Genomic DNA, 72,089 nt, shown 5'->3' with positions numbered 1-72,089 from the left:
GGTCTCTTCCCATTATGACTTCGGAAATCACTTATGCTGAAGTGAGGTTCCAAAATGAATCCAAGTTCTCAGGCATCGACTCAGCCTCTTCTGCAGGTAAAGATCATTTTCTGGGTGTCAGAGTGAATGATGAGAGGAAGGATGAGGAGAGGGTTTATGAATAAGGCCTAGGTGTTGGGAGTTGCTGGTTCTCTGATTGAGTATGTCTGGGAAACACAAGAGTCCCAGAAGACTGAGTAGCCTGCAGATACACATTACGGGGTGTACATTTGTAGTGTGGAGAACAAAAGATTTTGTGTCACGCTCTTCAGCCTCCACTCTGCTTACTGAAATAGAGGTGAGAGAAATCAATGCCAGTTCTAAGCTAAGGCGAGCGCTCTGATGCCCCTGTGTTTTCTAAGGCTGAGTGGGGCTGGGGTTAAGAGGTTGAATACAACTTCTGAAACCATCAACCCAGATGCAGGGGGTCCTGATGAATTTGTGAGATTTGTTTTTTGATCAGTTAGAGGGAAAGAATTTGGGTGGACAGTGGTGAGGGAATATTTGTTGGTAATGGATGGAAATGTAACAAAAGGCCATTGCAAATGAAAGACTAGAAAGTCTACAAAGAAAGTCTCTTAAATCTCCAGGAAACTTTTTCTGAAATCAGAGAACTTATTGCATGTTGCATCTCTGAGACAGACTCTGTTACATTTACGAGTAGATGCAAGGTAATTTGGGTGTCATGTGTGATATCCCAAGTATAGAGCAAAAGAGAGAAAAGAATGTATATAGAGTACAAGAAACTATGGGGGAAGGGGTCAGGACTATAGTTATGCTTTCTAAAATATCTCTGTGAAGGTGTGGAGAGCACTTAGGGAAATTTTTTCCCCTTAAAAACTTTGTATAATTTCTTTATTACACAAGTATTAATGTTCATTGTAGAATAAATTAGCCAGAGGTACACAGATATTTGAATTATAATTACTCTTATCATCTAGAGACAATCATAATTTGCAATTTAGTGAATATCCTTCCACATACAAATACATATCAGGTGCATATGTATTTTACTGAAAATGTAATCATATTATATAATACTGAAGATTTTCCCCCCATCATTTTACAAAATATCATAACTTTAAGAAAGCAATTTCTAACCATGAGATGGTAACCATGGATGATTATAAAAATTTATTTATTATAGCATTATTTAAAGTTGGAAACAATCTATTATTTAAATATATGATGAAATACTATGCAACCATAATACGGAGCGTTAAAGAAGAAAATATAAGGGTATGAAAAATGTTCATGATACAGTGTAAGGAAAATAATAGGTCAGATATCAGTATTTATGGTATGTCAATCATGTGGGAAAATTTGCATATATGTATATATACATTCATAAAATTGCTAGAAAGATATATATCAAAATATTATGGTGCATTATAACTTGCATGGCATAACAGTTATCCTCAATGGTAGGAATTTGTATTTTTATATATTTTCTAAAGTTTCTAAAGTGAATATTATTATAGCCTTTCTATTCCTGTTCTCATGTGATTTCAAATGTCATACCGTTAGTAACTGTGTGTCATCCAAGAAAAGGGAAGGAGGAGGAGGAAGAAGAGGAAGTAAAGACAGAACTTATTACTGATAAAACTAATTTGGCTTCTTCTTCAGCTTCCAAGGAAAGGACTGCCCCTCACAAAAGTAATACCGGGTTCTCCAAGCTGCTTTGTGCCTCATTGATGATATTTTTCCTGCTATTGGCAATCTCATTGTTTATTGCTTTTTTCAGTAAGTATGCCAACAGAACCAATAAGCAATATCTGCTGTACATGAAGAGAGGGTATCTTTTAAAAATTGACTTTTAAAAATGAGTTTATCCAGAAATCCGAAGTGAAATTTTCTCTGGGGAGACACAATTTTCTCTGGGAATCCACTGTGAATTTTACTCTTTATTTGGATTTAGTTACTGTCCTGTAAAAATAACGGAATCCATACTCATTTAGAGAAACTGAAGCATAAATGTGAGTGTATGTATTTGTATTGTAGAGTGAAATCTATGGGGCATCATCTCTATACTAGACACTATGTAAGTGAGGACAAATCTATATTTCCTTGGTAGCATTTATCAGGCCAGTATTATTTGAATGCACAGACACTTATCTTTTGGGATATGAGCAGGTAGACAACAAGGAGATGGGAAGACATATTTCAGGAGGAGTTCTCCACTGACTTTTACTCTGATTATTCCTGTCCTGCTCAAGACTGTGTGGGATCTAAAAGCCAATTTAGCAAATTAGGTGGATTGCTGCATATCTTTGGCTTTCAGCATTTGTTGGGTTCTTCCCCCCTGCTCTGTTAGCCAGGCTGGGGTGCAGTGGTGCAGTGTTGGCTCACTGCAACCTCCACCTCCCAGATTCAAGCGATTCTCCTACCCCAGCCTCCCAAGTAGCTGGGATTATAGGTGTGCGTCACCATGTTCAGCTAATTTTTTTTTGTATTTTTAGTAGAGACAGGGTTTTCTCACGTTTCCCGGCCTAGTCCTGAACTCCTGGGCTCAAGCAATTTGCCCGCCTCAGCCTCCTAACATGCTGGGATTACAGGCATGAGTCACCACACCTGGCCCCAAATTTTTAAAAGGCATCAAAACTAGTGTACATTTAGGTAGATTCTCTATTAATTTCTTTGGTCATTTCGTAAGTATTGTCCGTCTACTGTATGTCAGGCACTGTGCCAGACAGAGAGTCAAGATAGAGCCATAGCGCCTGGTCTCAAGAAATTTAGAGAATGGTAAAATGAACCAGCGGTTATAACATTGTATGGTAAGTGTTGTGCAGTTAAGAAGTATAATAAGTGCAAGAGGCTGAGGTAGGCTTCCTGGAGGAGGTGACATCTAGAGCTGTGTATACCAAGAATGATGTAGAGATGAGAGAGTGTGGAATTTGGGGAAATGTAAACATGCATGACTGGAACATATGGTGCTAAGTAAAGAACTAAGAAATGAAGTTGTAGGTGGCAGAAATAAATAGGACTCAGACCATGAAGAGCGCTGTATATAATGATAAAGAGTTTGGATTTTTTTCCCTCCTAAAGGTTATTTTATCAATTATCTTTTGCTGGTTAGTAAGCCAATCTAAAACGTAGTGGATTAAAACAGCAACTATTTATTTAGCTCATACATCTGTGGCTTGGCAATTGAGACTGGCATCAGTTGGGAGATTCCCTGAGTCCTGGCTGAACTCACTTATGTATATGCGGTAGGGTACTGGCCACAGGAAACTTAGCTTCTGAGGAAGAGGATGCTAGCTGGAATGGCAGGAGAGATTTGGCCACATTTCTCTTATCATTCATCAGGCTAGCCTGGGTTTGTTCACATGGCAACTGGCAGGCTTTTAAGACTGAAAGCTGAAGTAAGCAACGCCTTTTGAAGTCTCACCTTGGAACTAGCACAGAACTCACCTTGGCCAAAAGAAGTCTTACAGGCAGCCCAGATCCAGGCAGTGGAGAAATAGACCACGTCTCTTAAATGAAGAAACTGCAAAATCACATTGCAAAACAGTGTAGATCCAGGGAATGTTGAAAGTTGTGGCCATTTTTGCAATTTTTAAAATCGAAGAATTTTAAGCAGGGAATTGATATAATCGGATTGGACTTATGAAGAAGTGCCCAAAGTGGAATAAATTACACCAAAAGTAGTAATGATGTATAAAGATTCAAAGAAAATCAATTGAAAGAAATGAAAACACATAAATATGCAATAGCTAAAACATCAACAAATAATAACATAATAAATAACAAAATAAAATGTTTTTAAAAGCAAAAAAAAAAAAAAAAGAAATAGCATGTTGACAGAGGTGTGGAAAATGGATATATGAGGACAAATTTGGAGGGAAAGAGAGGTTAGAAGGATAATTCGCTAATTCAATTGAGAAATATTGTCAGACTGGTCTATGGCTAGTGTTAGCGCAAAAAGAGAAGATGAAGTAGTTTTGAATGATAAAGGAGGTAGAGGTTTGATGAATATTCAGTTCTGGGAAATAAGGGACCTAGAGAAGTAAAGTGTGGCTCCAATATTCTGACTTTGTAAACTCAGAAATCATTAAGTTTTTCAAAGAGGTAGACAATATAGGATCAGTAGCAGGTTTGGGTTGGAAGATGGTGACTTAAGTTTTGGGCATGTTGAGTTTTACATGACTGTGAGAACCTCAAATGGACATGTCTGCTGGCCCATTTGTCTGGATTTAGGGGGAGAGGTCTGAGCTTTGGAAGTCCTTCACATAGAGGTAGCAGGTGATGCCATGAGAATATATAATATCACTCAGGGAGATAACTTAGTATAAGAAAGAGGGATAAGGATGGAACTCTGGGATATGTTACATTTTAAATGAGATGGATGGAGGAAAAGGGGCCTACAGAAGAGTGTAAGAAGCAGCAGCAAGAAAGGTAAGACAAAAACAACAGAGAGTAATGTCCCAAGAGCTAAGGGGAAAGGTAACTGGGGTCAAGCCTTTAAGGAAGTCAAATAGGAAAAGGACTAAGTAACCCTAGGATATTACTGAGGATCCATTTTAGGGATGGTTTTAGTGAAATAGTGAAGTAAAACCCAGAATATGATGGGTCAAGGAGCAAATGAAAGGTAGGGAGGAAAGAGAAAAAGTTCAGTTTTTTGTTTTTTTTTTTTTTGAGATGGAGTCTTGTTCCGTCGCCCAGGCTGGAGTGCCGCGGCGCGATCTCGGCTCACCGCAACTTCCGCCTCCCAGGTTCAAGCAATTCTCCTGCCTCAGCCTCCCAAGTTGCTGGGATTATAGGCACCTGCCACTGCGCCCAGCTAATTTTTGTATTTTTAGTAGAGACGAGGTTTCACCATCTTGGCCAGGCTAGTCTCGAACTCCTGACCCTCTTTGACCTCCCAAAGTGCTGGGATAACAGGCGTGAGCCACCGTGCCCGCCCAAAAGTTCAGTTTCTAGAGGGAGAGGTGGGTTAGTTTTAAATTGGGAGAAACATGGGAGCGTTGGTGTGCTGAGGAGTAAGAGCCAGTTGGGATGGAGAGAGTAATGGAGAGAAGAGGAAGAAAATCATGCGCTCTTGATCCATGTGGGGTTCTTTTTAAAATTCTCCATTGTCCAAGGTAACCCAGAACTCCTCAGAATTAATTTGCCCCTCTCCCCTCCGCTCCAGAGTCCCAGGGTGTGCACATCCCTAAATATAAGTGTTTATTGCCCTCCGTCCCTCCACCCCCAAGAGTTTGCCTTTGCGTGCATCTTATATTAAGTATTGAAGGAGAATGTGGGGGGGCTTTAGATCCATTTTGATGGAACTGTTGTGTCCTCTTCCAACTACTGATCTTTTAGCTATTCCTAGAGATATCTATAGTTTCAAAATAGGAAATCTTTTCCCTCTACTCAAGTAACACGGCACTTGTAAGTTTTGTTTCAATAAAGAATGCAAGAAAGTAACGATAAAGAGCAAAGTCATAATGCTACCAGGAAAATAAATGGTCTTTATTCTCTTTTCCAGTTTTCTTTCAAAAATATTCTCAGCTTCTTGAAAAAATGACGACGAAAGACCTGGTTCATACAACATTGGAGTGTGTGAAAAAAAATATGACCACGGAAGGTAAAAGTTAATGTGCCTAGAACTCAGTTGCTGACTATACTATGTAGGGATCCCAAATCAGTATTTCCAGTAACATTCTCAGGTAGATCATACTGAGAAGTTGAGTCTCACAATAATTTAAGCTACAAATATACAAACATATAGGACATGCTGGGCGTGGTGGCTCACGCCTGTAATCCCAGCACTTTGGGAGGCCGAGGCGGGTGGATCACGAGGTCAACAGATCGAGACCATCCTAGCCAACATGGTGAAACCCCGTCTCTACTAAAAGCACAAAAATTAGCTGGGCATGGTGGCGTGCACCTGTTATCCCAGCTACTCGGGAGGCTGAGGGAGGAGAATCACTTGAACCCCGGAGGCAGAGGTTGCGGTAAGCCGAGGTCGCACCACTGCACTTCGCCTGGTGAGGGAGCAAGATTCCGTCTCAAAACCAAAAACAAACAAACAAACAAACACACCCAAAACCAAAAAACAAAAAGCAAATATATAGGACATACATTCTTTTGTTGTTGTTTTTTTGAGACAGGGTCTCCCTTTGTTGCCAAGGCTGGAGTGCAGTAGCGCAAACACAGCTCACTACAGCCTCAACCTCCTGGGCTCAAGTGATCCTCGCATTTCAGCTTCCTGAGTAGCTGAGACTACAAGCACATGCCACTACACTCACCTAGTTTTTGTATTTTTTGTAGAGATGGGGTTTCACCCTGTTGCCCAGGCTGATCTTGAACTCCTAAGCTAATCTGTCTGTCTCAGTCTCCTGAAGGGCTGGGATTATAGGCGTGAGCCACGGTGCCTGGTCCTAAAATTCTTCTTATGTACTCATGTATCTTTAGTTTGTCTATGGAAAAAAATAGAAGCTTAATTGTGAAAAAGGTTACATTGCTTTTAGACGTCTTCAACCTTTGCTTCTTTCTGAACTTTCTATACACATTTGCTCTTTTTCTCACATATCAGTTAAAACCATGTGATGAAAATGTGGTGATGATTTTTTAATGGATGTGAATTATTTAAATTCTTTAAATTAATAGATTATTATTATTATTATTGAGACAGGATCTCACTCTGTTTTCCAGGCTGGAATGCAGTAGTGTGACTACAGCTCACAGTAGCCTTGATCTCCTGGGTTCCAAGTAATCCTCCACCTCAGCCTCCTAGTAGCTGCGATCAAAGGTGCCCACTACCATGCTTGGCTATTTTATTTTTATTTTTTGAATCTTTGTAGAGAGAGGATCTTGCCATGTTGCCCAGGCTGGTCTTGAATTCCTGGCTTCAAGCAATCCTCCCACCTCAGCCTCCCAGTGCTGGGATTACAGGAGTGAGCTACCGTGCCTGGCTAACAGGTTATTTTTAAGAACAGTTTTATATTCACAGAAAAATTGAGCAGATAATGCAAAGAGATCTCATTTTACCCTTGCTCTGCACACATGCTGTCCCCTGTTGTTAACATCTTACACGAACATGGTATATTTCTTACAACTAATTAACTAATATTGGTATATTATTATTAATTAAAATTCACAATTTTCAGGTTTCTTTAGTGTTCACCTCATGTTTCTTTTCTGCAATAGGATCCCCATCCAGAACACCACATTACATTGAGTTCTCATGTCTCATGTCTCATGTTCTCAGCACCTCTTTGCTGTGGTAGTTTCTCAGATTTTCCTCATATTTGATGACCCTGACAGTTTTGAGCAATACTGGTCAGCTATATTATGGAATGTCCATCTATCGGAATTTGTCTGATGTTTTTCTAATAATTAGACTGGGATTACTGGTTTTCGGGAGGAAGATCACAGATGTAAAATGCTATTTTCATTACATCATATCAAGGGCATATATTATCAAAAGGGCTCTTGGCTATTGATGTTGACCTTGATCACTTGGCTAAGGTAGCGTTTGTCAAGTTTCTCCACTGTAAAGTTACTCTTTCCCTCCCTGCCCCTTTCCATACTACACTCTTTGGAAGGTAAGGATTGGGAAGTTATGCTCTCCTTTCATGAGGTGGAGTATGGTATCAGTCATGGTCAGCAGGCTGGAGACTCAGGAGTAAGAGTTGCAGTTTGAGTCCAAAGACCATCTGCTGCAGAACCTTGAAGAGCCAGTGCTGCAGATGAAGTGCAAAGGTGGTCCACCGAGTTTCCTCTTGCTCAGAGGAGGTCCTCTTTTTGTTCCATTTAGATTAGATGAAGTCTACTTACATTATTGAGGGCAATCTGCTTTACTCTAGGTCCAGCAAATTTAAATGTAAATCTCATCCAAAAACATTTTCACAGAAACACCCAGAATGTTTGACTAAATATCTGGGTACTGTGGCCCAGATAAGTTGACACATAAAATTAGCCATCACACGTATCTATATAATTTATTTGAAATTTTGTCCAGGTGACATTTGTCTCTTTTATTCCATTTATTTATCCAATCATTTATTTATATCTGCATGTTACTCATGGAGATATAGATATCTCTCTTCAACTTTTAAGTTCAGGGGTACATGTGCAGTATGTGCAGGTTTGTTTCATGGGTAAATGTGTGCCATGGTGGTTTGCTACACGGATCAACCCATCACCCAGGTATTAAGCCCAGTATCCATTAGCTATTCTTCCTGATGCTCTCCCTTTCCCAGCTTGCTCCCTCCACCACAGGCCCCAGTGTGTGTTGTTCCCCACTGTGTGTCCAACTCCATGGATATTTATTTTAAATTTTGGTTTATAATCCAATACTACTTTATTTTGTGGTTCCAGCTTTGGACATTGGGAACTCTTTCATTTGACTCCTGTGACCCTTTAACGTATCACCAGAATGTGTTTGTTCTTTTGTTTTGATGTAGCACTTCCTCACTTTCTGGGACTGAAAATGCTGGAGACTCACATTGTACATTTCATGTCCCTATCCTAGAATCAGATACTTCTTTGAGGAGCCCTAGTTCCTTTGATGGAAGAAGAGTATCTTAGGAATTTTGATAATCTGTAATGTCATTTTCATTCAGTTCAATGTATTTTTAAAAATTTCCCTTTAGACATCTCCTTTGGTTCATGGATTCTTTAGAAGTGTGTTGTTTAGTTTCAAGTGTATGGACATTTCCCTGTGTTGTTTCTTTTATTAATTTCTGGTTTGTTTTCACTGTGGTTGGATATATGATTTCAGCAATTTTAAATTTGCTGAGGTTATTTAATGTCCCAAGATGTGGTTTGTTTCAGCATATGTTCCGGGGGCACTGGAAAAGAATGGGTATTCGGTTGTCGGGTGGAGTGTTCTATAAATGTGGATTAGATTCTTGTAGTTGACGATGTTTTTAAGTTCTATGTTCTTGCTGATTTTCTATGTGGTTCTGTCAATTGTTGAGAGAGAGGTATTGATGTATCCACCTGTAATTGTATATTTTTCAGTTCCTCCCTTCAATTGTATCAGTTTTGCTTTATAGATTTTGCAGCTTTGTTTGGCGTGTACACATTTGGGGTCACTTTACAAGGTTCTGTTTATATTTATTTATTTATTTATTTATTTATTTATTTATTTATTTATTTATTTTGAGACGGAGTCTCACTCTGTCGCCCAGGCTGGAGTGCAGTGGTACAATCTCGGCTCACTGCAACCTCTGCCTCCTGGGTTCAAGCGACTCTTTTGCCGCAGCCTCCTGAGGAGCTGGGATTACAGGTATGCGCCACTACACCTGGCTAATTTTTGTATTTTGAGTGGATATGGGGTTTCACCATGTTGGCCAGGCTGGTCTCAAACTCCTTATCTCAGGTGATCCATCCACCTTGGCCTCCCAAAGTTCTGGGATTACAGGTGTGAGCCACCACACCCAGCCTTTTTTGGGGTATTTTTAGTACAGGGTTTTTTTTTAGAGACAGGGTTTTGCCATGTTGGTCAGGCTGGTCTCGAACTCCCGACCACAGGTGATCCGCCCACCTCCGCCTCGGAAAGTGCTAGGATTATAGGCGTGAGCCACTGTGTCCAGCCTTTTCTGTCTAGTTTGTTTCTGTTGTTCAGTTGACAGATTGTTTTGTCTTCCAATTCACTAATCCCTCTATCCCCTTTATTCTGCTCTTGAGTCGATCCACTGAGCTTTTTATTTTGGTTATTATATTTTTCAATTATAAAATTTCCATTTGGTTTTTCTTTATATCTTTCTTTGCTGAAACTTTCTAATTTTTCATTTGTTTCAAGCATGTTTGTATCTTCTTGTTGAAGCAGTTTTTTTGTTTTAATCATGGCTGCTTTAAAATCATTGTCAGATAATTCCAACATTTTTGTTGTCTTTTTTTTTTTTTTTTTGAGACAGGGTCTCACTGTGTTGCCCAGGCTGGTCTTGAACTTCTGGGCTCAAGCGATTCTCCTGCCTCAACCTCCAAAGTGCTGGGATTATAGGCATGAGCCACCATGCCCGGCCCCATTTTTGTTGTCTTGATTGTAGGCATCTATTGATTATTATTTTTTATTAAATTTGAAAACTTAACTGGTTCTTAGCATAATGAGTTATTTTCTATTGAACTCTGGATGTTTTTGTGTTATATTCTGAGAGTCTGGATCTTATTTAAACATGTTTCATTAAGAGCTGTCCTTTTCAGATAGCACTTCAGCAAGAGAAAAGAGGCTCTGCCTCATTACTGCCTGATTGAGGTAGACTTGGCTTCCTTGACGCCTGAGGGGCAGGGGCTCCTGGTTACATCTGAGTGGGGATGGGAGTTCCAGCTTCCATGTGTTCTCCTTTGGCTCTTAATTTTAATAATATACACACTTTTAAAAGTGATTATTTATATTGCAAGTATGTGCACCTCTTCCCAATACAGAGACAGCCTGGAGCTGTTGCCCAAAGAATTGGAAGCCGTTTAGTTCCAACTGCTACTTTATTTCTACTGAATCAGCATCTTGGCAAAAGAGTGAGAAGGACTGCACTAGAATGGAGGCTCACCTGCTGGTGATAAACACTCGAGAAGAGCAGGTACTTTCTAATAGATAATGGGGCTGTGAGCCCTGCCTGATCTTTGTATATCTCTCTTGGCTGTGAAGGAGGTTTTTGCTACTTTGGGATATTTGTGCTGTGGCAGAAGGCTTCAAATAAAATAAATAGAAAGGGCTCCTAAGCCTTTATATTCCATACCTTCTTCCTGCTTCAGTAAAACTAACCTCCCCGAAAGAAAATGTAGCATTAAAAATATATGAGGGTTGAATGGAAGGATGAAAATGTTTCAGTCTGAAATATCAATTTGTTATTTCAATATGTAAATGTTTTATACATGATTAACTATTTAACAGATAAGTAGTATTAGGTTGAAAAGAGAAAAGAAAGTTAACTCATGATGAATCACAATCAACACTCAGGAGTGAAAATAAATAATCCCTGAAGTTATGAAAGGAAAATGACTGAATTTGCCAAAAGTTTCTCGTGTACAACTTTGAAGAATGTAATCTCTTAGTGAAGAAAAGAGGGGAAGTAAACCTAAGATGAGAATTCATTCTGATCATATAAATTGCTTCCATACTGGCCGGGCATGGTGGCTCATGCCTGTAATCCCAGCACTTTGGGAGGTCAAGGCGGGCAGATCACTTGAGGCTGGGAGTTCAAGACCAGCTTGGCCAAAATGGTGAAACCCTACCTCTACTAAAAATACAAAAATTAGCCAGGCATGGTGGCACACGCCTGTAGTCCCAGCTACTGGGGAGGCTGGGGCATGAGAATTGCTTAAGCCTGGGAGGTAGAGGTGCAGTGAGCCAAGACTGCACCACTGCACTCCAGCCTGGGATAGAAGGTGAGACTCCATCTCAAAAAAAAAAAAAAAAAAAAAATCCTTCCATATGTACTGAACATCATGCTCACAAGCGATTCTTTGATTCTGCCCTGCTTAGCCAGAGACCTCCATTCCTACATAGAGCTCCAGTGCGGCTGTTGCTGGATCCTCTCCTTTTCTTCTCGTTTCTCTAAGGTATTAAGAATTCAGTTCGAGCTGTAAAAAATACTGTAAAGGCTGTGACTCCTTCTTTTCCCCCCTCAGGATTTCATCTTCCAGAATCTGCAAGAAGAATCTGCTTATTTTGTGGGGCTTTCAGATCCAAAAGGTCAGCAACATTGGCAATGGGTAGATCAGACACCATACAATGAAAGTTCCACGTGAGTATAGAATGAAATAAAAGAATCTTGGGTCCTGGATCATGCAGAGAGCTTAGGGTATTCTAGCTATCAGCTATAAAAGTAGAATAGCTTACTATTCTTTTAGCTCTTGGGCACTAGGTTAAATAATTTCGTTATTTCATTTAATCTGCACAAGAACCCTATGAGGCACACGTTGTTATTTTTCCCCTGTAGATATGAGGAAATTAAACTTGGTTGGAGAGTATAGATAATTCAGCTAAGGTCACCCAGTGGTGTCAACAATAGTTCTCTCTTCTTTTTTTTTTTTTAAATGGAGTCTCACTCTGTTGCCCAGGCTGGAGTGCAGTGGAGCAATCTTGGCTCACTGCAGGCTCCACCTCCCAGGTTGACGCAATTCTCCTGCCTCAGCCTCCCAAGTAGCTGGGACTACAGGCACCTGCCAACACGCCTGGCTAATTTTTGTATTTTTAGTGGAGATGGAGTTCCACCTTGTTAGCCAGGATGGTCTTGATCTCCTGACCTCGTGATCCACCCGCCTCGGCCTCCCAAAGTTCTGGGATTACAGGCGTGAGCCACCGTGCCTGGCTAACAATAGTTCTCAAATGGGGTGGATCTTACTGTGCTTTTAACCAGTATATTTACCTATCTCTACATAGTGAAAATCCGTGTTGATTAAGATCATAACCAATTATTAAGATTTGATAATTCTTTTTTTCTTTTTTGAGACAGGGTCTTACTCTGTCAACCAGGCTGGAGTGCAGTGGTGCAATCATGGCTCACTGCAACCTTGAATTCCTCGGCTCAAGGGATCCTCCCACCTAAGTCTTCTGAGTTGCTAGGATGACAAGTGTGTGCCACCACACCCAGTCAGGTTGAAGATTTAATACTTCTTATGAAGCAAAAATGCTAAATTCTGATAATCTTATATCTCATATTTATGTAATTCTTTAATTACATAAATTACATACTTTACATATATTACCTAAATTACATAAAATATATACTTTACTGGATTACCACCTTTGATCTTCATATCCACTGTATGAAATAAATTGTGATATTACTCTAGTCCTCATTTTTTAGATAGAAAAATTGAGAATCAGGGAAGTTAAATTACTTATCCAATAACAGGGATAAATAGAAGATCCAAAAGATTTTACTAGTTCTCTAGACTTTAAAAACAGTGCATTAAAAAAAGGAAAAACTCTATTGATAAGTGGGACCAGGGTGAAATCTTTTCATCATACAAGGACACCCTATAGGTTGACGGACCCATAGGAACAGGACATAAGGATGGACAAAGAGAAGAGAACCTCTGGAAAATCTGTGGTGAGGACATTCAAAGCAGTAAGAGAGAGAACATTGAGTGATGTAAGCACAGTTTTCAAAGGAAATGCCAGAAATGCAGATGGAGGAGAAGCTGCATGAGTGGCTGAAACATAGATTTGGGCATATCTGACCCTATGTTCCATGAAATTCATCCCTAGCTCCTCACCCCTGTCTCTAACTCTTTTCAAAGCTCTGAAGAAATGCCCTCGTCTTTTTTGTCCCTTTCAGATTCTGGCATCCACATGAGCCCAGTGATCCCGATGAGCGCTGTGTTGTGCTAAATTTCCATAAAACACCCAAAAGATGGGGCTGGAATGATATTCATTGTAATGTTCATCAAAGGTCAGTTTGTGAGATGATGAAGATCCACTTATGAACTGAACACTCTCCATTAACAAGTGGTTGGATTGGCATCTGTCATTGTAGGGATAGATAATAAGCTCTTCTTATTTATGTGTAAGGGAGGTCCATATAATTTAGGTGGTCTGTCAACTATTCTACTTATGAGAGAATTGGTCTGTACATTGATTGATTCACTTTTTCATAAAGTGAGCATTTATTCATGTGCCAAAGCCTGTACTGAAGACCCCTATTGTGCACACATGGAGAGAACATGAGTCTCTCTTAATTTTTGTCTGGTTGCTAAAGAATTATTTACCAATAAAATTATATGATGTGGTTTCTCCTCCTGTCTGGTTTTCTCTTCATCCCTACTATACTGATGTATAATTGACAAATAAAATGGTATATATTTAAGGTGTACACTGTGGTGATTTGACATACATATATTGTAAAATGATTACCATAATCAAGTTAGTTAATCCACACCCATTATCTTAAATAGTTAACAATCTTGTGTGTAGTGAGAACGTTTAAGATCTACTCCCTTCTGGCCATTGGTATCAACAAACACAAAGAAAGATATACTCCCCAATAAATTTCAAGTGTACAATGCATCATTATTAACTATAGTCACCATGCAGTACATTAGATCTCTAGAACTTCGTCATCTTAGAACTGAAAATTTGTACCCTTTGACCAACATTGCCTGATTTTCTCCACTGCCCTCCATCCCCTGGCAACCATCATTTTACCCTCTGTTTCTATGGATTGACTTTTTAAGGTTCTACCTATAAGTAGAATTGTACAGTACTTGTAATTCTCTATAGGACTTATTATATTTCACTTAGTATAATGCCCTCCGGATTCATCCATGTTGTGCAAATGACAGGATTTCATTTTTTTATGGCTGAATAATACTCCATTGTATATACATAGTACATTTTCTTTATCTTTCGTCTATTGGCCAATACTTGTTTCCATGTTTTCACTATTGTGAATAATGGTCCAATAAGTATGGAAGTGCAGATATCTGTTCTAGATAGTGATTTCATTTTCTTTTGGTATATACCCAGAAGTAGGATTGCTGGATCATATGATAGTTTTATTTTTATTTATTTGTTAATTAATTAATTTATTTAGAGATGGAGTCTCATTCTGTCGGCAGGCTGGAGTGCAATGGCATGATCTCAGCTCACTGCAACCTCTGCCTCCCAGGTTCAAGCAATTCTCCTGCCTCAGCCTCTCAAGTAGCTGGAACTACAGGTGCATGCCACCATGCCCAGCTAATTTTTCTATTTTTAGTAGAGATGGGGTTTTGGCATGTTGGCCAGGATGGTCTCGATCTCTTGACCTTGTGATCCACCTGCCTCTGCCTCCCAAAGTGCTGGGATTACAGGTGTGAGCCACCACGCCCTGCCAGATAGTTTTATTTTTAGTCTTTTGAGGAACTTCCATACTGTTTTCCATAATAGCTGCACTAATTTATATCCCCACCAACAGAGCACAAAGGTTCCCTTTTATCTACATCCTTACCAATACTTGTTAGCTTTTGTCTTTTTTAATAATAGCTATTCTAACAGGTGTGTGGGTAGTATCTCATTGCAGTTTTGATTTGAATTTCCCTAATGATTAGTCATGTTGAACACATTTTCATGTATCTGTTGGCCATTTGTATGTTTTCTTTGGAAAAATGTCTATTCAGGTTCTTTGACCATTTGTAAATCGAATTATTATTATTTTTTTTTATTGCTGTTGAGTTGTACAAATTTCTTACATCAAGCTTGTCCAACCTGTAGCCTGCAGACCACAGGTGGCCCAGGATGGCTTTGAATGCAGTCCAACACAAATTCGTAAACTTTCTTAAAACATTATGAGATTTTTTTAGCTCATTAGCTGTTGTTAATGTTAGTGTACTTTATGTGTGGCCCAAGACAATTCTTCTTCCAATGTGGCCCAGAGAAGCTAAAAGATTGGACACCCCTGTCTTACATATTTTGAATATTAACCCCTCATAGATATATAGTTTGCAAATATTTTCTTCCATTCTGTAGACTGCTCTTTCATTTTTTGATTGTTTCCACTGCTGTGCAGAAGCTTTTTATTTTGATGCAATCCTATTTGTGTGTTTCTGCTTTTGTTTCCTGGTTTTCTTTTTTTAAATGAAATTGAATATTTTATTTCTTATTTTGCTGCAAAGCTGTTGCTTCACTGTATAAAAATAGCAACAGGAAATGTACTATCTTGAACAATTAAGATAGTGTTGTTCTTCATCTGACACTGTACATCCACTGACGAAAAGTTCTCTACTCCCAATTACTTCCAATGGAAAGATGATTTAGTATTTTGACGCAAATCCAGATATTGATATAAACAAGCTACAGTATTATATTAGGTTTAAGACAACAATGGTATCCTTGAATTACATAATATTAATAACTAGGTTTTGCCATAATTTCATGAATTCTGAATATTAGAGCCTAGTCTAAAAATCATAGGGTATTGTGAAAAAGAAGCATATTGTATTTATCCACAATCATTAGAAATTTTTTTTGTTTGTTGTTTTTTGAGATGGAGTCTTGCTCTGTCGCCCAGGCTGGAGTGCAGTGGCATGATCTCAGCTCACTGCAACCTCTGCCTGCTGGTTTCAAGTGATTCTCCTGCCTCAGACTCCTGAGTAGCTGGGATTACAGGCATGTGCCACCATACCTGGCTAATTTTTGTATTTGTAGTAGAGATAGGGTTTCAGCATATTGGCCAGGCTGGTCTCAAACTCCTGCCCTCAGGTGATCTGCCTGCCTTGGCCTCCCAAAGTGCTGGGATTATAAGCGTGAGCTGTAGTTCATCTAGTTCTGAAGGGTTACCGAGTGTCATTGTGATCATCCAATCATCTTCATAACAAGATTTGTGTTGTGGGAAGTCAGGGACCCTGAACGGAGGGACCGGCTGGAACTGAGGCAGAAGAACATAAACTATGAAGATTTCATGGACATTTATCAGTTCCCAGAATTAATACTTTTATAATTTCTTACGCCTGCCTTTACTGCAATCTCCGAACATAAATTGTGAAGATTTCATGGACATTTATCAGTTCCCAAAACTAATACTTTTATAATTTTTTATGTCTGTCTTTACTTTAATCTCTTAATCACGTTATCTTTGTAAGCTGAGAATGTACATCACCTCAGGACCACTATTGTACAAATTGATTGTAAAACGTGTGTTTGAACAATATGAAATCAGTGTACCTTGAAAAAGAACAGAATAACAGCGATTTTCAGGGAACAAGGGAACATAACCATAAGGTCTGACTCCCTGCAGGGTCAGGCACAATAGAGCCATATTTTTCTTCTTGCAGGGAGCCTATAAACAGATGTGTGAGTAGGAGAGATGTCGCTGAATTCTTTTCCCAGCAAGGAATATTAAGAATTAATACCCCGGGGAAGGAATGCATTCCTTGGGGGAGGTCTATAAACGGCCACTCTGGGAGTGTCTGTCTTATGCACTTGAGATAAGGACTGAAATAAGCCCTGGTCTCCTGCAGTACCCTCAGGCTTACTAGGATTGGGAAATTCCAGCCTGGTAAATTCTAGTCAGACTGGTTCTCTGCTCTCTAATGCTGTTTCCTGTTAAGATGTTTATCCAGACAATATGTGCACAGTGGGACATAGACCCTCATCAGCACAGCAGGGCATAGACCCCCAGCAGTAATTCTGATTTTGCCCTTGCCTTGTGATCTTTATTGCCCTTTGAAGCATGTGAACTCTGTGACCTACTCCCTGCACATATACCCCCACCCCTTTTAAAATCCCTAATAAAAACTTGCTGGTCTTGTGACCTGGGGTCATCACGGTCCTACCAGTATGTGATGTTACCCCTGGAGGCCCAGCTGTAAAATTTCTCTCTTTGTACTCTTTCTCTTTATTTCTTAGACCAGCCAACACTTAGGGAAAATAGAAAAGAACCTACGTTGAAATACTAGGAGCTGGTTCCCCCAATAGATTTGTTGACAACTCTGGATTTTCTTCAAGGGATTCTGATAAAGGAGAAAAGAGTTCATTAGTAGCTTTCATACTTTCCAAAGCACCAAACTCATCTTGTTTGTTCAATTTTGTCCCAACTTCAGGCCGACTACAGTAAACAACAGCTCCCAAAGATCTCTGTGCAAATTGCTGATTCGCACTGTTACAATACCATTTTCTGTTATTATGCATTCATGTTTCTCTGTGAATTTATTTTTTTATTTTATTTTATTTTTTTTGAGACGGAGTCTCGCTGTGCTCCCAGGCTGGAGCGCAGTGGCGTGATCTCAGCTCACTGCAAGCTCCGCCTCCCGGGTTCACGCCATTCTCCCGCCTCAGCCTCCTGAGTAGCTGAGACTACAGGCGCCCGCCACCACGCCCGGCTAGTTTTTTGTATTTTTAGTAGAGACGGGGTTTCACCATGTTAGCCAGGATAGTCTCGATCTCCTGACCTCGTGATCCACCCGCCTCGGCCTCCCAAAGTGCTGGGATTACAGGCTTGAGCCACCGTGCCCAGCCTTCTCTGTGAATTTATGCAGTGAGAGCAGAACATGTCTAGAAGTCACCCACCCTCAGCCACCAGAGCCTCTGCAGGCAAGGCCCAGCAGGTGCTGAGGGTGCATGCAGGCTACATACCACTGCCTGCAAACTCCATGCCACTCTCAGTGCCATGTTCACAGGAGCTTTTCTTCTTATATCTATTAAAAAAATAATTCTACAGAAAAATGGCAAGTGGCTTTTTTCCTATTTTTCTTTCTATGAATTTTATGGTTTTAGGCCTTACATTTAAGTCTTTGATATATTTTAAATTAATTTTCATGAGTGGTGGAAGATAAGGTTTCAATTTCATTCTTTTACATGTGGATATCCAGTTTTTCCAACACCATTTACTGAGGAAACTGTCCTTTCTTATTTTGTTTTCATCTTGGCACCCCTGTCAAATATTAGTTGACTGTATACCTGGGAGTTTATTTTTAAAATTATTACTAAATAATCACTTAAAGTAGTTAACTATTTTTAATTATTAAGAAATAACATTATTACATAATTATTTAAAATAATTATTATTTAAAACATTTCCAAAACTGTCAAAAAGAATAAACTACTTAGGAATAAATTTAACCAAAGAGGTGAAAAATCAGTACACTGAAAATTATAAAACACTGATGAAGGAAGTTTAAGACACAAAGCAATGAAAAGATATCCTATGTTTATGTGTTGAAATAATTAATGTTAAAATGTTCATACTGGAGTAATATTGGCAAGCTAACCTACACTAGAAGCCTTTAGTACTCATCTGCACACAAGGAAAAAAGCCTGACTAAAAAACTACATCTTGATGAGAATAGCTAAAAGAGGGCACCAGAGTACAGCAAAGGAGAAGCAGAAACCCTGTAGAGCACAGAAACCCAGGATGGTCTCAGAGAATGGAAGGAAACACCTTGGCTCTGCCACCTCATCCCCTAGTTATGATCAGGTCAGAACCAGGAAGGATTTCTTACTGCAGAGAAAAGGTAAGCAAGAGGCCCTCAGCAGCCTCTATCACCACATTGGACACCTATAGTCCTCACCACTGGAAACTCCTGCAGTTGTCACAGGTGCAAAGCCCACCTGAGGGAGCTTCTTGGAGTTCACATGACTGTGCTCCTCCCAAAGGAGTTGACACTGTGCCCCATTCATCATGGCTGATGGGGCTGCTGTACTGCAGCATCTTGGACTTGGAACCACTGCTGGAGGGTGTCCTGCTCTACATGTAAGAGGCTATGGCACACTTCTGTCTCTGAGACTTTGTTGCCATTGAACCACCCCTGTTTGGTGGAATACTATCCCTGAGCTGAGTTACTGCTATGCCCTAAACTGTGGGACTAACCTGTGACAGAGCTGCATTATCTACCCCTCCCAGTTGCTGCTGTGCCCTGCTCCTAGGGGCATGAGCTGAAGCAGCACACTGCCTCCCAGGGAAATAGTGTGTTGGCCACCTAAAGCACTTGCAACACCCTGTGCCTGAGCTGACATGAGAGCGTGTCTCCTGGGGAAGTGGTATCTTGGCTGCCCAGAGGAATCATTCTCCTGAGTCTGTTCTGAAACAGCACTCTGTCTCCTAGGGAATTAGTGCCCTGGCCACCCAGAGCAGCCATGACCCCTGGGCCAGTATTGAAGCAATATATTGCCTCTTGGGGAATTGGTATTTTGGCTGAGGCACGCATAGTCATCATTGATGTTGACTGCAGCCAAAGAAGCTGCACAGAGGCTATGCCGCTGCATCTATTGGGAAGTAGAGTCACCACACCCTTCCCAATGGGTACACTAAGACCCATCTGCAAATGAAAGCCTTTCCTATTAAAGCCACTCTGTAATATTCAGAGGTGGTGAATGATCCACCAGAAAAAGAGACGTCAAAGCAGGGACACAAGAAACATGAAAAAGCAAGAAAACATGATACCACTAAAGAAACACAATAATTCTGTAGTAACTAACCCCAGAGAAAAGACTAAGCAGACAGCCTACAGAATGGGAGAAAACATTTGCCAAATATGCATCTTACAAAGGTCTAATATGCATAATCTATAAGGAACTTACACAATTCAACAAGCAAAAAACAATCCTACTAAAATGGGCAAAGAACATGAACAGACACTTCTGAAAAGAAGATATGCATGTGGCCAAAAAATATATGAAAAAATGCACATCATCACTAATCATTAGAGAAATGCAAATCAAAACCACAGTGAGATACCATCTCATGCCAATCAGAATGGTTGTTACTAAAAAGTCAAAAAAATAACTGACGTTGATGAGGCTGTGGAGAAAAGGAAACATTCTACTGGTGAAAATGTAAATAGCGTGGCCTCTGTGGAAAGCAGTTTGTAGATTTCTCAAAGAACTTAAAACTACTATTTAACTCAGTAAGCCCATTACTGAGTATATACCCAAGAGAAAACAAATCATTCTATCATAAAGTCACATGCACTCATATGCTCATTGCAGCCTTATTTACAATAGCATAAACATGGAATCAACCTAGATGCCCATCATCTGTGGACTAGATTTTTAAAAATGTGGTCCATATACACCATGGGGTACTACACGGCCAGATAAATGAAATCATGTCTCCAGACACCTCATATAGGAGCATTCTGGCTGGCATCGGGTCAGTGCCCCTCTGGGACAGAGCTCTCAGAGGAAGGAGCAGACTGCCATCTTTGCTATTCTGCAGCCTCCACTCGTGACATCTCCAGGGGTGGGAGGGAAACAGATGAATAGGGTCTGGAGTGGACCCCCAGCAAATTGTAGCAGCCCTAGGAAACAGGGGCATGACTGCTAAAAGAAAAACAAACAGAAGGCAACAACAACAACATTAACAAAAAAGACCCCACAAAACCCCCATCCAAAGGTCAGCAGCCTCAAAGATCAAAGGTAGATAAACCCAGGAAAATGAGAAAGAATCAACGCAAAAACACTGAAAACTCAAGAAAGCAGAGTGCCTAAATGATTGCAACATGTCTCCAGCAAGGGCACAGAACTGAGCTGAGGGCTAGGATGAATGAATTGACTGAAGTGGGCTTCAGAAGATGGGTAATAATGAGCTTGACTGAGCTAAAGGGGTATGTTCTAATTCATTGCAAAGAAGCTAATAATGATAAAAAATTACATGAGCTGTTAACCAAAGTAACCAGTTTAGAGAGGAACACAAATGACTCAATGGAGCTGAAAAACACAACATGAGAATTTCACAATGCAAACACAAGTATCAATAGCTGTATAGACCAAGTTGATGGAAGTATATCAGAGCTTGAAGATGATCCTGTGGAAATAAGGCAGGCAGATAAGATTAGAGAAAAAAGTGAGAAGAAACAAACAAAACCTCTGACAACTATGGGATTGAGTTAAAAGACTGAACCTACAACTGATAGGGATACCTGAAAGACACAGGGAGAATAAAACCAAGTTGGAAAACACACTTCAGGATATCATCCAGAAGAGCTTCCTCTACCTAACAAGACAGGCCAACATGCAAATTCAGGAAATACAGAGAACCCCAGTAAGATACTCCACAAGAAGATCAACCCAAAGACACATAATCATCAGATTCTCCAACATAGAAATGAAGGAAAATATGTTAAGGGTAGCCAGAGAGAAAGGCCAAGTCACCTATAATGGGAAGCCCATCAGACTAACAGCAGACCTCTCAGTAGAAATCCTAGAAGCCAGGAGAGATTGGGGGCCAATATTCAGCATTATTAAAGAGAAGAATTTCCAACTGAGAATTTCATATTCAGCAATACCAAACTTTATAAACGAAGGAAAAATAAAATCCTTTTCAGAGAAGCAAATGCTGAGGAAATTCATCACCACCAGGCCTGCCTTGTGAGAGATCCTGAAGGAAGCACTAAACATGGAAAGGAAAAAGCATTACCAGCCACTACAAAAACACACTGAAGTACACAGACCAATGACACTATGAGGCAACTACATAAACAAGTCTGCAAAATAACCAGCTAACATCATGATGACAGGATGAAATTCACACATAACAGTATTAACTTTAAATGTAAATGGGCTAAATGACCCAATCAAAAGACACAGAATGGTAAGCTATTCTGTGCTGTATTCCATTGGTGTGCTGTATTCAAGAGACCCATCTAACATGCAAAGACATGTATAGACTCAAAATAAAAGAATGAAGAAAAATTTACCAAGCAAATGAGAAACAGAAAAAAACAGGGGTTGTAATCCTAGTTTCTGACAAAACAGACTTCAAACCAACAAAGATCAAAAGAGACAAAGAAGGGCATTACATAATAGTAAAGGGGTCAATTCAACAAGAAGAGCTAACTATCCCAAACATATATGCACCCAATATAGAGCATCCTGATTCATAAAACAAGTTCTTAGAGACCTACAAAGAGACTTAGACTCCCACACAATAATAGTGGGAGACTTTAACACCCCACTGTCAATATTAGATCAGCAAGACAGAAAATTAACAAAGGTATTCAGGATCTGAACTCAGTTCTGGATCAAGAGGAACTGATAGATATCTACAGGACTCTCCATCCCAAAACAATAGAATATAAATTATTCTCAGTGCCACATGGCACTTACTGTAAAATTGATCACATAATTGGAAGTAAATTACTCCTCAGCAAATGCAAAAGAACTGAAATAGTGACAGTCTCTCAGACCACAGCACAATCAAATTAGAACTAAAGATTAAGAAACTCACTCAAAACCACACAACTACATGGAAATTGAGCAACCTGCTCCTGAATGACTCTTGGGTAAATAATGACGTTAAGATGGAAATCAAAAAGTTCTTTGAAACCAATGAGAACAAAGAGACAACCTACCAGGATCTGCGATGCAGCTAAAGCAGTATTCAGAGGGAAATTCGTAGCACTAAATGCCCACATCAAAAAGATAGAAAGATCTAAAATTGACACTCTAACATCACAACTAAAAGAACTATAAAACCAAGAGCAAACAAACCTCAAAGCTTGAAGACAAGAAATAACCAAGATTAGAGTGGAACCGAAGCAGATAGAGACACAAAAAACTGTTCAAAAAAATCAAGGAATCCAGGAGGTTTTTTTTTTTTTGAAAAAATTAATAAAATAGACTGCTAGCTAGACTAATAAAGAAGGTAAGAGAGAAGAATCAAATAGGCACAATAAAAATAATAAAGGGGATGTCACCACTGAAACCAAAGAAATACAAACTACCATCAGAGAATATTATAAACACCTCTATGCAAATAAACTAGAAAATCTACAAGAAATGGATAAATTCTTGGATACATACACCCTCCCAAGACTGAACCAGGAAGAAGTTGAATCCCCGAATAGACCAATAACAAGCTCTGAAATTGAGCAGTAATACATAGCCTACAAACCAAAAAAGGCCCAGGACCAGATGGATTTACAGCTGAACTCTACCAGAGGTATAAACAGGAGTTGGTACCATTTCTTCTGAAACTATTCCAGTTGAAAAGGAGGGACTCCTACCTAACTCATTCTATAAGGCCAGCATCATCCTGATACCAAAGCCTGGCAGAGATACAACAGAAAAAGAAAACTTCAGGGCAATATCCCTGATGAACATTGATGCAAAAATTCTCAATAAAATACTGGCAAACTGAATCCACCAGCACATCAAAAAGTTTATCCACCACGATCAAATTGGCTTCATTCCCAGGATGCAAGGTTGGTTCAACATACACAAATCAATAAACATAATTCATCACATCAGCAGATCTAAAGACAAAAAACATATGATTGTCTTGATATATGCAGAAACGGCCTTCTATAAAATTCAACATTCCTTCACGTTAAAAACTCTCAGTAAACTAGGTATTGAAGGAGCATACCTCAAACTTATAAGAGTTATTTCTGACAAACCCACAACCAATATCCTACAGAATGAGCAAAAGCTGGAAGCCTCTCCCTTGAAAACTGGCACAAGACAAGGATGTCCATTCTCACCATTCCTGTTCAACATATATTGAAAGTTCTGGCCAGGACAATCAGGCAAAATAAAGAAATAAAGAGTATTTAAACAGGAAGAGAGGAAGTCAAACTGCCTTTGTTTGCAGGTGACATGATCCCATATTCAGAAAACCCCATTGTCTCAGTCCAAAAGCTTCTTAAGCTGATAAGTAACTTCAGCATAGTCTCAGGATCCAAAATCAATGTACCAAAATCACAAGCATTTCTTTTTTTTCTAAATCATACTTTATGTTCTAGGGTACATGTGCACAACGTGCAGGTTTGTTACATAGGTATACATGTGCCATGTTGGTTTGCTGCACCCATTTACTCGTCATTTACATTAGGTATTTCTCGTAATGCTACGCCTTCCCCTGCCCCCCACCCCACAACAGGCCCCAGGGTGTGATTTCCCTACCCTGTGTCCAAGTGTTCTCATTGTTCAGTTCCCACCTATGACTGAGAACATGCAATGTTTGGATTTCTGTCCTTGTGATAGTTTGCTCAGAAGGATGGTTTCCAGCTGCATCCATGTCCCTGCAAAGGACATGAACTCATCCTTTTTTATGGTTGCGTAGTATTCCATGGTGTATAGGTGCCACATTTTCTTAATCCAGTCTATGATTGATGGACATTCAGGTTGGTTCCAAGTTTTTGCTATTGTGAATAGTGCTGCAATAAACATACATGTGTGTGTGTCTTTATGGTAACATGATTTATAATCCTTTGGGTATATACCCAGTAATAGGATGGCTGGTTCAATGGTATTTCTAGTTCTAGATCCTTGAGGAATCACCACACTGTCTTCCACAATGGTTGAACTAGTTTACATTCCCACCATCAGTGTAAAAGCATTCCTATTTCTCCATATCCTTTCCAGCATCTGTTGTTTCCTGACTTTTTAATAATTTCCATTCTAACTGGTGTGAGATGGTATCTCATTGTGGTTTTTATTTGCATTTCTCTGATGACTAATGATGATGAGCATTTTTTCATGTGCCTGTTGGATGCATAAATGTCTTATTTTGAGAAGTACCTGTTCATATCCTTTGCCCACTTTTTGATGGGGTTGTTTGTTTTTTTCTTGTAAATTTGTTTGAGTTCTTTGTATATTCTGCATATTAGCCCTTTGTCAGATGGGTAGATTGCAAACATATTCTCCCATTCTGCAGGTTGCCTATTCACTCTGATGGTAGTTTCTTTTGCTGTGCAGAAGCTCTTTAGTTTAATTAGATCCCATTTGTCAGTTTTGGCTTTTGTTGCCATTGCTTTTTGTGTTTTAGTCATGAAGTGTTTGCCCATACCTATGTCCTGAATGGGATTGCCTAGGTTTTCTTCTAGGGTTTTTATGGTTTTAGGTCTAACATTTAGGTTTTTAATACATCTTGAATTAATTTTTGTATAAGATGTAAGGAAGGGATCCAGTTTCAGCTTTCTACATATGACTAGTCAGTTTTCCCAGTACCATTTATTAAATAGGGAATCCTTTCCCCATTTCTTGTTTTTGTCAGGTTTGTCAGAGATCAGGTAGTTGTAGATGGGTGGTGTTATTTCTGAGGCCTCTATTCTTTTCCATTGGTCTATATCTCTGTGTTGGTGCCAGTATCATGCTGTTTTGGTTACTGTAGCCTTGTAGTATAATTTGAAGTCAGGTAGCGTGGATGCCTCCAGCTTTGTTCTTTTTGCTTAGGATCGTCTTGGCAATGTGGGCTCTCTTTTTTTGGTTCCATAAGAATTTTAAAGTAGTTTTTTCCAATTCTGTGAAGAAAGTCATTGGTAGTTTGATGGGGATGGCATTGAATCTGTAAGTTACCTTGGGCAGTGTGGCGATTTTCATGATATTGATTCTTCCTATCCATGAGCATGGAATGTTCTTCTATTTGTTTGTGTCCTCTTTTATTTTGCTGAGCAGTGGTTTGTAGTTCTCCTTGAAGAGGTCTGTCACATTTCTTGTAAGTTGTATTCCTAGGTATTTTGTTCTCTTTGAAGCAATTGTGAATGGGAGTTCACTCATGATTTGGCTCTCTGTTTGTCTGTTATTGGTGTATAGGAATGCTAAAATCACAAGCATTTCTATACACAAACAACGGGCAAGCAGAGAGCCAAATCATGAGTGAACTCCCATTCACAGTTGTTACAATAAGTATAAGCTACCTAGGAGTACAGCTAATAAGGGAAGTGAGGGACCTCTTCAAGGAGAACTACAAACCACTTCTCAAGGGAATCAGAGAGGACACAAACAAATGAAAAATCATTCCATGCTCATGGATGAAAAGAATAAATATTGTGAAAATGGCCATACTGCCCAAAGTAATTTATAGATTCAATGCTATTCTCATTATTCACAGAATTGGACAAAATTACTTTAAAGTTATCATGGAACCAAAGAAAGAACCCACATTGCCAAGACAATCCTAAGCAAAAAGAACAAAGCTGGAGGCATCATGCTACCTCACTTCAAAGTATACTACAAGGCTACAGCAAGCAAAACACCATGGTACTGTTACAAAAACAGATATATAGACCAATGGAAAAGAATAGAGACCTCAGAAATAACACCACACATCTACAACTATCTGATCTTCAACAATCCTGACAAACTAATCAATGGGGAAAGGATTTCCTATTTAATAAGTGCTGCTGGGAGAACTAGCTAGCCATAAGCAGAAAATTGAAACTAGACCCCTTCCTTATACCTTACACAAAAATTAACTCAAGATGGATTAAAGACTTAAATGTAAAGCCCAAAACTATAAAAACCCTAGAAGAAATTCTAAGCAATACCATTCAGGAACATAGGCATCGGCAAAGATTTCATGACAAACTTGCCTAAAGCAATTGCAACAAAATAAAAGTTGACAAATGGGATCTAATTAAACTAAAGAGCTTTTGCACAGCAAAAGAAACTATCTTCAGAGTGAACAGGCAACCTACACAGTGGGAGAAAATTTTTGCAATCTATCCATCTGACAAAGGCCTCATATCTAGAATATACAAGGGACTTAAACAAATTTACAAGAAAAAAACACATGGCTGCATTAAACCCCATGGGCAAAGGACATGAACAGACATTTCTCAAAAGAAGACATTCATGCAGCCAACAAATATTTCAAAACAAGCTCAACATCATGGATCATTAGAGAAATGCAAATCAAAACCACAGTGTGATACCATCTTATGCCAGTCAGAATGCAATTATTAGAAAGTCAAGAAACAACAGATTCTGGCAAGCCTGTGGAAAAATAAAAATGCTTTTACACTGTTGGTGGGAGTGTAAATTAGTTCAACCATTGTGGAAGATGGTGTGGCAATTCCTCAAAGAACTAGAACCAGAAATACCATTTGACCCAGCAATCATGTTGCTGGATATATACCCAAAGGAATAGAAATCATTCTGTTACAAAGATACATGCATGTGTATGTTCATTGCAGCACTATTTACAACAGTAAAGACATGGAATCAACCCAAATGCCCATCAGAGGTAGACTGGATAAAGAACATGTGGTACATATACACTGTGGAATACTATGCAGCCATAAAAATGAATGAGTTTATGTCATTTGCAGGGCCATGGATGGAGCTGGAAGGCATTATCCTCAGAAAATGAATGCAAAAACAGAATACCAAATGCCACATGTTCTCACTTAAAAGTGGGAAAAGAACAATGAGAACATATGGACACAGTGGGTGGAACAACACACACTGTGGCCTGTTGGGAAGTGGGGTGGGGGAGGTAGAGCATTAGGAAAAATAGCTAATGCATGCTGGGCTTAATACCTAGGTGATGGGTTGATAGGTACAGCAAACCACCATGGCACACATTTACCTATGTAACAAACCTGCACATCCTGTACATGTACCCTGGAACTTAAAATAAAAATAAAAATGAAAAAAAGCACGTCACAAAGAAGAAAAACTCCACCAAATGGATAGTGGAACTGATTAACAATTTTAAGTAAGTTTTAGGACACAAAGCAACAGGAAAAATCAGTAGCATTTCTCTTCACCAATAATGCCCAGGCTGAGTCAAATCAAGAACACAACCCTTTTTACAATAGCCACAAAGAGAATAAAATACCAAGGAATACAGCCAAACAAGGATGTGAAAGATTTTTACAAGAAAATCTACAATACACCACTGAAAGAAATCAGAGATGATGCAAATAAATGGAAAAACATCATGCTCATGAAGTGAAAGAATCAACATCATTTAGATGGTCATACTGGCCAAAGCAATTTACAGATTCAATGCTATTCCTATCAAACTATCAACGTCATTCTTCACAGAATTAGAAAAAACTATTATAAAATTCATATGGAAACAAAGAAGAGTCTCAATAGCCAAAGCAATTCTAAGTAAAAAGAACATAGGAAGAGGCATAACCCCACCTGACTTCAAATTATATTGTAAGACTACAGTAACCAAAACAGCATGATACTGGTACGAAAACAGACCCATAGACAAATGGAACAGAATAGAAAACTCAGAAATAAAGCTACATATCTACAACAAACTGAACTTCACCAAGGCTGACAAAAACAAGCGATGGGGAGAGGACTCCCTATTCAATAAATCGTGCTAAGATTGTTGGCTGGGCATACACAGAAGAATGAAACTTGACTCTTACCTTTCACCATATGGAAAAATTAATTTAAGATGGATTAAAGATTTAAATATAAGTCTTCAAACTATATCCTAGAAGAAAATCTAGAAAATACTCAACATCTTGGCAAAGGATTTATGGCTAATTCCCCTAAAGCGGTTGCAACAAAAACAAAAATTGTCAAGTGGAACCTAATTAAACTAAAGAACTTTGGTACAGCAAAAGAAGTGATAAATAGACTAAACAGAAAACATACAGAGTGGGACAAAATATTCACAAAGTATGCATCTGAGAAGGGTCTAATATCCAAAATCTACGAGGAACTTAAATCTCTAAGCAAAGCATAAATGACCCCATTAAAAAGTGGGCAAAAGATATGATCAGAGACTTCTCCAAAGGAGACATACAAGTGGCCAAAAATATGAAAAAATGCTCATCATCACCAATCATCAGAGAAATGCAAATCAAAACCACAATGAGATACCATCTCACACGAGTCAAAATGGGTATTACTGAAAAGTCAAAAAACAACAGATGCTGGTGAGGCTGTGGAGAAAAGGGAACACTTAAACTCTGCTGGTGGGAATGTAGCTTAGTTCAGCCACTGTGGAAAGCAGTTTGAAGATTTCTCAAAGAACTTAAAACAGAGCTACCATTCAATGTAGAAATTCCATTAAAGTATATATCCAAAGGAATACAGATTATTACATCAAAAAGGCACATGTACTCATATTTTCATTGCTGTGCTAGTCACCATTGCAAGGACATGGAATCAACCTAGGTGCCCATCAGTGGTGGATTGTATTAAAAAAATGTGGTACATATGCAACATGGAACACTACATAGCCATAAAAAAAAAAAAAAAAAAAGGAATCATGTCTTTTGTAGCCACATGGGTGGAGTTGGAGACCAAAATCCTAAGGGAATTAACACCAGATCAGGAAACCAAATACTGCACGTCCTCACTTATGAGTGGGAGTTACACATTGAGCACACATGGATATAAATATGAAAACAATAGACACAGTGGACTACTAGTTGGGAGAGGGAGGACAGGGGCAAGGTTTGAAAAACTATCTTTTAGGTACTGTGCTCACTAGCTGGGTCCAATATACCCAATGAACAATCCTACAAATGTACCCGCTGTATCTAAAATAAAAGCTGAAATATAAAGAAAAAACAAAGGACCTTAATATTTACATAAAAATTAAAAAGAGACCCTTTTCTTGGGTAAAAATAGCTTATACTGCTGATGTTAATGAAGTTCTTTTTTGATAAAAATATTATATATAATTTATGTGTTATGTATTTATGAAAATAATAACCTGTTATTGACTCAAAGCTTTAATCAGAATCTCACATGGGCCACTGGCCCGTAAGAGTTTAATAATTATTTATCTAGATTGATTTCAACTTCCCAACTACTCAACTCCACTACTCCAAAACCCTGATAAGGGTTAAGGGAAAACAAAATCATTTAGGGTTACCCAAATGAGCTGTCCCACTTCTAGTAATAGTGAAGTAGCTTGTTGTAGACCAACTCTTGCACAAAGAATAAGTAACAGGACAAAGTCAACTTCCCAAGCACTGGGAAGGTATCATGGCACTGAGGGCTTGGGGCACATGAGAGTACAGATGTGACCAGTATGGATCCATGAACAATAAACTGCCACTTTTTGCTCCTTCAATTTATGGATCTACATAATCTCTAGAATCTTGATATAATCCCAGGGACAGAGGATAGTTCCAAGAATGACTTCCAAGGAATTTCTTGTTAGCCAGTGGTAATACGAACCACCACCACCAACAAAAAACCTAATACTTTGAAAATAACGAGATGCTATATGTCTTGTGTATTTGAGGATATATATATACATATATGTGTATATATATTATTTTAATTTAAAAATAAACTTTACTGTTGAAAATGCAAACTTGGCGAGGGCAGAAAGATCACAGACAAGGCTGCCACTTCACACCTGGAGGGTTGCATGGTGGCGGGTTAAAGGCGCTCCTCACTTCCTAGACAGTGCGGCCACTGAGCAGAGGGTCTCCTCACTTCCCAGGTGGTGGGGCAGCCAGGCAGGTATTTGAGAGTATTTTATGCTAATTTGTGTGGACCTCATATCTGAGTCTAAACATCTCCTAGGGGCAATGTTTGTCACCAACAATCGATGTAATTGTTTTTATCTCAATTCAGATACAAGAGAATCAAGTTGTGACTACTTAGTTCAATCATGGACACCCGTTTTCAAAAGAACAACCCAATACTACTTTTAGGAAAAGGATTTGGTTCATAATTTTAATTCACCTCTCACATCTCCTTTAAAAGAGATCAGGCCAAAATAACAATTTTCACTTTATCTCTGTCTACTAGTATAATAGCATATGCTTTTATTTTCAATCTCTACTAGTTCCCATCTTCTCCATTGCTTGTTTTTGCATTACTCCCTGGACAGGCTCAAATAGCTTACGTTTGTCTGGAGATGTGACCTGAGCCTGCACACAATTCTGCTTTTGCTCTGATTTAGTAGTCTTTCTCTTGATTTTGTTTTATATTATATTTTATGTTGATATATCTCTTCCTTTTGCCTTTGCTCCTACCATTTCAGCACTCTTGATTCAAAGGCATGACACTGTAATCTAGAAATTTATACAGGACAAAGAAGTGGAAAGAAACAAAGAGAATGGAGCTCAGGTTGCTAATGGTCAAGACCAGAACGTGATTAGGGGAGCATAAATAGGAGACAGATGAGAAACAAAGGGGTCTTTAAACTACTTTACTTCCAGATAGCTAAGGAGAATGTATTCTTTTACTGGACCACCAAGTGACTCAATCCTTGCGTTTGTGTTTGTCTCTAAGGGGAACTGGAAACGAACGTTGATGTCTTTTTTTTTTTTTTTTTTTTTGAGACGGAGTCTCGCTCTGCCGCCCAGGCTGGAGTGCAGTGGCCGGATCTCAGCTCACTGCAAGCTCCGCCTCCCAGGTTCCCGCCATTCTCCTGTCTCAGCCTCCCGAGTAGTTGGGACTACAGGCGCCCGCCAACTCGCCCGGCTAGTTTTTTGTATTTTTTTAGTAGAGACGGGGTTTCACCGTGTTAGCCAGGATGATCTCGATCTCCTGACCTCGTGATCCACCCGTCTCGGCCTCCCAAAGTGCTGGGATTACAGGCTTGAGCCACCGCGCCCGGCCCCGTTGATGTCTTATAACCAGTTCTTCCCCCTTGTCCTTTTATGATCAAATGCATCTCAAATTAACCATTGGGGAAGTTTTCTGAGCTTTTATCCTGTTTCTCAATGTGTATTTCATTATTTGCTATAGCTATAACTATCTTGTCACTTAAAAAAATCCCTGTTCAGTTTAAAACCATTGTTGAGAGTTTTTATGGAGGCTAAATTATGAAGGCATGTTTGGTTACAACTTTAGCCATTAGAGCCCTTTTTCTTCCCTGGAAGAAGAAATCTCCAGCCCTTTTTCTTCCAGGCCTTTTTCTCCAGCCTTTTTTCAATCTCCAGCCCTTTTTCTTCCCTGGACGAGTGGGGCTGAAAGTTTCCATCCTCTAGTCACATGGTTGGTTCCTCTGGCAACCAGCCCCCATCCTGGAGCTGTCTTGGGAAACATCAAGAGTTACCTCATGAGCATAGACACCAGGCTTGGTTAAAAGGTCTTGTTATGAATAATAAAAGACACTCTTTTCATCTTAATTTTTTTTTTTTAATGTTCAGCTAGGTAGTTATTGTTGATTTTTTTCTTTCGTCTTTATTGCCCTCGAGCTGTTTCAGAAACTGGGAACAAAAAACAAATAGATAACATAGGCTGTTTTGCGCACCTTTATTACTCTAGAACATGGTTGAGAAACTGAGGACAAAACCCAAATATTATAATCAAAGATGCTCTTATCATTTCTATCAACCAGGAAGTTTTAGGGTTTCAGAAGCTCTGTGATAAACAACAATGAAATATGCATGTTTCTTATAATAGCACAAGTTCAATATTCATAGTAGATTTTCTTGTATTCAACACTGCTCACTTGAGAATGTGGAGATGCTTGTGATGTTAATAGAATGGTCTACATTTTAGAGACTGTATGTGAATGATGAGGTATCTCAAAGCCCTTGGGTAATGATTGGAGGAAACCAAAATAAACTTCTCTAAGATAACTGCATATTGTTGAGCTGAAAAAGGTGGCAATATGGGAGAACATTCTTCCCCTCCTTCTGCTTGCCTGTTGGCAGAACAATTTACAAAGACGAAGGTCTTCCTGCCCTCCTTTCTACTTTTCCCAGCTAAGGATTAGCTCCTTTATGATACTTGTAAAAGGATTTAGAAGCAGACTTTACTCTTCCTGTAAAAATACCTTCCAGTGGCCGGGCGCGGTGGCTCAAGCCTGTAATCCCAGCACTTTGGGAGGCCGAGATGGGCGGATCACAAGGTCAGGAGATCGAGACCATCCTGGCGAACCCGGTGAAACCCCGTCTCTACTAAAAAATACAAAAAACTAGCCGGGCGAGGTGGCGGGCGCCTGTAGTCCCAGCTACTCGGGAGGCTGAGGCAGGAGAATGGCGGGAACCCGGGAGGCGGAGCTTGCAGTGAGCTGAGATCCGGCCACTGCACTCCAGCCTGGGTGACAGAGCGAGACCCCGTCTCAAACAAAAAACAAAACAAAACAAAAAAACCTTCCAGTATTTCATTTCTTTTTGGAATCCTGAAGATATTCTCTTCTTTGTCTTTTCACTATCATCCTAAAGGAAGTAGCTGAAGCCACGTTAATATAGAGAGTTTATTTGGGCCAAGGTTGAGAACAGCTACCTTGGAAAACACTTCCAAGTTGCCTTGGGAGGTGGCCTAGAGAACAAAGGAGGTCGGGTGTGGTGGCTCATGTCTGTAATCCCAGCACTTTGGGAGGCCGAGGCAGGCGGATCACCTGAGGTTGAGAGTTCGAGACCAGCCTGACCAACATGGAGAAACCCCATCTCTGTTAAAAATACAAAATTAGCCGGGCATGGTGGCACATGCCTGTAATCCTAGCTACTCGGGAGGCTGAGGCAGGAGAATCGCTTGAACCTGGGAGGTGGAGGTTGCGGTGAGCTGAGATCACGTCATTGCACTCCAGCCTGGGCAACAAGAGTGAAACTCTGTCTCAAAAAAAAAAAAAAAAAAAAAAAAAAAAGAGAGAGAGAGAACAAAGGAAAGACTGAAGATTTTAAAGAAAAAAGAATGAATCTGCAAAATCACATAACCATCCCAAATGCTCATCAATCAATGAGTGGATAAAGAAACTGTGGTATAGCTATACAATGGAATGGTACTCAGTCATAAGAAGGAATGTTTTAACAGCATTTGCACTGACCTGGATGAGATTGGAGACTATTATTCTAAGTGAAGTAACTCAGGAATGGAGAACCAAACATCATATGTTCTCAATGATTTGCAGAGCTAAGCTACGATGACGCAAAAGGCATACGAATGGTACAATGGACTTTGGGGACTTGTGGGGAAGAGTGGGAGGGGCACGAAGGATAAAAGACTACAGATATGGTGCAGGGTATACTGCTTGGGTGATGGGTGCACAAAAATCTCACAAATCACCACTAAAGACCTTACTCATGTAACCAAATACCACCTGTACCCCAATAACTTATGGAAAAATACAAATTAAAAAAAGAATGAATCAGGAGAGGGAGTGATTTGAAAAGTTACTCATCAGTAAATTATCATTGGTTTACAGAAACCACATTGATTAGTAATTGGCTATACACCGTTAAACTGTAGGGTTCAGTTAGTCTAGAATCCACATAGCAAATGGCTTCAAGAGGTAAATTTAGCTTAAGGTGGGAATGAGGCACGACTCCTGTCATGTCTCTCTCATGAGTCCACTCTGGACTTGATAGTTTCAAGGCACTCACATCTTTAAACAAAGTTTTTTGTTTGTTTGTTTTCTTTCTCGCCACTCCATAAGATTTATGGCTCTTTGTTAACATACTATTTAAGCAAGGCCTGTAAGCCACTGCCTTGAAAGAGATAAATACATTTGAACTGAGTTCTCTCCTGAGTGATGGGTATAGCACACATTGATAAACTGCTGTTTTTTCTCTTGTTTCTCTGACTTTTGTTTTCAGGAGAGTGTCTCTACTAAGAATCTATGAGGATAAGAAAACAAATCATATTTTCTGTGCTACAATATAAAATTCATGAAGCCTGTTTCTAATTTTATATCACTTCAGGCTCCCTTTTACCTAATCAGGGAGATTACAATATATCACTGTCATCTGCCCAGTATTAGTCTGGATACAATAAGAATCTTTCATCACCTTTGCAGAGTGATTTCAGAATGTTTCGTTTTGCAATCACATTCCTTAACAATGTTCATGGGTTTTGTTATTTACTATCTTACCCTTCATATCTAAACCATATCCATTCAATCAGACTTTTGCTTACTTCCTAGGACACTGTTCAACACAGGGATTAAGGCTTGCATAAAATAAGTAACCAATGTAAAGGTTAGTTAGGGAGCACTTAATTTAACCAAGGTCTCTAAATGGATTTCTTTTAGGAGATACAAAATTTTCTATTTTGCATGCTAGAATGAATAGGAATCAGACAGAGAAATTTTATATTAGGAACTGAAGAAATGATCTAAGCATTCTTGTCAAAGTTCTCATGAGTGGTTTTCAATGTTTCTCAATTCCTCTTTTTTTTTTTTTTAATCCCATGTTTCAAAATCACTGGAAACTTTAGTTGTAACTGTGACTTCTTCTTTTGAGGTACACTTAATGTTAGAAGTCTCTTAGTCCTATGAGAGTGTGTAGCAGTTTGTCCCTGAGCTCTACCTTTTTTAAATGAAGCTGGGTCTCTGGGCAGCATCTTCTGGGCGAGAGATACAAAAGGTTCCTGGACCTTCTCAACACAGGGAGCCTGCATAATGATGCAAGAGCTGCAACCTCAAAGTACAGGTGAGTATTTCCTCTGTTTCAGAGGAAAGTGGAAGTGTATGATGAAATAAGATCACCCAGAGAGAAGAAGTAGACAAAGAACACACTGAAGAGCTAGTGATTGGACCAATATAGTAGACTGGAAGGAATTTGAAAGAAAGAGTCATTCTTCAGAGCCAGAGCCACAAGCAATTGAAAGAATAAGAAAGCAAATTTTTTTGGGAGGTTTGTATCAGATTTTATAGAAAGTTTAGGGAGACAGAAAAGATTTACATGATAGAAGGTAATCAGGGAAATAATTGATTATTAGATGTCTGCTCTTGAAAGTCTTTTGACTAATCTTGAAATCCAGGCAGCAGTATTCTTTCCAATTACCCTGAGTTTGTTTTTGTACTTGCTTTTCTAATTTTTTTGTAAGAGAAAAGCTTCCCATTTTTAATGCATGAAAATTTGACTTTAGCTTCAACCCTTTGCATGCCCATCAATAATGTTTAAAATTTTTTTTTAACGGATACAAAATAGTTGTGCATATTAATGGGCTCCATGTGATATTTTGATATAAGAATATGATGTGTAATGATAAAGTCTGGAAAATTAGATTATCCATCACTTCAAATATTTATCATTTCTTTGTGTTTGGAACATTCCAAATCTACTCTTCTAGCTATTTTGAAATATACAATAAATGATTGTTGGGCTAGGCTCAGTGGCTCACACCTGTAATCTCAGCACTTTGGAAGGCTGAGGTGGGTGGATCACTTGAGGTCAGGAGTTCGAGACCAGCCTGGCCAACATAATGAAATCCCATCTCTACTAAAAAGACAAAAATAAGCTGGGCATGGTGGCATGTGCCTGTAATTCTAGCCACTCAGGAGGCTGAGGCAGGAGAATCACTTGAACCTGAGAGGTGGAGGTTGCAGTGAGCCAAGATTGCCTCATTATGCTCCAGTGTGGGTGATAGAGTGAGACTCCACGTCAAAAAAAAAAATGTTAACTACAGTTGTCCTACTGTGCTAAGGGACACTAGATTTTATTTCTTCTAGCTAATTGTATTTTTGTAGGCATGAAGCAACCCTTCTCTATCTTCTCTTCCCCATTAACCTTCCTGGCCTCTGGTAGCCACCATTCTATTCACTACCTCCATGAGATCAATTTTTTTAGCTCCCACATAGGAGTCAGAACATGCAATATTTGTCTTTCTGTGCCTGGCTCATTTCACTTAACATGATGTCCTCTGGCTCCACATATGTTGTTGCAAATGGTAGGATTTTATTCTTTTTTATGGGGCAATAATATGCCATTGTATATATTATACTACATTTTCTTTATCCATTCATCTGTTGATAGACACTTAGGTTGATTTCATATGTTGGCTACTGTGAATAGTGCTACAATAAACATGGGAGTGCAGATATCTCTTGGATATACTGAAGAAACCAAATATCAATACAGGGATATGAGAAATGGGAGACAAAAGTGATGTTTTGAGAAAGGAAATCAATGAAACATGCAATAGTTAAGAGGAAAGAATAAAGATATGGAAATTCCAGTTGGTTGAGCATATGTTTTACCTGTATTCTTTGGGGCCACAGAGCTACTACCTGGTTATTTGTTCTGAGGGAGTTTGTAAGCTCTCTTCTTGCTTTAGATTTTTAACTGCTCTGAGGTTCTTCATCTAGTTTGTTCATTGCTGTAAGCTTCCTGGGAATTTTGGCTCCCCGGCCCCCTGGTAACTGTGTTTGTTGTCTTCCTGATTGGACAGAGAAAAGAGGTTGGTGGTCCCTGAAACTCTGGTCTGTGGCTGGGATTTCCATTGCACTCCTCAGTGCTTGCTTCATTGTGAGCTGTGTGGGTAAGTTCTGCACTGAGGTGCATTTTCTTTGCTTCTTTTCCCTTGAATATTCCATACACATTTCCTAGGATATATTCTCCTCTGCCCCATTAATACATCAATTCTTACTTGGAATGTCACATTTTCCTTGATTTCTCCTTTTCCCTTTGTTGTTCTTCTTCTATCTTTTGAAAACTGAATTCTTGTGGATTTAGTTTACCTGGTTTTATGAGCATTTTCTGAATCATGGCCTCATATATCCATGTTGTTCATTGTAGCCATCATCTAAGGCACCATCTTTCAGGACTGGATTCACTGGTAATCATGTGTTCCCTAGTCACAAAAGTCTTGTATTGGGAGTGCAACTCTAATCGCTGTCATAATTGTGATATTCTATAGTAGATTCTTTGATTCATGTACAGAACCTTTCCAATGTGAGAGGAAAAAGTATTCAAATGAAATGATGGAGATAAGAGAATACAATATTTCTTCTCTGTTCTGCTTGCCTCCAAATACATGTCTCAAGTTCATTGTGTGAGAAGTCTTAAAGACCTTTTTCCTCTCTGATTCACAATTTGGATTTCTACTCATTGATAAAGTGATTAAAAATAGTTGTTGAGCGGCCGGGCGCGGTGGCTCACGCCTGTAATCGCAGCACTTTGGGAGGCCGAGGCGGGCGGATCACAAGGTCAGGAGATCGAGACCATTCTGGCGAACACGGTGAAACCCCGTCTCACTAAAAACACAAAAAATTAGCCGGGCGCGGTTGCGGGCGCCTGTAGTCCCAGCTCCTCGGGAGGCTGAGGCAGGAGAATGGCGTGAACCCGGGAGGAGGAGCTTGCAGTGAGCCGGGATTGTGCCACTGCCCTCCAGCCAGGGGAACAGAGCGAGACTCCGTCTCAAAAAAAAAAAAAAAAAAAAAAAAAATAGTTGTTGAATAGTCTGGGAGGGAATGAAAGTGACTTCCCCTGTCAATCAGGTCATAGATGTAGCTCCCTCAGAGTTTTAAATAAATCTCACAATATTTAGTAAAATACAAGTAATTATCACCAAAGTTAGAATCTGTTTTACTTTTCAGAATCAAGTGCAAGAGAGAAGGGGTTTAAGAATAGATATTTCATAAAAAGAAACACAAATTCAGGATCTCAAAACATGAACTAAGAGCAGGGCAGAAAGATTTGACTGTATTGAGCTTTAGTTATAGAAGGACAAAAAAGAAATGAGTGAAGAATCAGATCAGATCCTGAGAGATAAAAGGTCTTGCTGAAAATGAACATTAACATAAAAGTTAATGTTCATTTGAGACATTAAAAATATTTTTATAAATGTTTAAAATTTCCCCTTGGTTGTTACTTAGCCCGTCTGTTGATGTGTGGCTACCTGCAGCTAGAATTATTTAGAAAACATCAAAATAACCTGTGTGCTTGCATCAAGGTTATTAAGGCTAAGGAGAAGCAGATATCCAGTGAGTCAATAAATATTTATTGATGACTTTGTGACAGTTGCCCTTTTAGGTGTTTGTGATTAAAAAAAAGATCACTTTTCACCTTCAGACTTCCTCCTTTTTTTATAATAAAATATTTTCAAATTATTATTTTAAAATCGTGGGTATATAGTAGGTGTATATATTTACGGGGTATATGAGCTGTTTTGAAACCTTTAAGTTGTGTTTGTGATTAATTGTTGCGGGAAACAGGCAGAATCTCTGTTCAAGAGTATGGAGCCTAAATTCTAGTGGTGAAAAGACCAAAAAATTAAATGGGGGATATATATTTTTAAAAAAAGTAAGATAAATGAATACAAGCAAATAATAATTTGGCATGGTTTTTATTGGGCTTGCATAGAGAAAGAATGGTGGGGGTCAGAGGTAAGCCAGCACTGTACAGATATAGAGCTCAAGGCTTTAGAGCAAAATAATAGATGGACACTAATCCTTCTTCTTCCTTCCCAGTAACTTACCGTTTTACATATGGCGAAACTGGCAAAACGCTGTCTGAACTACACTCATATCATTCAAGTCTCACCTGCTTCAGTGAAGGGACAAAGGTGACAGGTAAAGCTTTAAAATGCTTACATAGACTTTCTTTTTTCTCAGGGAGAGAACAGGGTTGAGCTCAAGATTGGTTATTCTATTGTGCATTTGTGTGTGTATGTTTTATGAAAGTCTCTGCTCAGATATTTTCATAATTTCTCGAAACATACATGTTCATATCAGGCTCTAGACATGCCCCCAAAACAATTCCTTCTTCACATTTCTTGAGCTTGGTAAATATTATAAACCTACATGCATGTAATTTGCTCAGGCCAACCCTGGAAATTATTCATAACAATTCTTACAGTTTTTACATTCCTCTCACCCTCCATCAAATGCATACAATATTTTTTTCGATATTTAAGGTTTCCAATTAATACTACCCATCTCCATCCCAAATACTAGCATTATTCCTGGTCAAATTGGTTCAGGATGAGATTGATGCCTGTCCAAAATATATTGTTGTTAACTTCATATGTGGAGAGTTGGCGGAGTTGAATTTAGGATTATGGTTGGTGTATTAGTCAGTTTTCATGCTGCTGATAAAGACATACCCGAGACTGGGCAATTTACAAAAAAAAAAGAGTTTTATTGGACTCACAGTTCCATGTGGCTAGGGAGACCTCACAATCATGGTGGAAGGTGAAAGTCATGTCTCACATGGCAGCACACAAGAGAAGAACGAAAGCCAAGTGAAATGGGTTTCCTCTTATCAAACCATCAGATCTTGTGAGACTTATTCACTAACACGAGAACAGTATGGGGGAAACTACGCCCACGATTCAATTATCTCCCACAGGGTCCCTCCCACACCACGTGGGAATTATGGGAGTACAATTCGAGGTGAGATTTGGGTGGGGACACAGAACCAAACCATATCAGTCAGTTTCATGGAAAAGGGTAAGAGCCTTTCCGTCTGGCGGCCGCCATCAGGTAAGTCAAGATGGGTGCATACAAGTACATCCACGAGCTATGGAAAAAGAAGCAGTCTGATGTCATGAGCTTGCTTCTGAGGGTCTGCTACGGGCAGTACTGCCAGCTCTCTGCTCTCTACAGTGCTCCCCACCCCACCTGGCCTGATAAAGTGGGCCGACTGGGCTACAAGGTCAACCAAGGTTACTTATATATAGGATTCGTGTTCGCCGTGGTGGCCAAAAACACCCAGTTCCTAAGAGTGCAGCTTACGGCAAGCCTGTCTATCATGGTGTTAACCAGCCAAATTTTGCTCCAAGGCTTCAGTCTGTTGCAGAGGAGCGAGCTGGACCCCCCTGGGGGTCTCTAAGAGTCCTGAGTTCTCACTGCCTTGGTGAAGATTCCACATAAAAATTTTTGGGGGTTATCCTCATTGATCCATTCTATAAAGCTATCAGAAGAAATACTGACACCAAACCAGTCCACAAGCACAGGGAGATGTGTGGCCTGACATCCGCAGGTTGAAAGAGCCGAGGCCATGGAAGGGGCCAGAAATTCCACCACACTATTGGTGGTTCTCATCAGGCAGCTTGGAGAATGCGCAATACTCTCCAGCTCCACTGTTACTGCTAATATAAGTAAAGTGTGTAAAATTCATACCTAATAAGAAATTTAGGACAGTCAAAAAAAAAAAAAAAAAAAGAAAAGAAAAGAAAAGAAAAAGGGAAAGGGAGGTGAAGTGCATAGTCTTCTTCCTACCTATGTGGAACACTGCTTCAACAAGTAACATTTGAATGAATATTTTCCTGGAAGCAACAATGGGAACTTAGCTTTTGCCTTCCGAATGCCCTGAAGTGGGACAGAGATGGATATTAATTAAATTAACTCCATATCCATCTGGCATAAGAGACTGTTAATTTGCCCCCTAAGTATATCCAATGTAAATGACCAGTCAAGCTGTTCAATACAACTACTTAAAGTTACAGAAAATCTTATGTGATAAAATACAATTATTTTGTGTAATACCATGTCAGTAAATAAAAATGCTCCAATTTTAACAACATTCTTTCAAATCATCATTACAATGAAAAATAAAAATAAAAGTCCATACACAAAATTTCCATTTTGATTAAAGTTAAAAAATAACTTAAATCCACATTGTATCTTGTTCAGTTTGTTTCCCACTCAGTTGCAGTTGGAGTGTGGAGACGTTCAGCTGCATAGGAAGAGCTAGAGTTCCCTCAATCCCCCTGCACTCTGCCTAGGCCAGTTTTCTTTTAACTGTTTTGCTTGTCAATCCCCAAAAAGGATTCTGAAAACGTATGTACCCTCCGATACAGTTTAATTTGACATCAGAATTTTCATCATGCTATGGAAGCAAAAGCTTTAATTTCTGGAACATTGTAAATATTGACTTTAAAAAACAAAACTGTTATTTCTCTCTTAAAATGTATTTACTTGTGTGTAAATACTATTACAAAGTGCTAACCCCCATCATCCATTAAAACGAAACTAAACATATATTATTTAACAGTTGGATGTTTTACATCATTCTTCTATCTCCTTGAACTAAAATTTACATGATACTTTTCTCATCTGCCAAAATATGTAGATAAACATGCCTAATATTTCAATTTCCTGTGGACCATTAGGCTTCGTGTGTTATAAAATGTGTTCTGGATTGATTTACTATCATAACTATTATCAGGACATGATGTCAAAACATCACAAAGTTATGATAGATTTTGATAAATCATCAATAATTAAGTAAAACTATTGAAAGTCTAAATCTTAATGAGATGAGTGGAACTTTGAAAAAATGCTATCAAATGTAATTATAATATTATTGCTAACATATTCAACACCAATTCAGCTCCTATTTTCCAATTTAATGACATTAACTAAAAAGTCTTGCTCACCTAAGTTAGTAGATAAGAATGAAAAAGGCTTTGTTTGAATGTCACTCAATTTTTGATATTCTTTCAGCATTGTCTGCTTAAGATGATATAGTGATCTATTGTCAAAAATTATTTATAATGGTTTGTAAACTGAGAATTTGATCAGGTTACTCCCAATGTTATAGAAAGTAAAGAATAAGAAATATTATAGAATAATTTTGCAAAAGATTTGTTATTTCTCAGTCAGTAGTTATTTACTTTCTCAAAAGTATACCAAAAGTGTTCTAAAAAGGCTTATCAAATGATTGCGATTTACATCTGTTACTTTCTACACTTGCAAAGTGACTTGATCAGCTCATTATTCTCAGCATAAATTGAGAAAATAAAATATTATTAATGTTAGTATACCTTGTTGACAGATGCTTTTACTGATCACAGCTGACAATATTTTTTGTTGGCCTTGGAGCTGGCAATTTCACATGTTCAACTTATAAAAAAATGTTTGGCGTATATAGCTCAATTGGCAAAGTCAGTCAAATTTGACTTTCAAAATTCAAATCATATGTTAATACACACTTTGAGACATATTAAAGCAATCATTAATAATGAGCAGAATGCACAATTAAGGTATATTTCTAAAAGCAGCCAGTATGCAAATAATATAGATATGGTTAATCTATTTTATTCATTTTATAATATTATAAAAGGAAGAATAAGCTTTTTGGTTTTTAATCACTTAATATGTAATGATATAATAATGTAAAAAATGAATAAAATAGAACTATATGTGATAACATGGATGAATATTATCAATGCAAAACAAAAAAATAAGCCCAAGAAGATCACATATATCATAATTGCTGTTTAAAATTTCAAAACCAAACAAATCTAAACAATTTACTATTTAAGCATGCATATATATTTGTTTAAATTATATGTAATCAAAATCATATTGATTATAAGTATAATCAAAATATATCAGTCGATTTATATATGTCTAGCTATGGATTTTTTTAATCCTAGAAGAGTGACAAACTGGTAAGGGGAGAGAACTGCTAATTGTTTAAGATTCTTAAGCATTTAATACTGTGTGAAAATTAGTAATAGGTAACATTTATTGAGCAATTATTCTATGTTAAGCATCTTTTAAAATGCTTTATACATATTATGTGATTAAATACCCCTGTGAGGTTGGCACTATTATTATTTCCATTTTAGAGATGCAATAATTGAGGCTCAGGAAGGTTATGAATTTGCTCGAAGACGTACATGATAAATGGGGGAGCCAGAATTCTAATGAGGCATAATTCTATTTCTCATAACCAACCTGTGAATAGTTATCATTTTGAAAACCCAAGGCTTTGTGGCTTGCCCAAGATTACTGAGCAGAACTGGGTTTCTAGGTTCGTCTGTGTTAGTCATTTAAAATTCTAAGAGGACTTGGTGCTTATAATGTACAAGGGACATGAAAAACAAAACTCAATAATGACTTTTTTTTTTTTGCAAAAAAGAAAATGGAGACAAATCCTGCAGGTAAACTTTAGTAAATATTGAGGACTTAATGTTAAAGAATATTTATTTGAAATCAATTCTAGGGCCTCAAATTATATAATTCAGGAAACAGTAAAAGCATGAATTAAGAGACTGTCTCTACAAAGCAACCGCAGATCCTTAATCTTATTTATCACATCTTTCACTCACTCTTTTTTTTTCATGTAACACAAAAATAGCCTGGGGATGTTGCCCAGCTTCTTGGAAGTCATTTGATTCCAGCTGCTACTTCATTTCCGGTGAAAAGAACGTTTGGTCTAAGAGTGAGCAGAACTGTGTTGAGATGGGAGCACATTTGGTTGTGTTCAACACAGAAGCAGAGCAGGTACTGTTTCTACTTAAAAAATTATCTAATTGTAGAAAAAACACATAACGCAAAATTTACTGTCATAACCATTTTTAAGTGTACAGTTCAGTAGCATTTACTATTTTCACATTACTGGGCACCAGATTTCTAGAAATTTTTCATCTTGCAAAACCGGAACTCCCCACCCATTGAACAACAACTGTCCATTTCCCCATCCCTGAAAGCCCTGGCAATCACTCCTCTACTTTCTGTTTCTATGAGTTAGACTCTTTTAAATACTGTGTACAAGTTAAATTATATAGTATCTGTCATTTTTTGAATAATCTATTTCATTTAGTATAATATCCTCAAGATTCATCCATGTTCTCATATAAGACAGGACTTTCTTTCACTTTAGGGCTGAATACCATTCCATTGTATGTGTCTCTCACACTTGTTTTTTGCTTCTTTGTTTTATTTGATTTCTTATTTTCCAGGTTTATTGGAGTGTGTGACTGACCACCAAAAGTAGCATATATTTAAGGTGTACTGTGATGATTTGATATACAAATTTATTATGAAATGGTTACCACAGTCAAGCTAATTAATATATCTATTACCTCATATATTTAGCCTTCTTTTTCTCCTTTTCTGTGGTGAGAACACATAAGATGCCACATTTCCATTCATTTACTTGTCAGTTGTCATTTAGGTTGCTTCCACTTTGTGGCGATTGTGAATAATTCTGCAATGAATGTGGATGTGCAAATAATCTTTTAGAGTTCCTGCTTTCAATTCTTTGGATAAATACCCACAAGTGGGATTGCTGGATCACATGTTAGTTCTATTTTTAATTTTTTGAGGAACCTTCATACCGTTTTCATGATGACTGTGTCATTTAACATCACCCGCAAGAGTACCCAAGGGTCTCACTTCACATTCTGGTGAACACTTGTTCTTTTCTGTTTTGCTTTTTGAATACTGGCAATCCTAATGGACGTGAAGTAATATCTCATTGTGATTTTGATTTGTATTCCTTTAACAATTAGTGATGTTGAGCAACTTTTTTTTTTTTTTTTTTTGAGACAGAGTCTCGCTCTGTTGCCCAGGCTGGAGTGCAGTGGCGCAATCTTGGCTCACTGCAACTTCTGCCTTTTGGGTTCAAGCAATTCTCTGTCTCAACCTCCCGAGTAACTGGGATTACAGGTGCCCACCACCATGCCTGGCTAATTTTTGTATTTTTATTAAAGACGGGGTTTCACCGTCTTGGCCAGACTGGTCTTGAACTCCTGACCTCATGATCCACCCTCCTTGGCCTCCCAAAGTGCTGGGATTACAGGCATGAGCCACTGCACCCGGCTGGCAACTTTTAAAATGTACTGTTGACAATGTGTATATCTTCTTTGGAGAAATGTCTATTCAAGTCCTTGGCCCACTTTTTAACTGGGTTATTTGTTTTATTGTTGTTGAGATGGAGGTGTTCTTTATATACTCTTGATATTAACCCCTTACCAGATATATGATTTGCAAGTATTTTCTTTTATTCCATATGCTGTCTTTTCATTAATTGATTGTTTCCTTTGCTTTGCAGAAGTTTTTAGTTTGATGGAGTTCCATTTGTCTGTTTTCTTGCTTTTGCTCCCCATGATTTTGGTTTCATATCCAATACATTGCCAATTTCAATGTCATGAATCTTTTTGCTCATGTTTTCTTCCTGGAGTTTTACAGTTTTAGGCCTTTGTTTAGGTCTTTAAAACATTTTGAGTTAATTTCTGTATGTGACGTAAAGTAAGGATTCAACTTGGTCCTTTTGCCTGTGGATATCCAGTATTTTTAGCTCCATTTGTTAAAGAGATTGTCTTTCCCCATTGTGTGGTCTTGGCACCTTGTTGGAGATTATTTGACCATATATGTGAGGGTTTATTTCTGGACTCTAGTCTGTTACATTGGTCTCTATGTCTGTCTTTATGCCAGCACTGCACTGTTTGGATTACTGTAGCTTTGGAACATGTTTTGAAATCAGGAAGTGTGAGGCATCCAATTTTGTTCTTTTTCAAGGTTATTTTGGCTATTAGGGATTTCTTGATGTTCTATATGAATTTTAGAATTTTCTTTCTTTCTGCAAAAAATAACATTGGAATTTTGGTAGGGATCACGTTGACTCTTTAGATTGCATTTTAACTGTATTAAACCTACCAATCATTAAACATGAGATGTCTTTCCATTGGTTTGTGGCTTCTTTGGTTTCCTTTATCAATGTTTTGTAGTTTTTATAGTAGAAGTGCTTTGCCTCCTTGGTTAAGATTATTTCTAAGAATTTTATTATTTTTGATACTACTTTATTTATTATTTATTTATTTATTTCTCTGAGATGGAGTTTTGCTCTGTTGCCAGGCTAGAGTGCAGTGGTGTGATCTTGGCTCACTGCAACCTCTGCCTCCCAGGTTCAAATGATTCTCCCTCCTTAGTCTCCCAAGTAGCTGGGATTACAGGCATGTGCCACCAAGCCCAGCTAATTTTTTGTATTTTTAGTAGAGACGGGGTTTCTTCAAGTGATCCACCCACCTCGGCCTCCCAAAGTGCTAGGATTACAAGTGTGAGCCACCACATGTGGACTTTAATGGGATTATTTTCTCAAGTTTCTTTTTAGATTGTTTATTTTTGGTATTTAGAAATGATACTATTTTTTTCTACATTGATTTTGCATTCTGAAACTGCTGGATTTGCTTATGAGTTCTAAGAGATTTTTTGTTGAATATTTAGGGTTCGTTACATATAAGATTATGTCATCTGTGAACAGAGATAATTTTACTTCTTACTTTCTGATTTGGATAATTTTTTTCTCTTCCTTACCAAGTTGCTCTGGCTAGGACTTCCAGTACTATGTTGAAAAGAAGTGATGAGAATGGGCTTTCTTGCCTTGTTCTGAATCTTAGAGGAAAAACTTTTAATTTCTCAAAATTTAGTATGATCCAGGGATGCAAGGATGGTTTAACATCTGCAAGTCAATAAACGTGATATACCATATAAACAGAATTAAAAACAAAAATTATATGATCATCTCGATAGAGCCAGGAAAAGTATTTGACAAAAAAGCATATCTTTATTATTGAAACCCTCAGTAAAATCAGCATAGAAGAGACATAGCTTGAGGTAATAAAAGTCATCTATGATAAACCTACGGCCAACATTATACTCAACAGGGAAAAGTTAAAAGCATTCCCCCTGAGAAATGGAACAAGACAAGGATGCCCACTCTCACCACTTTTATTCAACATAGTACTGGAAGTCCTAGCCAGAGCAATCAGACAAGATAAAAAAACCAAAGGGCATCCAAATTGGTAATGAGGAATTTGAACCATCGCTGTTTGCTGATGACATGGTTATACCTAGAAAACCCTAAAGACTCATCCAAAAAGTTCCTAGAACTGATAAATGAGTTCAGCAAAGTTTCAGGATACAAAATTAATGTACACAAATCAGTAGCTCTGCTATACACTAGCAGTGACCATGCTGAGAATCAAATCTAGAACTCAACCCCTTTTACAGTAACTGCAAAACAAAAACATTTAGGAATTTACTTAACCAAGGAGGTGAAAGACCTCTGTAAGGAAAACTACAAAACACTGCTGAAAGAAATCACAGATGACACAAGCAAATGGAAACACATCCTATGCTCATGGATGGTTAGAATCAATATTGTTAAAATGACCATATTGCCAAAAGCAATCTACAAACTCAATGTAATTTCCATCAAAATACCACCATCATTCTTCTCAGAACTAGAAAAAAAAGTCTAAAATTCATATGGAATAAAAAAAGAGCTGCATAGCCAAAGCAAGACTAAGCAAAAAGAAGAGATCTGGAGGCATTACATTACCTAACTCTAAACTATACTATAAGGCTATATTCACCAAAACAACTTGGTATTGGTATAAAAATAGACACATGGACCAATGAAACAGAATAGAGAACCCAGAAATAAAGCCAAATACTTTCAGTCAAACATCTTCAACGAAGCAAACAAAAACATAAAGTGGGAAAAGGACACCCTATTCAACAAATGGTGGTGGGATAATTGGCAAGCCACATGTAGAAGAATGAAACTGGCTCCTCATTTCTCACCTTATACAAAAATCAACTCAGATGGATCAAGGACTTAAATCTAAGACCTGGAACCATAAAAATCCTAGAAGATAACATTGGAAAAACCCTTCTAGACATTGGCTTAGGCAAAGACTTCATGATCAAGAACCAAAAGCAAATGCAACCTAAACAAAGATAAGTAGTTGAGACTTAATTAAACTAAAAAGCTTTTGCACAGCAAAACAAATAATCAGCAGAGTAAACAGACAACACACAAAGTAGGAGAAAATCTTTGCAATCTATACATCCAACAAAAGACTAATATCCAGAATCTACAAAGAACTCGAACAAATCAGCAAGAAAAATACAAACAATCCCATCAAAAAGCGGGCTAAGGACATGAATAGACAATTCTCGAAAGAAGGTATACAAATGACCACAAAACTTATGGAAAAATGCTCAACATCACTAATGATCAGGGAAATGTAAATCAAAACCACAATGAGATACCACCTTACTCCTGCAAGAATGGCCATAATCAAAACATCAAAATATAATAGATGTTGGCATAGATGTGGTGAAAAGGGAACACTTTTACACTGTTGGTGGGAATGTAAACCAGTACAACCACTGTGGAAAGCATTATGGGGATTCCTTGAAGAACTAAAAGTAGAACTACCTTTGATCCAGCAATCCCACTACTGGGTATCTATCCAGAGGAAAAAAAGTGATTATATGAAAAAGATACTTGTGCATGCATGTTTATAGCAGCACAATGCACAATTGAAAAAATGTGGAACCAGCCCAAATGCCTATCAATCAATGAGTGGATAAAGAAAATGTTATATTTTATATATATATATATATATATATATATATATATATATATATATATCTCCCATATATACTCCATATATATGTATACACACACACACACACACACACATATATATATATATAAAACAAAATACTGCTCAACCATAAAAAGAAATGAAATAATGGCATTGGCAGCAACTTGGATGGAATTAAAGACCATTATTCTAAGTGAAGTAACTCACGAATGGAAAACCAAACATCGTATATTCTCACTCATAAGTGGGAGCTAAGCTATGAGGATGCAAAGGCATAAGAATAATACAATGGACTTTGGGGAGTCAGGGGAAAGTGTGGGAGATGGGTGAGGGATAAGACTACACATTGGGTACAGTGTACACTGCTTGCATGATGGGTGCACCAAAATATCAGAAATCACCACTAAAGAACTTATTCATGTAACCAAACACCATCTGTTCCCCCAAAACCTATTGAAAAAGAAAAATTGAGTATGATGTTAGTTGTAGGCTTTATATATATGACTTTTATCGTGTAGAGATACTTTCCTTCTGTTGATACTTTCCTTCTCTTGTTTGCTGAGTGTTTCTATTAGTAAAGGATGTTGGATTTTGTCAAATGGGTTTTATGCACCAATTGAGGTAATCATGGGGTTTTTGTTCTTAATTCTCTTAATGTGGTTTATTACGTTGATTTTCATGTGTTGAACAATTTTCACATTCCAGAAATAAATCCCAGTTGGTCATTGTGTTTATCTCTTTTAGTATATTATTGGAGTGGTTTGTAGTATTCTGCTGAGAGTTTTTATATCAATCTTCATCAAGCATATTAGCCTGTTGTTTTATCATAGTATCTCTTTCTAGTTTTGATACCAGGAAAATGCTGACCTCATCAGATGAGTTCAGAAAGATTTCCTCCTCTTTGATTTTTTGATATTGTTTCAGGAGGATTCGTGTTAATTCTTCTTTAAATGTATGGTAGAATTCACCAGTGAAGTCTTCCGATTCTTGACTTTTTTTGTTGGGAGGTTTTGATTACAGATTAATTTCCCTACTAGTTATTGATCTATTCAGATTTTTATTTCTTCATCAATCAGTCTTGGCAGGTGGTATGTTTCTAGAATTCTATGAATTTCTTCTGTTACCTAATTTGTTGGCATATAATTGTTCACAGTAGTCTCTTATAATGCTTTTATTTCTGCAGATATTTTGTAATATCTTCTATTTCACATCTCATTTTAGTCATTTGAATCTTCTTTCCTTTTTCTTACTTACTGTAGATAAGCATTTATCAATGTCTCCTGCTCATACCTTAGCTCCCACTTATTGTGGTGGTGTCTATTTCTCCCTTCACTTCTGTAATGTTTGTCTTCTATATTTAGGTGCTCTGATATTGGGTGCATATATATATTTATAATTGCCATAGCTTCCTTCTTTCTTTCTTGGGGCAGCTTTTGAGTTAAATTTTATCTGTCTCATATAAATATGGTGACCCATGCTCTCTCTTTGTTAACATTAGCATGGAATATGTTTTCCTTTCTTTCCACTTTTGGCCTGTGAGTGCTTTTGAGCTAATGTAAGTCTTTTGTATACAGTATATAGTTGGATCTTGGTTTTTATTAGTCATTGCACCAATCTAGGTCTTGGGAAGTTAATCCATTTATATTTAAAGCAGTTCTTTATAGCGAAGGAGTTAATATTGCTGTTTTGCTCAGTATTTCTGTATATCTTGTGTATTTTGTCCTTTTGTTCCTCTCTTGCTGCTATCTCTTGTGTTTCATTGATTTTCTGGAGTGGTATGTTTTGATTCCTTTCTCATTTCCTTTTGTGTATCTTCTATAAGTATTTGTTTGTTGTTATCTTTATGGGGATTACATAAAACATACTAAAGATATTAAAAATATAACCATTTTAAGATGAAAACAACTTAACTTCAACTGTATACAAAAAGCCCTCTATTTCTTCAAATATCCCCCCATCCCCATTTATGTTACTGGTGTTGCAAATTACTTATTTTTACATCATTCATTCATTATTATAGATTTTATGGCTATTTTAATACATTTTTAAATAAATGTATTAAAAGAATGTAAGAAAGAATCAGTGAATTTGAGGACAAGTCAATTGAATTCTGTATGAGAATTAAAAGTGATTTATGCACTAACATTACAATATTACAGTATTCTGTATTTATGTATATATCTACTTTTACCAGAAATCTTGCATCTGCTTTCATGATTCCATCTACCAGTCTTTCACTTCAACTTAAAGGATTCCCTTTAGTATTTGTTTTAGGGTGGATCTAGTGGCAATGAATTCTCTCAGCTTTTGTTTATCTGGGAAATTCTTAATTTCTTTTTTTTTTTTTTCTTTAATTTTTTTTTTTTTTTTAAACAGAGTCTCCCTCTGTCACCCAGGCTGGAGTGTAGTGGTGTCATCTCGGCTCACTGCAACCTCTGCCTCCCAGGCTGGAGAGATTCTTGTGCCTCATCCTCCCAAGTAGCTGAGATTACAGGCGTGTGCCAACACACCCAGCTAATTTTTTCATTTTTAGTAGAGATGAGGTTTTACCATATTGGCCAGGCTGGTCTTCAACCCCTGGCCTCAAGTGATTCACCTGCCTCAGCTTCTTAAAGTGCTGAGATTACAGATGTGAGTCACGGCACCCAGCCTCTTCTTCACTTTTGAATGATAGCTTTCCCAGATACAATTTTCTTAGTTGGCTGTTTTTATTTTTTTCAGTATTTTGAATGTATCATAACAATCCCTTCTGTCCTGCAAGGTTTCACTGAGAAATCTGCTGACAGTTATGGGAGCTTGGTTGTACACGAGAGCACTTTTCTCTTGCTGCTTTTAACATTATTTCTCTGTGGCTTTTGACAGTTTGATTAAATGCGTGTTAGTATGAGTCTCTTTGGATTTGTTCTGGTTGTAATTGAGCTTCTTGAACTTCTATGTCCATTTCTCTCATGAAATTTGGGAAGTTTTTGGTGATGATTTCTTCAAATAGATTTTCTTCCCCCTTTTTTCTTTATTCTCCTCCTATGACTCCCACAACACCTATATTGGTCCACTTCATGGTTTCCACAAGTTATTAGGCCCTCTCCACTTTTCTTCATTCGTTTTTCTTTTTGCTCCTATGACTTGAAAATTTCAAATGACTTGTCCTCAAGTTCACCAATTGTTTCTTCTGCTTGATCAAGTCTTCTGCCGAACCTCTCTAGTGAAATTTTCAGTTCGTTTATTGGATTCTTCAGTTCCAGTATATATTTTTTTAAAATTCAATAGATCCTATCTGTTGATATTCTCATTTTGTTTGTGCATCATTTTCCAGATTTTGTTTAGTACTGCGTCTGTGTTGTCTTTTAACTCATTGAGATTTTTAAGATCGTAACTTTGAAGTCTTTGTCAGGTTATTCATAAATCAATTTATTTTGTTCCTTTAATTTAGCCTTGTTTTTTTGTTTCATTGTATGTCTTGAGATCTTTTGTTTACATTTGGGCTTAAAAAAACACCTATTCTAGTGTTCATTGTCTGGCTTCATACAGACCTTCACCAATTAGCTGGGCATAGATTCTAGGAGTCTCTCAAACTTTTTCTGGTGATGCATCTTCTCTGGACCTGTGTGTTTACTTTTCCAGATAAAGTAATTTACACGGGTTTCATTTTTAGGAGCTCGTATTCCCTTGTTTTACCTAGTGTCTATATGCAGTACCAGTCTCTCTAGTAATAAGCTGCCATGCTTGCTTCTGTTCTCAGCAGCCACCAAGTCTCCCAGATATGTTGTGTTTCCCATTAGCAGTCTGAATTAGGTGTAACAGAAACCAGTCCCTAAGGCAGTCCCCTGGAAAGCCAGAAAGTTGATGCAGGTTTCACTCTCCTCTTTCCCTTCCAAGAGAGATGCTTAGAGATGGGAGTTTTTTCTCTATTGCTTTGTGTGCCAGTATGAGGAAGGACTATGGCAAGTAAATGCAGCAAACTTTCTTACCTGCTTCAATGCCAGTTTTCTCAGCTTTGGTCTTACCAGTGGGGCTGCAATCTTTTAACTATTTGTCTGAAGTTCACAAAGGCAATTTGATTCATATATTGTTAAGTCAGTGTCTTCATGGGGGAACTAGGGCGTGGGGCTTTCTATTCTGCCATCTTACTGATATCAGTGGAGCATGTACTTTAAAAAAAACTTCAACTTCTAGCTTAGATTTAGGAAGTACATGTTCGTGTTTGTTATATGGGTATATTGCACAATGCTGAGGTTTGGGGTACAATTGATCCTGTTACCCAGGTACTAAGCATAGTATCCAATAGTTAGTATTTCAACCACTGCCCCACTCCATTCCTCCTCCCTTCCTCCTCTACTAGTCCCCAGTGTCTATTTTTGCTATGTTTATATCCGTGAGTACTCAATTTTTAGCTCCTACTTCTTATAAGTGAAAACATGTGGTATTTGGTTTTCTGTTCCTGTGTTAATTCACTTAGGATAATGGCCTCCAGTTGCATTGATGTTGCTGCAGAGGGCATGATTTAAATCATTTTAATGACTATATAGTATCCCATGGTGTATATGTATTATATTTTCTTTATCCAGTTCACCATTGATGGGCACCTAGGTCGATTCCATGTTTTTACTATTGGAAATAGTATTGCAATGAACATATGAATACATACTTTTTTTGGTGAGATGATTTATTTTCTGCTGGATATATACACAGTTATGGGATTTCTGGGTTGAATGGTACTTCTGTTTTATGTTTTTTGAGACATCTTCAAATTGCTTTCCATGGAGGCTGAACTAATTTACATTCCCACCAGCATTGTACATAAGTGTTCTCTTTTCTCTACAGCCTCTCCAGCATCTGCTGTTTTTGACTTTTAAGTAATGGCCATTCTGACTGCTGTGAAATGGTATCTCGTTGTGCTTTTTGTTTGCATTTCTCTCATTATTAGAGATGTGCATTTTTCCAGATGTTTGTTGGCTGCTTATATGTCTTCTTTTTTTTTTTTTTTTTTTTTTTTGAGACGGAGTCTCGCTGTGTCGCCCAGGCTGGAGTGCAGTGGCGCGATCTCGGCTCACTGCAAGCTCCGCCTCCCGGGTTCACGCCATTCTCCCGCCTCAGCCTCCGAGTAGCTGGGACTACAGGCGCCCGCCACCACGCCCGGCTAGTTTTTGTATTTTTAGTAGAGACGGGGTTTCACCGCGTTAGCCAGGATGGTCTCGATCTCCTGACCTCGTGATCCGCCCGTCTCGGCCTCCCAAAGTGCTGGGATTACAGGCTTGAGCCACCGCGCCCGGCCGCTTATATGTCTTCTTTTGAGAAGTGTCTATTTATGTCTTTTGCCCATTTTTTAATGGTGTTGTTTGTTTCTTGTTTGTTCAGTTATTTAAGTTCCTCATAGATTCTGGATATTAGACCTTTGTTGGATGTGTAATTTGTGAATATTTCTCATATTTTGTGGGTTGCCTGTTTGCTCCATTGATAGTTTCTTTTACTAAGAAGCACTTTAGTTTAATTAGGTCCCACTTGAGAATTTTTGTTTTCATTGCAATTGCTTTTGAGGATTTAGTCATAAATTCTTTCCCAAGGCTGATGTCCAGGATGGTGGTTCCTAGAGTTTGTTCTTGGATTCTTATATTTGAGGTCATATACTTAAACTTTTAATTCATTTTGAGTTAATTTTTGTCTATGGTGAAAGGTAGGGGGTTCAGATTTATTCTTCTGCATATGATTACCCAGCTATCCAGCACCATTTATTGAATAGGGAGTCCTTTCTCTATTGCTTTCTATTGTCAACTTTGTCAAAGATCAGATGGCTACAGGTGTTTGGCTTGATTTCTAGGTTCTCTATTTTGTCCCATTGGTCTATGTGTCTATATTTGTAGCAGTACTCTAATGTTTTGGTTACTGTAGCCTTCTAGTATAGTTTGAAGTTGGGTAATGTGATGTGTCTGGCTTTGTTCTTTGGAGCTGGTATTTTTAAAAATACAAATTAATACCAGGAAAACTTTCCTAACATTTTTGACTGAGAAGCACTACTCCCCTTCCTGGAATATTAGGTTATGTCAGGAAGCCTCAGGGCAATACACAACAAATACTCATTAAGCCTTCAGGTTCAATTCAAAATTAATTTCCATTTGCCTCGATAAAATTACTTATAGGAAAACAATCTGGACATAGCTAAAGGTATTTTAGAAGCTCAATTGAAAAGATGAGAATAATTATTTTTTATGAAATAAATAAATCAACTATAGTTAAAACCAAGTGAGCTCTTTATTATGTTTAACTTTTCCAAGTAATTTGCTACTCATTTTCTTTTTTTTTTTAATTATACTTTAAGTTCTAGGGTACATGTGCACAACATGCAGGTTTGTTACATAGGTATACACATGCCATGTTGGTTTGCTGCACCCATTAACTCGTCATCTATATTAGGTATTTCTCCTAATGCTATCCCTCCCCCAGCCCCCAACCCCACAACAGGCCCCAGTGTGTGATGTTCCCCACCCTGTGTCCAAGTGTTCTCATTGTTCAATTCTCACCTATGAGTGAGAACATGTGGTGTTTGATTTTCTGCCCTTGTGATAGTTTGCTGAGAATGATGGTTAGTAATTTGCTACTTTCCAGGGAAAAAGTACTCAGGAGAGTAGAGAAACAAATTTGTATTTTAAGAACCCCAATGCAATTTCACTGAAAAACAATAGGAAATTAATATGGAACACATCTTAGCAGTCAATGTGCTCCAGAAAAACTTTCTCTCTCTCTCTATATATACACACATATGTGTATATGAAGAGATTTTTATGAAAAAATTGGCTCACATGATTATGTAGGCTAAGAAGTCCTGCAGTCTGCCATCTGGAAGTAGGAGACCCAGAAAAGCCGGTGGTGTAAGTCCAGTTTGAGTTCAAAGGCCTGAAATCCAGGGGAACCGATGGTGTAAATCTAGTCCAAGGGTAGTAAAAGATCGATGTCTCAGGTCAAGCAGCAGGCAGCCAGGAAGAAACAAAAAAATGGATGAATTCCTCCTTCCTCTGCCTTTTTTTTCTATTCAGGCCCTCAACAGATTGGCTGATGCATACCCACACTGGGGTGGGGGCAATCTACTACTGAGCTTACCAATTCAAATGCTAGTCTCATCTGAAAACACCCTTACTCTCATCTGGTCACTCCTTGGCCCAGTCAGGTTGACACATAGAATTAGCCATTACACCATCTGAACATATAAAATAAAAAAAGATTGAAAACACAAAAATAAATTTATGTATATTTAAAGACCATTCTGTTTCTTGGTAAAGAAAAGAATGAAATTCTGAGACAGGAATTCCTGTATTAGGACTGTTTCTTCCCTGTAATGATGTTGGTACTTTTGGCCTGTACTCCTGGTCAGTAGACCATCATGTGACAGATCCTCGCACCTTGTGTTTTCTTCTATAGAATAGCTCTGAAGGCTATAAGGAAACTTTACTTTGTTCAATCTGGAAATACCAAAGTCTGACTCCTTTTTTTTTTTTCCTTCATGCAGAATTTCATTGTCCAGCAGCTGAATGAGTCATTTTCTTATTTTCTGGGGCTTTCAGACCCACAAGGTAATAATAATTGGCAATGGATTGATAAGACACCTTTCAAGAAAAATGTCAGGTGAGTGCAGATCTGGGGCCTTGTTTACATAGAAAATCTAGGGAAATTTTGTTAGGAGTGACTAATAATGTTAATATTGATAATTATGATAATAGGATCTAACAATTATTAAGTGTTACTAAGGATATGCATTATCTCACTTAAACTTCATGAAAACATCTCTTTTTCTGAACTAATTTTACAGATGAAAAATCAAATAACTTGCCCCACATCAATAAACTAATAAGATGAGAAACTGGATGTCAACTCCTTGTCTATCTGACTCTAGAGATGGTGCTCTAAACTATTATATTTTGCTGTTTCTAAACACAAGTAGACACTTAAACTGATCTCTAATTAATAAAACTTAAAATATCTGGGTCAGAACTATGTATAATTTTAGTAGAAAAATTACATAATAATACTATTTAGTTGTGGCTTTAAAAAAGAATTCAGTTATACATTATCTTATTTGATTTTTTCACAATCTCGTGGGTTAGTTAGGGACCTTATTATAATTCCTGTTTTTAAAGATGAGGAATCTAATACTTGAGGAGATTGAATTACTTGCCCAAGATCAAAATGAGTGAGTATCAAAAACAGGTCTTGTAGTTCCAAAAGTTATGTCCAACCTCCCACTCTTTACCCAGAATGTATTCCCTGGAGGCAGGGTAACTTTTACATCCAGACTCAGGCATCCTAACATTCACTTAAGGCAGATCCATGAGAATAAAGAAGCTTAGGAAGATGATAAGAATATACAGATGTAAGGAGATAGCCTCTTTATTTCATGTCAGTAAGAAAGAAATTATTTAATAACTCCAGCCAGGATAAAGGCTCTATAAAGAGGAAGATGATTGCAGTGGAAAGATCTAAGAATAAACCATCTCATAAAATTTTGCCAGGAGAATGTTAAAGGAGCAAGTGTAAAAGTATGTGTCCATACTTAAGGATCTGAGGAGGGCAGTATGGGAAGGAGGAATGATCTTTGGAACGTTCTCTCTTCCTAAGTCCCACTCTGTTCACTCCAAACGTTTATACTTTCTAATAATTCACCAGGCATTCATTGAAGATGTCTACCTACCTTTTTTTTTGTTTAGATTTTGGCACCCAAATGAGCCCAGTCATTCAGCAGAGAAATGTGCTTCAATAGTCTTCTGGAAACCTACAGGATGGGGCTGGAATGATGTTATCTGTGAAACTAGCAGGAATTCAATATGTGAGATGAATAAGATTTACCTATGAGTAGAACTTTTTTCAGTGATGTCTTTAAAATTGAAACCTATTCTGAAATGATAATTTCATTCTGTAATTTACACATAACCCTTATGTTATAGAGGTTCATAGAAATGGAAAGATACCTGTTTCCCTTTAATCAATCTTCTAGTTTCCTCCTTTCCACTAATGATAGAATGCACCCTTCCTCTCTTTGTTCCATTCTTTCACTTGTTATTCATTTTTTTCTTTCTTCACACTTCATTACACAAACATTTATTGTTTCAGAGACTGCACTATTTTGTTTGTTGGAAGATTTATAAGGAAGCATCTTTTGCAAATTATGACTTTTCTTCCTCAATATACCATAAAGAAATCTTTTTGGTCAGGATGGTAGTTGGAAGTACAATCATCTGAAGGCCTGACAAGAGTTGAAAGACCTGTTTTCTAGATGGTTCACTCTCATGGCTGGCAACTTGGTGTTGGCTATTGCTAGGAGGCCTCAGTTTCTGACCATGTGGAACTATCCATAGGGCTAACTGAATCTCCTTACAATATGGTGGCCAGCTGCTATTGGAACAAGTGATCCAAAAGAACAAGTAAAAGTAGTAATGTCTTTAATGAACTACACTCAGCAGTTATGCACCATACCTTCTGCTCTACCCCATTGGTCACATAAAACAGATCTGATATAATAAGGAAGGGGAATACCCAAAGGCATGAATAACAGAATGTGATAATCACCAGAAGCCATCTTGGAGGCTATCACAGCAAAATTTATTTTAAAAGATAAGAAAAAAAAGTGTAGTGAAAAATAAATTAATTAAAATATCTCCTACACTAAAATTATGGACTTCTGTTCATCAAAACACCATAAAGAAAATTAAAATAAAAATGACTGGAGGAAGATATTTTAAACACTTATAACTGACACAGTATTAATGCCAAGTATATATGAATATCTATCACAAATTAATTAGAACACAAAAAAATGAGCAAAATATTTGAACAAGCACTTGATGAGGAAATGCATACAAAAAACATGCTTTTATAGAGATGCTCAGCTTCATTCACAAAGTAATAACTGTAAGTCAAGAAAATAAGACATCATTTTATTCCAATTTTAATGATGAAATTAAAAAATATAATTCCAAAAGTGGGAGGAAATATAGATCAATAAGATTCCATATACATTACTGATTTGTGTTTAACTTTGTAGAACTGCTTTGGAAAGTACATAAATATACATTTTCCTTACATAAATACTACTCAAAAAATGCTGTATTGAGAGATATTCAAGGTCTATGACATTTGGGTATTAAAATGAAGAGGTGTTCTAAAATTCTAGTTTTTGTATTGGACAGTGAAGTTAACATAAATATCAAACAAAACAAAACAAAATGAAACAAGACTGTAAAGAGGATAGCATAGGATGAATCTAAAATTATGATCAGGTCGGGCACGGTGGCTCATGCCCATAATCCTAGCACTTTGGGAGGCCAAAGGGGGCAGATCACCTGAGGTCAGGAGTTTGGGACCAGCCTGGCCAACATGGCAAAACTCCGTCTCTACTAAAAATACAAAAATTAGCCAGGCATGGTGGTGCGTGCCTGTAATCCCAGCTACTTGGGAGGCTGAGGCAGGAGAATTACTTGAACCGGGAGGCGGAGATTGCAGTGAGCCGAGACTGTGCCATTGCACTTTAGCCTGGGAGACAAGAGCAAAACTCCCTCTAAAAAAAAATTATGATTAATATGCTATTGTGCAAAGTGCAAATTTGAAAAATAATTGGAATATAAAATCCACTGGAGGCTAGATTAATGGAAGTTTGGGGTTCTTGACTGATACCTTTGTGTTCAACATCACACTGAAATTGTTGTGCTCCTGGGATCCAGAAGGTGTCTTTGTCTTCATGCCACCATCACCATAATGAAGCTGCTGACTAGACACTGGATACTCCATCTAGCCTTAACAAGTACATCTGGAAAATCGCAATCTGTGATCTTGTTCATCAGCAGAAACACCAGCAAGAAATTAGCCCCTGCTTTGTTTTTACTTTCCACATCTCATGCTATTGAATTTAATAGGTTCCACATTTACATCAATAACATAATTGAAAGAAAGTCTAAAAAATGGTGTTCATAGCTTTCCAGACTTTGAAGCACTGGCCGGCACAACAAAGGAGGTGGGAATGGGTGTGAGTGCTGATTGACTAGATCTGGTATGGTTGTGCTACAGCATTCTTTAAATACATTGTTATATTTGGCCTTAACATCACTATCCTTAAGTGAGATGGCCCATATTTTTCCTTTTGGTGCTATCCTAGTTTGGAATCACTTTATGCTAGCTTCATAGAATGAGTCAGAGTGCTTTTCATCTTCTATTCTCTGAACAATGTGGTTAAATTTGTCTGTAATGTAAGTGTATATTTCTTAGAAGTAGTTAAATTTATCTGTAAAATTCTCTGGACTTGCTCCCTATTTAAGACTACTTCTTTGGCCATATTTTTCTTTTATTCTATGATTTTGAGACTTAGAACTCTTCTTAGTTAATATAGTATTTGTTAGACAATCATATATTTCACATTAATTTTTAATTTGTCGATTTAATCTGTGAATAGTGTATGTATATAACTTTAATCTACCCTTGCATCTGAAGAATGTGTAGCATTTTTACTTTTAATTAATTTTGCATGTATCTTTTTTAACTTGATCAAGCTTGTCAAAGTTACATTAAATGTACTTTAAAAAAGAGACTCAGCTTTTCTGATTATATGTACTTTTTTCTGTTTAATTAATTGCTGTTTTGGTTATTAATTGATTCTTCTTTCTTTGGATTTATTTTAATTTTATCTAGCTTCTTAAACTAAATTAATATAAAGGAATTCATTGATCTTCAGTCTTTTTTCACAAATAAAACATTAAAGGCTACATTTTTACTTTGGGTATTATTTTAACCCAACAGCTTTTGAAATTTAATGATCTCATTATTTCTCATTTTTACATAGTGATAATTGTGGGAACAACTTTTTCTTAGTCTAGGAGTTATTCAGTACAGTGTTTTAAAATTTTTATGAGAATAGATCAGTTTTTGGCTTCTATAATGAAAATTTCTTACTACATTTTGTTTAAAGAATGCAGCATATGCATTCTATAATACTTTTAAGAGTTTATTATATTTTCTTTGTGGCCTTGAATTAATCCAGACAAGAAAAGCTAAACTGTGTTAGCAAATCGGTGAGGATAACTGCTTACGCTTATTTAGGACTGCTTTCATTCGGGTTTATTATGTAACAGGAAAACAAAAAAATGCAATGAACAAGCCTCCTCCTCAGTGGAGAGTATTCACATGGATTAGCAAGTATCCTTCATACTCTGAGTCTATTCTGAGAGGCATAACCTCATACTTCCTACCCAAACCTCCTTGATATTAATTCTGCAACCTTATTCTTTCAAAGCCCCTGAGCACTCAGCCAAACCATCAGGCACTAACTGTGAATTGATACAGAACCTTATCTCAAGCCATCATTCCTTCTAGGCAAAGTGAACCATCAGATGTACAGTTTGAAGTTACTCCCAGTGAGAAGGTTTCCATTTTTCACAGACTTTCTGAGCTAGTTCTGAGTAGAGCTATAACTTCCAGCAGTCTACCTCTAGTAAGTGCCAAATAATGAGCATAACCATCTGAAAACAAAACTTTCTTTCCTTCTGAGATAACTAGTCATAGAGAACTCCCTAGGAGGTCACAGGGGAGGATTTAGGGAGAAATAACATTATGGCAGGATAAGCATACAGAGACTGTGAATCACTGTGTTTTGAAACCAATTTATGTCTAATCCTATTTAAAATGCTCCAATATTTCCCATGATATATCAACTAACACAGTTGATGAAGGTCTTTATAAGTGGTGATATGGTTTGGCTCTGTGTCCCCACCCAAATCTTATCTTGAACTGTAATCCCCATGTGTCAGAGGAGGGGCCTCAAGGGAAGTGATTGATTCATGGGGGCAGACCTCCCCCTTTCTGTTCTTATGATAAAGTTCTCACAAGATCTGGTTGTTTGATAAGTGTGTAGCTCTTCCTTCTCTTGCTCTCTCCTGCCATCATGGTAAGATGTATTTGCTTTCCCTTTGCCTTTCACCATGATTGTAAGCTTCTCAAGGCCTCCCAGTCATGTTTCCTTCAGTCTGCAGAACTGTGAGTTGAACCACCTTTCTTCATAAATTACCCATTCTCAGGTAGTTCTTTATAGCAGTGTAAAAATGGACTACTACAGAAAATTGGTACCAGGAGAGTGGAGCACTGCTATAAAGATACCCCACATGAAATTCCACATGAAAATGTGGAAGTGACTTTGAAACTGGGTAATGGGCAGAGGTTGGAACAGCTTGGAGGGCTCAGAAGAAGACAGGAAGATGTGGGAAAGCTCGGAACTTCTAAGAGACTTGTCAAATGGTTTTGACCAAAGTGCTGATAGTGATATGGACAATAAAGTCCAGGCTGAGGTGCTCTCAGATGGAGATGAGGAACTTGTTGGATATAGGAGAAAAGGTCACTCTTGCTATGCTTTAGTGAAGAGACTGGTGGCATTTTATCTCTGCCCTAGAGATATATGGAACTCTGAACTTGAGAGAGATGATTTAAGGTATCTGGCAGAAGAAATTTCTAAACAGCAAAGCATTTGAGATGTGACCTGGCTGTTTCTAAAACTGTAGGCTCATATATCTGAACAGAGATTATCTGAAACTGCAACTTATCTTTAAGAGGAAAGCAGAGCACAAGGGCTTGGAAACTCTGTAGCCCAGCCATGTAGTAGAAAAGAAAGACCCATTTTCTGGAGAGAAAGTCAAGCCTGCTGCAGAAATTTGCATAAGTAAAGAGAAACTGGAGCCAAATGCTAATGAGGAAAATGTCTTCAGGTCATTTCAGAAATGTTCTCAGTAGCCCCTCCCATCACAGACTTGGAGTCCTAGGAGGGAAAAGTGGTTTCACAGGCTGAGTCCAGGGCTCTGCTGCTCTGTGCAGCCTTGGGACATGGTCCCTTCGTCCCAGCTGCTCCATCTCTAGCTATGGCTAAAAGGTCAAAGCACAGTCCAGGCCATTGCTTTGGAGGGTGCAAGTCCAAAGCCTTGGTGGCTTCCACGTGTTGCTGGGCCTGTGGGTGCACCAAAGACAAGAGTTGATTTGGGAGCCTCTGTCTAGATTTCAGAGGATGTATGGAAACACCTGGATGTGCAGGCAGAAGTCTGCTCCAGGGGTGAGTCCTTTTGAAGACAATCTCTACTAGGGCAATGCAGAGAGGACATGTGGGGTTGGAGACCCCACAAAGAGTCCCCACTGGGGCACTGCCTGATGGAGCTGTGGGAAGAGGGCCACCATCCTCCAGACCCAAGATCTGTATCCACTGACAGTTTGCACCATGCACCTGGAAAAGCTGTAGGGACTCAATGCCAGCCTGTGAAAGCAGCTGCAGGTACTGTACCCTGCAAAGCCACAGGGGCTGAACTGCCCAAGGCCTTGGTAGCCCACTTCTTGCATCAGTGTACCCTGGATGCAAGTACCCTGGATGTTCCAGTGACACATGGAATCAAAATAGATTATTTTGGAGCTTTAAGATTTAATGAAGCTGGGTGTGGTAGCTCATGCCTGTAATTCCAGAACTTTGGGAGGCCAAGGTGGGCAAATCACCTGAGCTCAGGAGTTTGAGACCAGCCTGGGCAACATGGCAAAACACTTTCTGTATGAACAATACAAAAATTAGCCATGCGCGGTGGCATGTGCCTGTAGTCCCAGCTACTTGGAAGGCTGAGGCAAGAGAATTGCTTGAGTCTGTGAGGTGGAGGTTGCAGTGAGTTGAGATTGTGCCAGTGCACTCCAGCCTGGGTGACAGAGCTAAACCTTGTCTCAAAAAAAAAAAAAAAAAAAAAAAGATTTAATAACTGCCCTGCTGAGTCTTGGACTTGCACAGGGCCTGTAGCCTCTTTATTTTGGCCAATTTATCCCTTTTGGAATGGGAACATTTACCCAATGTCTGTACCCCCATTTTATCTTGAAAGTAACAAACTTGTTTTTGATTTTATAGGCTCATAGGCAGAAGGGACTTGTCTCAGATGAGACTTTGCACTTGGACTTTTGAGTTAACACTGGGATGAGTTAAGACTTTGGGGAACTGTTGGCTTGCAAGAATTAATTCTGACCTGTTGGCAATTGGTTTTGAAATGTGAAAAGGACATGAGATTTGGGAGGGACCAGGGGTGGAATTACATGGTTTGGCTCAGTGTCCCCACTGAAATCTCATCTCAAACTGTAATCCCCACATGTCAGAGGAGGAGCCTGGTGGGAGGTGACTGAATTATGGGAGCAGACTTCCCCCTTGCTGTTCTCGAGATAGAGTTCTCACAAGATCTGGTTGTTTGATAAGTGTGTAGCTCTTCCTCCCTTCTCTTTCTCTCTCTTTCTCTTTCTCTTTCTCTCTGTCTCTCTGTCTCTCCCCTACCACCATGGTAAGACATGCTTGCTTTCCCTTTGCCTTCCACCATGATTGTAAGTTTCCTTAGGCCTCTTATCATACTTCCTCCAGCCTCCAGTACTGTGAGTCAATTAAACCCCTTTTCCTCACAGATTATGCTGTCTCAGGTAGTTCTTTATAGCAGTGTAAATACGAACTATTACACATGGTCAGGTATGCTGTCGCTACTAGGGCCCTATATTAGATCAATAATTATTTTTTAAGAAGAAACTAGTTACTTGTTAAAGAGGGCATGACCTTACTCCAAGCCAAAGGGCCCACAGATGTGGTTCTTTTAAAGAGGCTTGACAATCTCAATTCAACCTCTTGATTTGCCACAGTCACTTCGACAATATAGGATCTGCTTGGTCATAAGTGCCCAGTGGCAGAATTACATGCTCTGCATCCTGAATGAGCTGGAGATCCTTCTCTTATGCTTGGTCCCTCTCAAAGCTTGAAGGATTTAATGCCAGTTGGTATACGGACCAGGATACCACACGCAAATGAGGTGTATGTTTTTTCCAAATCCACAGTGGCCCAATAAATGCCATGCCTTTTTATTGGTGGTAGGTTGGTACAGGTTTAGCAACTTACCTTAATTAGATACTTTAATTAGATGTTTAGCAACTTACCTTAATTAGATGCCAGAAACTTCACTGAGGGTCTGTACTATAAACGTCATACCAAGCCATCTATGGTATTTTATGGTCCATGCTAGTATATTTTTAATAACATTTATGAAGAATTATTTCAAGCAAATATCACCACTCATGTCAAATACAAAATATTGTCAGAATCCTAGAAGCCTGTTGCCTAGAAGCTTTTCCTAATTCAAATCCTTTTTCTCTCTCTCTCTCTCTTTTTTTTTTTTTTGAGCCAGAGTCTCGCTCTGTCGCCCAGGCTGGAGTGCAGTGGCGCCATCTCAGCTCACTGCAAGCTCTGCCTCCCAGCTTCAAGCCATTTTCCTGCCTCAGCCTCCCGAGTAGCTGCGACTACAGGCGCCCGCCACCTCGCCTGGCTAGTTTTTTGTATTTTTAGTAGAGACGGGGTTTCACCATGTTAGCCAGGTTGGTCTTGATCCCCTGACCTCGTGATCTTCCCGCCTCGGCCTCCTAAAGTGCTGGGATTACAGGCATAAGCCACCGCGGCCAGCCATCCTTTCTCTTTTTTAAAGGTAGCCACTTTCCTGACTTCTATTGTAATCCATTCCTTATACTCATTATATTTTTTATCCCCTAAGTTTGCATTTCTGTACAGTACAGCTTATATTTTCCTAGTTTTCAAAATGATTTCATGTCTTTGAAACATATTAAAACCATTTTATGACTCAGGAAAAAATTAATTTTTGTAAATGTTTAATGTGTCCTGGAAATAAATTTTATTCTGCAGTTAGGGGTTTGGCATTTTATATATGTTGATTCGATCAAGTTTGGCAAGCATGGTGTTTGATACTGCTATATCCTATATTATTGGTTTACTTGTTTTATTTCTGAGAAATAGGTGTTAAGATCTCTCGCTGATTAGGAATTTGTCTATTTCTGATTTAAGTTTTGTCAAATCTTTCTTTGCTTGCAAGCATCTCTTGTTACCCAAATCTAATCTATTCCTGAAAATATGATGGTTAGCAAAGTTTGAGATAACTAGAGCCTGTAATTCATCATTTTAAATGGCAATAATAATGATAGTTTATTTTTATTTTATATAAAAACCTCACCAAATTTTCTAAACAACTACTCAAACGGTCATTAATATATATCCACAAAGGATTTCTGCATAATAGGCCATACTTTAAAACAAATTACCTAACTATTTAGTACATATTAAACTTATTAGTGGGCATGACTATATGCAAAAGTTGAGTGATATATGATACAAATTATGTTATTCTTTTTCATTGCACTGAAAATATCATAATATAAAGAAGAAACCCATCATCCAAATTGAGCCTATATTGATTGATACTCAGAAGTATCTGGCAGTAGGAGCCTATAAAGGGATAAGCAATTGGGGAAAGGATTGGGAAGCTGGTAGTACTGAACATCTTCTCACCTGGACTCATGGGCAACTTGAATAGTTGTTACTGTGATGCATATGTAGATTCTAACATATTTTTCCCCCTTGAATAGAAATATGGCATAACAATTTTTTAAAGTTAATGTAGCAAATATTTGGATATTAAAGCTTCCTATAAAAAGAGATACCTGTATACTGAGGCCATGATGAGGTATATACAATGTTACAATTATTACTTGTACATGGCAAATTAATTTTTTTATCATTGTGGAGTCACTTTCTTTAAATTTAGTAATACCTTTGGCTTTAATTTTTCTCTTGATATTAAAATAGATATAGTAACTTTCATTACGTTAGTGCTATAAAACACTTCTTTTTTCCATCTTTTATTTTTGACCATTTTTATCTTTATATTCCACATGTGCTTCTTGTAAGTAGCATATAGTTAAATTTTTAAAAATCCAATATGACAATCACCTTTTAGGTCAAAAATTTAATCCATTTACATTGTGACAATTCAACATATATATGGTTCTAAATCTATCATCTTACTAGGTGGTTTCCATTTCCCCTGCTCCAACCTATTTTTTTTACAGCTTATAACACAACTTTTATTAGAAAAGTTATACGTGACATAGCATCAACTATTTCCAAGAACAAAATGAAACCCGATAAGCAATGAAAACCGTACTAACAAAATGTGTAACAAGAAACTAATGACCTTTCTAAAATCAAACATTTAATTATCTGCAATGTTTATTGACAAACAGGGAAAACTCCATGGTTTACAGGCGTGTCATATTGAAAATAAAGCTGCAATAGCATCTTATACAATTATCACTCTCAAGAAAACGAATCATTAAGATAGTAATTAGGAGTTCACAAATTTAAAACATTTCACATAATTTTAAATTATGGTCTTCAATAATTTTAAATTATTGAAGTCTGAGTTTCAAAAGTGATTTCTCTTTTCCCACAAAGGTGTCAACACTAAGCTAGAACTTTCAGTGTTAATTTTGCCCTAAAAGTTAAGACATATTCTGATAATCATAATAGTCACATGATTTCTGATGCTATCTGCTCTGTTAATAATAAAGCCTTTACACATGAATACCTATGTAACAAATCTCCACGTTCTGCACATGTACCCCAGAACTTGAAGTATAATAATAATAAAACATAATAAAGCCTTTATTTGGATGTGTTTTTCTTTAATTAAATTATAGGAAACTGGATATAGGATTTTGTTGCAAAGCTATTAAAGTTCCAAACACAGGAGTGTGCAGCACTGGAAAAGGAGATCAGTACTAAAACTTATAATAAATATCAGAGAAACCATTAGCTTTTACAGCATTGTCTGTTTAAAGGTTAAGTATAATTTCCCATTAGTCTGTTCTAACAGTAGGCAGGGCAATTTCTATTTTCATGATGTGAATACTCAAATATGTCCAAACATCTTTTTAAAGTTTGATTTAGAGCTCCTAGAAAGTTATATTTTTTAATAGTCACTCTACTGTAATGAAGCCTATTTCTGCTCATTTTGGAGCCTCACTAAAATAACAGATTTCAGGATAGCGAAGTTCATCAGAAAGACTCAAATGGAATGATTCACAAAATAGAACACTTTAAACCAAGTCAGTCCTATCTTTCGTAGCTGAAGCGCATCAGTCACAACACAGTTTCATGTACACCTAAGTGTAATTCCATAATTACACTTAAAACGAATCTCAAGAGGGTGACCTTTGTTGTTTCAGATGCCATCCCTAAGGAGAATGGTAAACAAGAAGATTGCCAGTGTTACTGATGGAAAGGGTTTTTTTTTTTTTTTTCTTGTCAAAGACTTATACCATAATTATAAATTAAACTGTCAGGCATTTTCCTAGACAGGTTTTCCTTCTTAATGCAGTAATAAACAACTAAGATAAAATCCTGACTTTTGACTGCTACTCAACATTATTACATGCACCAATATTGTACACATCTGTTCTGAACTGTTAAAATAATCTTCTGAGTTCCTGGGGTACTGTTTTCTCCATTAGAACACAAACACAACTCATCTAATCAGTTTCCCTCAAAGATGAAATTGACAAATTTAATATACTGGAAAAAAGATGAAGAAAGAAAAAGGCAACGACTTTGTACAGACAAAAATCTAAGTTTTCTCAAAGGGTTTTGTGTCGCCTACACATGGGGGCAATTTGCAGCACTAGTGAAATGAACACTAGCTATAATGCTTCTAACTCCTCATATAATATGGAACCTTGGTCCGGGTGTTGCGTTGATGTCACTGTATGGTTCTTCCTGTGTCAGCTCAATAGCTTGCTGCTTTTTAAGAACCAAGAAGCTGGGTCATATGGTACATCTAGTTCTAGATCCTTGAGGAATCGCCATACTGTTTTCCATAATGGTTGAACTAGTTTACAATCCCACCAACAGTGTAAAAGTGTTCCTATTTCTCCACATCCTCTCCAGCACCTGTTGTTTCCTGACTTTTTAATGATCGCCATTCTAACTGGTGTGAGATGGTATCTCATTGTGGTTTTGATTTGCATTTCTCTGATGGCCAGTGATGATGAGCATTTTTTCATATGTCTGTTGGCTGTATGAATGTCTTCTTTTGAGAAATGTCTGTTCATATCCTTTGCCCACTTTTTGATGGGGTTGTTTGTTTTTTTCTTGTAAATTTGTTTGAGTTCTTTGTAGGTTCTGGATATTAGCCCTTTGTCAGATGAGTAGATTGCAAAAATTTTCTCCCATTCTGTAGGTTGCCTGTTCACTCTGATGGTAGTTTCTTTTGCTGTGCAGAAGCTCTTTAGTTTAATTAGATCCCATTTGTCAATTTTAGCTTTTGCTGCCGTTGCTTTTGGTGTTTTAGACATGAAGTCTTTGTACCATATGACCCAGCCATCCCATTACTGGGGATATACCCAAAGGATTATAAATTATGCTGCTATAAAGACACATGCACACGTATGTTTATTGCAGCACTATTCACAATAGCAAAGACTTGGAATCAACCCAAATGTCCATCAGTGACAGATTGGATTAAGAAAATGTGGCACATATACACCATGGAATACTATGCAGCCATAAAAAAGGATGAGTTTGCGTCCTTTGTAGGGACATGGATGCAGCTGGAAACCATCATTCTTAGCAAACTATCACAAGAACAGAAAACCAAACACCGCATGTTCTCACTCATAGGTGGGAACTGAACAATGAGATCACTTGGACTCAGGAAGGGGAACATCACACACTGGGGCCTATCATGGGGAGGGGGGAGGGGGGAGGGATTGCATTGGGAGTTATACCTGATGTAAATGACGAGTTGATGGGTGCAGCAGACCAACATGGCACAAGTATACATATGTAACAAACCTGCACGTTATGCACATGTACCCTACAACTTAAAGTATAATAATAATAAATAAATTAAAAAATAAATAAATAAATAAAATCATAAAAAAAGAACCAAGAAGCTGTAGAGCTTTGTGACAGCTTGTTTTCTGTTCGTGTTTCAACATAACTCAAGCAAACTGAAAGATTCAGCTCCAGTTTTGGCAAAAGCTTGCTGAAGACCACAAAGCACCTGCTGAGTCCTTTTGTTCCATCTTCTTTCTTCCTGATCTTGATCATCACCTGAAACATCTTCATCCTCTTCCTCTCCATCATTTTCTTTTTCTTTCTCTTTCTCCATCTCTTTTTCTGGCAGAAGTTCTAACTCTGGTAGTCGCTGACGTATTTTGTAGGTTTTTCTGGGTGAAGTTCTACAGGTGGTATTTCCATCTGTTCCACCTGCTGAGGAAGCATCACAGGCTCTGGGTCACTTTGTCCAGCTTTTCACTTAACTCCCTGAGGTGGTGGTGGAGCCGTAGTTGACTCATCCAGGTTTGTTCTGCTGGCCTCCATCACTGACTCCTGGAGGTGGCTTGGCTCTTCCAAAATGGGCTTACTGAAAACATCACACTGCTGATGATGCTGTTGCTGGTCCTCTCCAGGAACCTCTGGATTTTCAAATTCTTTGAGGAACCCATCCAAATTATCTGCCTCTCCTCCTTTCCTCCTTTTTCTAAGGTCTTCTGGTAGAAGCAGTGTAAAACAGCATGTAAAAAGCTTCAGTAGTGTATTATTCCACAAAGGCTGAGCAGGCAAATAAAACAGTTTTTCTACTCCTCCTGTCTCTTTCCACATCATCAGTTTCTTGGTGGGTGGTGCCACATCCAAAGCAGTAACAGTATCAGAATAATCACTAAGTTGGGCTCTGATTGTCTTGTTATCCAAGTCTTTGGCACTGTCAACAATTAGCTTCCTCTTCCTCTCGGCTTTTGTTTCTTTAATAGTTACATCAATAGGTTCCAATGCAAATGTTTCTTCCTCATTTGGAACCGGTGTTGTTTGATCAGTCATAGTTTGCATTGGCTCAGTGGATCCACTAAATTAGAGCTATCAGGCCTACCCATTGATACCTTATCCTCACCCATATCGTTGTAGGCTGCTACAGCAACATCACCCATGCCTCAGAGAGGGCAGGGGGATCATCAAAGATACTGCTATCATTATTACCAGTAAGTTTGTCATCTAATATTCCACCATCATTTCCTTCTCCAAAATTATCATCCTTATATTGGTCTTCATATTCTAAATGGTTAATTTTCTCATTCAGATTGCTGGTGCTCTGTTCAGACTCTAATAGGAGGTTAGATGCAGTAGTGCTTACTAACACGTCCTCGTCGTCAAAAGCACTGCCTTCGCTCATTATCTAACAATCATCCTTTCCAAAATCGCCAAATTCATTTTCTTGTAAAATACTGATGCTCTCAATTTCTTCTCTCATGGTTCTCTCTACCACTCTACACTGATTCAAGCTGAACTGCTGGGCCGCATCAATGTCATCTAAGTCAGGTAGTGGCTGATTAAAGTCATGAAATTCTTCAGGTGAAGTAATAGCATTATAAGCTGCTTCCCGATTTTCCTCAGGCAGGTTAACAATGCCTGACAGAAAAGCCATCTTTATCTTAATGAATGCTTCATTACAGTCTGCAAGAAGGTATTTAGCTTTCCTGTGATAGATTCGAACTACTCCCAGTAAGAGATATCCTGATGTCGTAATGCTGTTTTCACCTTTGGTGAGGTGATACTTTCCATGCTGCTCTCTAAACTACACTCAAACACATGGGCTTTGGTTAGCTTCTTATCCCAATGGGCCGCTAGCCAAATTTTGGCCAGAGACCCTCTTTTACTGAAGACAAAATGTGCGTAGAACATTGTTCTGGTTGGCTATGAAAATAGAAGGAAACCTTGCTCTCCGCTGGGAGTTGGCCGGGCTGGGTGGCCCGGGGAGGGGAAAAGGGTCGGGGGAGGGGACAGGGAAAGGGGGTTACCCTTGTGAGGTGTAGCTTCGAAGCAGCTCCCGCCGCCAACACAGCTGCGGCCTCCTTTCTGATTCACTCAAACAAACAAGATGGCTTGCTACAACGTATTTTATGTTTCCTTTTTTTCTTCCTGCTGCCTTGGCTTCCTTTAGATTGATTATTTTAAAAATTATTATTTTCCTCCTTTGTCATTTTGGGAGTCACATGCTTATTGACTACTCATAGTGGTTACTCTAGAAATTACAACATGCAACAATGACCTATCAAATCTAACCATAACTGGTGCTTTGGCTGTTCTCCTGAACAATATGGGAATCTTTGAGCGCTACTCCATTTGCCACTTCTCTCTTTTATAAGCTAAGGTTACTATGTATTTTAACACTATGTTTTCTTTACACTTTACAAGTTTTATACAGTCAATGTCCATACAGATTTATCTACATATTTAAATAATGTTTATTTCTCTGTATTGATTCCAGAATCTCAGGTCTTATAGTCATTTTCCTTTTGTCTGAATAATAGTCTTTAT

The 72,089-nt window shown here is 38.1% G+C and overlaps 2 protein-coding genes and 2 pseudogenes across 6 annotated transcripts in view; 3 read left to right on the top strand and 1 right to left on the bottom strand.

The window, feature by feature from the left end:
• Positions 1-13,711, top strand: part of CLEC4A (C-type lectin domain family 4 member A) — a 13,946-nt gene extending 235 nt beyond the window's left edge. The window contains exons 1-6 of one of the 4 annotated variants that reach the window (XM_025402712.1): positions 1-96; positions 1,666-1,782; positions 5,510-5,608; positions 10,399-10,550; positions 11,602-11,717; positions 13,257-13,711. The exon at positions 1-96 is cut by the window's left edge and continues 235 nt beyond it. In XM_025402712.1, coding sequence (XP_025258497.1) covers positions 15-96; positions 1,666-1,782; positions 5,510-5,608; positions 10,399-10,550; positions 11,602-11,717; positions 13,257-13,404 — 714 coding nt within the window. In that variant the 5' untranslated portion in view covers positions 1-14 and the 3' untranslated portion in view covers positions 13,405-13,711. The remainder of the gene's footprint in view (positions 97-1,665; positions 1,783-5,509; positions 5,609-10,398; positions 10,551-11,601; positions 11,718-13,256) is intronic. The other 3 variants (XM_025402714.1, XM_025402713.1, XM_025402716.1) reach the window with 3 other exon arrangements.
• A 21,505-nt stretch (positions 13,712-35,216) lies between these two features.
• Positions 35,217-57,707, top strand: CLEC6A (C-type lectin domain containing 6A). Of its 2 annotated transcripts, XM_025403170.1 has the most exons (6): positions 35,217-35,433; positions 37,175-37,264; positions 39,195-39,296; positions 43,816-43,961; positions 56,358-56,473; positions 57,553-57,707. In XM_025403170.1, exons 1-6 carry the CDS (start codon positions 35,403-35,405, stop codon positions 57,695-57,697), a joined length of 630 nt encoding a protein of 209 aa, XP_025258955.1. In that variant the 5' UTR covers positions 35,217-35,402; the 3' UTR covers positions 57,698-57,707. The 2 variants fall into 2 exon arrangements, with proteins under 2 accessions (XP_025258955.1, XP_025258956.1); XM_025403171.1 differs by lacking the exon at positions 37,175-37,264 and having other exon boundaries at positions 35,403-35,433; positions 57,553-57,697.
• On the top strand, positions 40,219-40,825 carry LOC112635197 (annotated as a pseudogene).
• Positions 57,708-68,432: 10,725 nt separating the features above from the next.
• On the bottom strand, positions 68,433-71,594 carry LOC112635177 (annotated as a pseudogene).
• Positions 71,595-72,089: the final 495 nt, after the last annotated feature.

Source organism: Theropithecus gelada, chromosome 11 (assembly GCF_003255815.1).
Source record: "Theropithecus gelada isolate Dixy chromosome 11, Tgel_1.0, whole genome shotgun sequence".
Taxonomy (NCBI): domain Eukaryota; kingdom Metazoa; phylum Chordata; class Mammalia; order Primates; family Cercopithecidae; genus Theropithecus; species Theropithecus gelada.
The sequence above is the reverse complement of the archived record's forward strand: the minus strand, read 5'-3'. Positions and strand labels throughout refer to the sequence as shown.

What these genes read in the sequence shown, in the direction of transcription:
- CLEC6A (XM_025403170.1), top strand. Translation starts at nt 35,403, where the DNA reads ATGATGCAAGAGCTGCAACCTCAAAGTACAG. An exon ending in CTTCATTGTGAGCTGTGTGG is followed by an intron (nt 37,265 to 39,194) that starts GTAAGTTCTGCA and finishes CTTCCTTCCCAG; the next exon opens with TAACTTACCGTTTTACATAT. An exon ending in TCAACACAGAAGCAGAGCAG is followed by an intron (nt 43,962 to 56,357) that starts GTACTGTTTCTA and finishes TCCTTCATGCAG; the next exon opens with AATTTCATTGTCCAGCAGCT.